Here is a 72089-nt window from a genome sequence, read left to right as displayed (position 1 = left end):
TACAGTACATTCTGTCCCCACAGATACAGGAAAGGAATTAAGGGCATCACCCAGATTGATCCCCCCAGCTCACAACATTACATAGCTTCTGTCATATGCTGATAGGCACACTTCATTATGTATGGTTTGCATAATTTGTCTTAAGTAAATGTCAATTAAATACAAACTTTGAGGCTCTTTTTTTCTTAGCAAAATCACCGATTACATCTTCATACTTCATTTTACACAGATTACATCTTCAAATTTCTTTTCTTTTTTTTTTTTTTTTTTTTTGCAAAAGCTCATTCTCAGTTGTGAATACTGAGTGAATACCTTTGTTTCCATCTCATGGTTGGCTTAAGATAGTTCTTTACATGTTTCAGTTTTGAGAAAGAGATCTCCCCTTCACAACTTGCTCCAAAAATGGTAAAATGCATTCTAAAATCAATGTTGACACTTGGAAAACTTGTCCGTTATTTGTGCGATGATAATTCTAGCCACAGATTTCCTGCTTGTGCATACATGAGAACAACAGAAATCCACCTGTGAGCTAGCCACAAGGAAACTAAACCTGCCTGAATATGCCACTGGCATATTCAAACCTGGCGTATGCCACTTGCTATCTGGTAGGATAGTCTGCAGAATTTGTCACTGGCCCTCAAAGCTGAGTCAGCATTACCGATGTCAACATCATCAACAAAAGCAGGTGATTTGCGTAGTAGAGTCCCCTTGCAGGAACATAGGGAGGTGCCTTATGCCAAGTCAAATCATCTAGCTCAGTATTTCTACTCTGACTGACAGTGGTGTTCCAAGGTTTCATACAGGGAAATTTCCAATGCAACCTGGAGATGCCGGAGATTGAACTGGAGGCCTTTCACATACAGTGGTACCTCGGGTTAAGTACTTAATTTGTTCCGGAGGTCCGTTCTTAACCTGAAACTGTTCTTAACCTGAAGCACCACTTTAGCTAATGGGGCCTCCCGCTACCGCTGCACCACCGGAGCACAATTTCTGTTCTTATCCTGAAGCAAAGTTCTTAACCTGAAGCACTATTTCTGGGTTAGCGGAGGCTGTAACCTGAAGCGTATTTAACCCGAGGTACCACTGTACAAGGAATATGCTTTGCCACAAAGCACAAACAAAAATTATTCATTCATACTTTGCCACTGAGCTATGGACCCTTCTCATAGTTGGATGGTGGGAGTTCACTTGCCGTTATTTTGTTAACTCTTTTGTTTGCATTCCTTTACTATGCAAAAATATTCACAGTGTAGTGAGATGGACTCAGTTGTCAGCTTGCCAGAACCACTGCCCACAACGCCTGCTTAGATTTCGAAAGGGACATTTGGACCAGGAAAATGGTGGGATAAGGTATTCCTATTCCTGCAGTGGGGCAGGGGCGGAACCTGGATTGAGATTTTGATTGGGGGGCAGGGGGAGAAGCCAGAGGCAGAACATGGGGAAGAGAAATACAAGTGGGGTACACTATGCTGAAGAAGTTGGGGGGAGTTTGGTGTCTTTTTAAGGGAGACACCTAGACAATGTGAGGTTGCTTCCCTCCAATGCAATCGAAATTGCCTTTTTACATTGCTGCACCCACCAGAGGAGACGCAGGTGGCGCTGTGGGTTAAACCACAGAGCCTAGGACTTGCCAATCAGAAGGTCGGTGGTTCGCATCCCTGCGATGGGGTGAGCTCCCATTGCTCGGTCCCTGCTCCTGCCCACCTAGCAGTTTGATAGCACGTCAAAGTGCAAGTAGATAAATAGGTACCTCCGGCGGGAAGGTAAACGGTGTTTCCGTGCGCTGCTCTGGTTCGCCAGAAGCAGCTTAGTCATGCTGGCCACATGACCCGGAAGCTGTACGCCGGCTTCCTCAGCCAATAAAGCGAGATGAGCGCCGCAACCCCAGAGTCTGTCACGACTGGACGCAATGGTCAGGGGTCCCTTTACCTTTACCTTACCCACCAGAGAGGAGGCAGGGATGTCTTTACCCGATGCACATTACATGATCTGCTTCCCTGTGCTGCCAACCCCTCACCTCTCAAAACTTAAATAACTCTGTCATCTCTGCATGTGCAGCTGTTTCCTGTAGTGTTGACACCTCAGCTGAACTGTAGCTTACATTTACAATCATATGCAAGCCGGTTCGAAGGAAACAACAGTATTTCTCAAGAAGCTACAGAACACATGTGGTTTGCACCTCACACTAAGTGTGCTTGGCTTCAAACACCAGTGGTGGGTGTGCATGGGAGCCCTAAATAGAAATATGGAGGGAGGGAGGGAGGCTATAGCATGTAACAGGGTCTCCTAAGATCTACTATGCTGTTGCATTAATAGATCTTTCTGTAGATATCAAATCTGCAGAGGTCTGTTGGAGAGATTTAAAAGGGGTTCCTAGGCTGGAGGTATCCCTCCCAGAACACACCCCCCCCAAAAGGATACCGGCTCCAAGTGAATACAAATGTTCATAGGGACACCCTCAAAAATAAGGAGGAGGCTGTAAAGAACCACACCCCAAGCTATGTTTTTTTATACTCTTCCAGATTACATGCATGATTTCTTTTCACCAATCAAAGGATCACAGCAATCTTAACACCATTTGATAACATATAACCACTTTTCGGTGCCTTTCCTTATTAAGACTAATTTTCCTATTCATTAAAGGTCTCCCAATATTCTCTTTCACCTGTCGACAAAACAATTCAAGATCAATCACAACCGCCATGCCTAGTCAAGTCTCTTTTCAAGCGTACAATGGTCACCATAGATTCCAACAGTTTATTCTTCCTCAGTGTCCTGGAACAGACATTTGCTACATACAGGACTAGTTCCATACTGTAAAATGTAGGAAGGCAGTTTAGCTAGGCTATAGGCTCAAAAGAAGATGGAATCATCAACATGATACAGTTTAATGAAACTGTTATGTTCTCCACCAGGTCAATAAATTGGCTTGCTTGCATGGCTGCCGTTCAGGCAGGTGCTGTAATCAACTAAAGATTTCTCACCTCGTGAAGCAAGCCCACACACCACGAAAAAACAAAAATTCTTCAATAACTCACTGTCACCCTCATCTCATATTCATATGCAGAGAGGTATGTCCGCAAAATATCTTAGTTTTCTCTAGCATCTAGCTTATTCACACAGGGTTGAATGCTGCAGTCGGCAGTGGTGTCCAGGCAAAAATCTGGTAAATGTCTGGGAAAATCTGGACATATGACAGCCGGCAAAACTAAAAAATATATATCAACAACTTTTCTATCCAGATTTTCACTGTTTGAAATATGGCAACGCTAATATAGGTATGTGATTACGGTACCTATACAATGTAAATATTTACCTACCTTGAGGGCCTCAGAGTCTAAGAGTGCCTAGGACCTATGAAGAGTTTAATCTGACCCCGACTAGGCAGTAGGCAGGCTGGTATTGGAAGAGGTGGTGCTTTAGATACCCTGAACGCAAGACATTTGGGACTTTAAGGGTAAGCAACACTTTTAATTGTATCCAGAAACACATCGGCAACCAGTACAGGCATTGCATCCCAGCAACACCTTTTGCATTCTTCCTTCAAGGAAAGACCAGAATAAATGTTAAAATGGTCCTGTCTCCTCCAGGCAGTGCATTTCAGCGTCTAAGGCAACTCACACCTTTTCACTATTTGCTTAAAACAAATATTTAAACTGTGTTTGTTTGTTTTAAAAGAAATAAACTTTAATAAAATAGAAATAGTAAGAATTTTTATTTCATTAAAGTTGATTTCAAACAAATAGCTTAAATGAGTAAGGACTTGGATATAATCAAATTATTAGATTACATGCATGTTAGAAGTCACAGTGAATATTTGTGCAGACAGTGAGGGATTATATAATTAAAGCAGATTGAAGTCTAAATTTTTCTAGCATAGCACTTTGCACATGACGAATCTCCTAAGATATCATTTTCATGGAGGAAATGAAAGGTAAAATAAAGATGAGCAAATAAGCTATAACTTCCACAACCCAAAATTATACGAGTTTGCATTTTCTGTTTCATTTATTTCGTCTGTCTCCCACTTTCATGTCCATTTGTCTCTCAATATATACCCCTTAGCCATCTGGATATTATTATTTACCTTTTAGTATCTTGTAATTTAAGATGGCACTAAACACACCAGAAATTTTCTCTGGAGAGACAGTGATTTCCTTATGAAATCTTCCTTCAAAGGCTTATTCTCCGTGGCTCTGCACCACCCTGCGCCATGCCAAGTTTAGGCATTTTTGCTACTTTATTATTACCGCTGCCAGAAATCCACTCAGAATGTTTTCAAAACCTTCTAGCAGATAAGTAAGCTTAGGTATGCGATGAATGCTAACACTAGGGACAGGACAAACGCTTCGCTAAGATGCTTGATCTGTTAAAGAGCTGCTATGCACATAAGGGAATACTGCTATTTACACTGGGGTCTTAAAGGTACATACTTGTTGAGAGGCTCTGAAAGCTCAAGAGACACTGTTGCTGACACTAGCTTCTAAGTGTCCTTAACTCTCTACCCCAGCCAAACACTCCCACAAACCAGTCCCGTCACAGGGGACAATCTGCCTCAAAGCCCCAAAGCTCATCCGGTTGTACTTCTGGCTGCTTGGACAGTTTGGCCAACTTTCAAAGACCTACTTGTGCAACCTTCTTCTGGCAAGTCCATCACACCCTGGGCTGCCTCTTAGGCTAACTCAGCCACCAGATTTTGGTCTTCACTAGGCAGGTATAAACTAAATATTGGGTTTTAATGTTCAGACCTCAGCTATTTTAGTCAACTTTTCTCTTGGGTCATTTCCCCTCAAGCCTCCCTTATCAGCTTCCTTCTTTCCAGCTCTTCAAGGGACAAATTTCATTCATCTCCCTACACAGGGCTCCTTCGGAAGGAAGGGCAGTGTAGAAATTCAATAAATAAAATAATAATGCTGACTGTTATCTCCCAGCTGACTGGGACTGCTAGACAATCAAGAGTTTGCTGTCGCCCAGACAAATCCACATGAATGTTTCTGATGCCGAATCTTTCTAATAAAGTCTCAAAGCGATCGTCTCTCTCCCCCCTCAGAACCTAGCAGTACTAGGTTCACAACACCACAACAGACTTGCAACATCATAGCAGAACAAGGCCTCAAACTTTGACATTTGCAGAGGTTACAGAGTGTGTGTGGTTTTTCCCCCATTCCAAACATAAAGTCATGCATTTTTCCACATGTAATCTGAAAAAGCAGACCTTTTGGAATGACATAGAGGAAACTACTTTTCAAGCTTGTATAAGAAAGATTAGAGTTTGTTTCCCTCTTTAGAAACCTAAAATTACACCACTATTTTGGAGGGACGGTGTCTAAGTCCACAGGTTCCACCTTCTCCTACATTCATGCCTCCTGGACCTACAGCAGTGGCAGCCCTCTGTTAGGTGAGGTGAAGCCTGTCTACTTCAGGCGGTGGATGTGACCCCTGACCCCCTCCATGACCCCGCCATTGCGCGGCTGACAGCTCTGCTGTGGCTTGACCCACACCACCAACACAGCCACACAGCTATCACCACTGCCCGTTGCCACTGTCCTCTTGCCACTGCTGCTGCATCGTGGCAGCAGCCTGAGCACAGTCCTGGGTACAGCTGTGGTGATGGGGCTGGCAGTAGCACAGGTGATATAGCAGGGGCATAGAGGGAGCATGGACCCAGGTCTGTAGGAGGTGGGCGTTGTTGTGGGGACAGGGGCGGTCCATTTTGCACACAGCAGCAAAACATCTCAGGCCAGCCCAGACCTACAGTTCTGCCTATACAAACTTTCAAAAGGTTAGTTCATCAGGACTTAGAAAAGGTTTGAGACATCAGCTGCATGCCCATGGCACAATATGAATCAACATCTTCAGCATCTTGAGACATATCCTCTTTTCGTTTTGCAATCAGTAAGAAGGCAAAATGGAAACACCTACGTAATCTTAAAAAAATCCAAGGAGAGCAAAAAGAATGTAGAATTGGGGGAGAAAAGAATGCAGCAGTTTTGAAATTTGAGGCTTCGGTGCTTATGACGGCAGGGGAAATGGGTGGGGTAATTTTAGACAAGGAACAGGAAGCTGGTTTTTGGCAACGCCTAGAAACAGTTTCTCGGAAAGTGATTTAAAAAAAAAATGTAACCAGCTACTTGACAAAGGGTACCCAAAGAGTAAGCTTGAGTAAGGCTTTGTATCAGGAGCTGATCTTTTAAGAAAACAAATCGGTTGAACTGTCGCTTAGTATTTAATCATGAGACTAACATCTTACTGAGCAGCATAAAGAAATACTAGCATTTAAAACGGCACATATCCTGTTGTAAGGATAAGCCAATGAACTAGAAACAGGAAGGGCATGCTGGTGAGAAGTGTGTTTAGAGAACATTCACAGACACATGCCAATGCCTTACCAAGTTCTACCTAAAAGACACCACCCCTGTGCTGCAGCTACACCTGTGAAGAATAGGGGAAATATGCAGGAATCCCCACAAAGCAAAGCCATTTTGTACCAGCATGCCACTTATCTGCACAAAGAAACAAAATAAACTGAGCACCCAACTGCAGAAGCATTCAGCTGTGCTGACTCAAGAGTGTTTCAGGCTGCAATTCAGGAAAATTGCTTAACAACAATAACCAAAAAGTCAATGTCATGCAATAGAGAAGCAAGGGTACAAATGGCCAGACTGTAGCAAAAACAAAAACAACACACATACACACAGAGAGAGAAAGGGCACATGCAAGAAAGCAAATCTCAGAGATTTGCAAAAGATGTGCATTGCAACATGCCAGGGGAGATTTCTGTTCAGCCCTGGGGCAAATATGCAGGAATTTAAACAAAGCAAAACATTTTGTATCTGTATGCCATGTAACTGCACAAGGAAACACGGTGCACACATCTGCAGAACGCACAAGAAGAAGAATACAGTTGTGGCAACGCAACATTGTTTCCAGCTACTATTCAGGAAAAATGGAAAGGATGAAGCCTAGTTGACCATCCTGATACAGCCAAAGAGCATACCAAAAGCATTTAAAATTGACACACAAGCAGCAGGTGAATTGCCTTCCCACTAATAAACATCTAGCCCACTGTGTTGCACAGATATCACCTGAAGCAGAGAATTTGATAGGCCGTTGAGGACATTTGTTAGCCAACCAGATTACTGATTATTTTATTTATTTTATTTTATTGCATAAATTCTTGGTTTGGAGAGCCTGGTTGTACTTAAAAGGACTTTTATACAATCACCACCACCACCCTTTCATTAAACCCAAGAGAAGGCAGACACTTTTTGCGCTCTTATATTTACTAACGCAACTCTTCTGTGCAGGGCATCACTCCCTATTCTAATAATCAAACACTCTATAGCAATAGCAAACATGTTATTCCAACACAGTATGAGCCTTACTAAACGACTTGATCAGGACAGCTAACAGGTAAGATTCTTACTATGCCCAGAGTTGTGTGATACTGCGGTCTGATGAAGCGTCGTCCCCCATTCGAGAATGTGTGTCATAGACTAACATTAGGCTTTCTGAGGATTTTCCTTGTAATTCCTTGCCGTGGGTCTCATTTTATCTGTACACAGCAGCATGTTACACGTGATGCCTTTCTGCTATCACCATGCCACACTCATTTCTTGAACATTGCATTATCACTTACCTCCAGATACATAGCTTGTTGCTGTATAAATTAACCTACACTATTTCAGCCATTGCTCCACCTCTTCCTATGTCGACTTTCCTCATTTAAGTTGTGTTTCTGTCATGCGTTACAGCTTTTTCTATTGCTGTTATTTTTTTCATCAATCCATTGAGTTATTTAGAGGCCCCTTGGTAGAGCATAATTGTGGGGTTTCTTCTTTTAAGGTTTCCCCCATTGCACAGGGCCAAACATCGACTCTGCGTAGTAGGAAAAACCTCTGATAAACACACAAAGAGAGATACCAACATTCAGAGTTTTCAGTGATGTGAAACCTGTATTAGGATGAAATGTTTTCAAATCCTTAAAATGAATTTTTAAAAAAATCCTAATGACAGTGGGATTGATAAAGTAGATTCCTCACGGGTTGCAAAAATATTTCCAGATGTTATTAGAAGGCACCAGTTATCTACCAGACTACCTTTGAATTGGGCTATCTGAAGATGCCAAGGCAGTGATTCATGCACCACACAGACTAACCCACTAACAATGAAGAACAGTTAGGGTATAATTGAATAGATGAAGGAACTGTTGTTGTTGTTTAGTCGTTTAGGCATGTCTGACTCTTCGTGACCCCATGGACCAGAGCACGCCAGGCACTCCTGTCAAATCCAATCAATGGTTGCTGTAAAACATAATATAGTGGTAGCTTGGCTCTCAGACTTAATCCGTTCCGGAAGTCTGTTCCAAAACCAAAGTGTTCCAAACCCAAGGTGTGCTTTCCCATAGAAAGTAATGCAAAATGGATTAATCTGTTCCAGACTTTTTTTAAAAAAATCCCTAAAACAGCAATCTAACATGGATTTTACTATCTAACAGGACCATTGATCTATAAAATGAAAGCAATAATCAATGTACTGTACTATAAAATAAATAAGACAGTATTGTAGATGATAAAAATTAAAATTTATTTCCCCCCCTTCACTGCACTGATGATAGTCACTGTTTGGATAGGGGGCTTTTATCCATTTCCGCAGCCACACAATCAATCAATCAATCAATCAATCAATCAGTAGCTGAACTGGGTTCCACACAGTCACAAAAACAAATTAACCAAAAAAGCCTCAAAAACAAAATTGCAAAATAAATAGCAAAAACAAAAGCGCCAAACTTAATCCGTTCTGGAAGTCTGTTTGACTTCCAAATGTTCGAAAACCAAGGCACAGCTTCTGATTGATGCAGGCACCCAGGAAACAATAGCCAATGGCTTCTGAAAAATGTTCGAAAACTGGAACACTTACTTCCAGGTTTTCAGGGTTTGAGTACCAAAGTGTTTGAGAACCAAGGTACCACTGTAATCAGGAAATACATAGACATCCCCATAGGCTTGAATAAAGCCACCATAGTTTGCCCAAATAGGATGACATAACTCACCGATTATCAGCCTCCGGGATGCTTAGTGTTCTAGATGGCCAGCCAGGAAGTTGTTATAAATATCAGTCTTTTTCCATAAACTGTTTTGAGGTTTTATTACAATCAAGCTGGGTATAAGCTTTGTTAAATGAAAATAAAATAAAAGTTTGGACAAAGGCAGCAGTAAGTTCATCACATTCAACATCACACCTTTTGGAGGAAGATAGCTGTGGTTGGGTAAGTGCAAGCATTGTGGGATGAAATGGAATATCCTTTCCAGTCTGGGTTCAGGCCTGGCCATGGGACAGAGTTAGCCTTGGTCTCAGTCTTTGCACAGAGCAGGACAGGGGAAGTGGGACCTTGCTACTGCTTCTTCATCTCTCTTCAGCTCTTCATACTATTGACCATGGTATCCTTCTGGACTTGCTCTGTAGAATGGGAACTGGGGCACTTAGGTTTTATTACAACCAGTCCACAAATGTGAAATAAACAGTGTTTTCTGTCTCCCACTTGGGTTTATTTTTAATTGAACAGTCTAATTACATGCTTCATGTAAGCTTTCTAAGCTTGTAACAGTTAGAACCTAGAGGGATATACATTTGAACAGTGTAAGTGTTGCAGTATCCCAGAAATGTATGGAAGTCATTACAGAAAAATTGAATGAAACAAATATATATATTTATGGAAAGTCCTTTGGTTTGCAAGCATGGTTTGAAGGTGTATAATGGATATCAGAAGGTGGTCTAAACAAATTTGAATGTCCAGGTGGTTTTCATGGCTATTTTACATTTGAACAAATAAATTAACAATATTAAATTGACGGTCAAGTCAGGCAGTATGAACAATTAGGAACTATGCTCAATTATCATTAGGATTGGTTTCCTAATTGCTGGGGGGCGGGAATACTGACATAAATATATGACATAGGTTTTAAGGTCATAGGTAAATGGAACGAGAAGGTGGATGTATTGATTGAAGTTAAGAAAACAGGAAGTACTTTTGTTGTGGTTTTTTTATAAGATATTTATTAAGATTTTCAAAAAAATTACAGAATAAAAAGAAAAAAGAAAAATACAAAATAAAAATAGTTAAAAAACAGTTCAATCTTTCTATCACACATTTTTCATTTGCTCATTTCCCGGACCTCCTCACGCCTTCCTTTTTCTGTATTCCAGTTCCAATTGTTAATTCAGCAAATCCCTCCCCTCTTCATTCATCTTAATCTTCAATTTTTAAATATTATAACATTAATTTTTTTACCTATTAATAACCATTTTCTCATATCCCCTTATAGCATTACAGCAAAAGACCACTTAGTTTCTATCCAACATCATTCTAACATTCATTAATTTTACAGTGTTTCTGTAAATAATCTTTGAACTTTTTCCAATCTTCTTCCACCGGAAAACAGGAAGTACTTTGGATATGCTTGGATGACTGATTCATTTGGGGTTCTACAGTTTTAAAAACAGTATGCAAAACTTCATCTGCCTTTGCAGTTAAGGCGAATTCAGTTAGGTGATGTAAAATGTCAAGGGATGGGAAACACCTTTGGAGTTTTCCATGAAATACTGTGACTCAGACACATTTGTTTTTAGTAAATGTTAGTACCTTGTTTGGCTCATAGTGTGGGAGGAAAGAATTCAGGGTCTGAGCAGGACGATGCTGCCCTTCTTTCCTCAGAAGAGGTCCTGTCACATCGTTCACAAGATAATAATGTTATGAGCAAAACTAATAATATAATATAATATAATATAATATAATATAATATAATATAATATAATATAATATAATATAATAATATAATATAATATAATATAATATAATATAATATAATATAATATAATATAATATAATATAATTGTGGTTCGAGGACCCGACCCCCGCAATGCGAAATGAATACACAAGGACACATGATATAAGGTTAATGGGCATGGAAAGGCCACAACTTTATTGATTACAGCAGTGGAAAAGGTATTGGCTTAGGCATTGGATCTCTAAAGCAAGTGGGTTTATTCACCAGTAGGTGGAGCCTGCTGATGCTAATCCAACTATAGGCTCCCCCCTGATGTCACCGAGGGTCGTGCCATGGCCTCCCGCCAAGCAGGCATCGGACAGAACACATGACCGCCAGATTCCTTTAACGGAATACCCAAAAATTGAAGGCATAGGCGATGGCCACACCTAGCCCTTCGACACACCACAACACATTATTCCAATGCCTAACCTACCCACCAATACCACAAAAGTTGTGACGATTGCTACGAGGTAGGTGAAAAAACCAAAAAGCCTAATGCCAAATGGAAAAACTCCTACCAGGCCCCCTGGACAACCAGGGCGACCAACCTAAGGTCCATAGCAAGGCCAATGACCTAAGCCCTAACTCTAAGGGAGTGGAGGGTGGGTGACTCGCGACGAGACGATGGCGAAGAATGAGGCCGGGGAGAGGCTAGCGCCGCAGCAAAAGGCTGCTGAACACGCCCCCTCCAAGGCACCTAGTTGGCTGCCTCCCGAGGGGCGTGGGCGCCAGCCAGGTGAGGTGGAGGCAGGGGGCTATGCCCCCTGCTAGGGGCGGTGCTCGGGCTCCCGCCCACAACCACTCCCCTCTCTTCCAGGGAGGAGAGTCCTAATATAATATAATATAATATAATATAATATAATATAATATAATATAATATAATATAATATAATATAATATAATATAATATAATATAATATAATATAATATAATATAATATAATATAATATAATATAATATAATATAATATAATATAATATAATATATAGTGATGACACAAGGCAAGCATCCCTGGGGAGAGAATTAGGAAGGAAAGTGTTTGTAACGTGCTCCAAACCCACCCCCACCCTCTCATTATACTAATGTGCAGTTATCTATACTTATTTTTCAGTACCTTGTTGATTAATTGCTATACTGTATTCAAACAGGTGCATAGCAACATTGCTTTCATTATCCGTGGATAATATATCAGTCATACTAGTGGCCTAAGGTTGCCTATCAGTGCACCCCCTCGCATTCCTTTCTTGGTGCTAGGTTGCTTATCAGTTATTGCATTCCATCCTAGGACTCTTTCGTTCTTAAAAACAACCTGTTTCTTCTCTGTTAGAAGAGGTTAGGAAGAGTTCATACACATCGGCCAAGCAGTGATGCGAATATCAAATATGGAGTTTCAACAAAGCAAAATAGAGTTCCAACAGAGACAGATATAAGGGAATAGGAAATCCCCTTTCACGTTTATTTAGCAAAATGTAATGAGCACTTGATTGTAAAAAATAAATAAAAAATCTCTGTTTACAAAAATATGGAAGCAAATATTAAAATGAATTGTAAAAAGATTAAAAAGCAACAACCAAGTATTTAAAAGTATTTCGATGACACTAAACAACCTGCAGACTCCTGGGAGATATTTTAATAAGAAAAACCCAGGCATTGCAACTTTTAAATGATTGAAGAATCAATCAGCCCACGTTTTTTATGGTTTTCCTGCAGCAACTCTATCACGAGACTCTCTGTTTTAATAACATTCCGTATCTGTCTCCTCTTCACAGTGTTTTATGAGCCCATTTACATCCCTTGAACAAATTTTACATATCATTGGGGGGAAAAGGTCACACCAGCACCATCTAGCTCTGAACTTAGGAAATAGCATTTAAGAATAACCCACTAGCGTTCAATAGCTAGTCAATCGTTTCTTTGAGTATCTCCACAAGTGTGATCTGTTTTCTCCTCACCCAAATTTCAGTCACTCCAAGGACTTGAAGAAATCCTGTTGCTCATAAATTACAGCAATGGACCCCATACAAGATTGCATATTTATTGCTGTCGTTTGAAGGGATTTAATGGCCTATCTATGGTGCATTCCTATTTCAAATGCCGCATCTGAAGTTTTAGCAATATGCGATGGGAGTGCCCTGTTGTCAAATTTGGCAGAGAGTTTTTCAAGAAATCTTTGCTACTGTACTCCAAATTATTACAGTGGACTCGGCTTTAGCTCCGTTACAGCCAGGAACTATACGGAATACAAGCAACAAGACGTTCATCCTTTTTTGTATTGGGAGCATTCCAATTAGAAATAGCGCATCACTAGAGATACCATACACTATTCACTTTCAAAGCCCGGTGGGTCAAAGTTTAGGGGTTGGCTGCTATGGAAAAGATAATGGAGGAAAAACCAGATGTTTGCAGGGAGTCAAAATGGAAAGTACATTTGAGAGTATACGACACGGTACACTCTCATAGTTTATGTACCAGGAGTCTTTCACCCGTCTCTCAAAAATCTATATACCGTATTTTTCGCCCCATAGGACGCACCGGCCCATAGGACGCACCAAGTTTTTTTTTTTGGGGGGGGGAATAAAGAAAAAAAATTATTTCTCCCCCAGGCGCTTGTGGGGCCGGCAGCGGGGATAAGCGCTCTTCTCCCCGCCGCCCGCCTGCAGACCAGGTCCAGGGACAGCGGGAAGATGCGCTGTGCCTCCCAGCTGTCCCCGGAGCTTGCGGGGCTGGCAGCGGGGAGAAGCACGCGTCTCCCCGCCGTCAGCCTCCAAACCACATTGGGAGACAGCGGGATGGCGGCATTTCGCCTCCCCGCTGTCCCCCGACCTTGTGGGGCTGGCGCTGCGGCTCTCCTGAAGCCTGGAGAGTGAGAGGGGTCGGTGCGCACCGACCCCTCTCGCTTTCCAGGCTTCAGCGAAAGCCTGCATTCACCCCATAGGACGCACACACATTTCCCCTTCATTTTTGGAGGGGGGAAAGTGCGTCCTATAGGGCGAAAAATACGGTACTTGATTGTATATGATCCCCATTTAATATCGGTTGCTGGCTTTAAAATATAGATGCTGAGACAAAAACAGCACATGAGGCTTATAAAGTACTGTTAATTTTTATTGTGAATATGTAAAATCATCTCCAGCACTCTTATTTTCGCCGTAGTGCCAGAGTTTGTGGGCAGACACCCAGGTTATGTTTGTTTTGGGTAGTGTTTGTTCTTGTTTGTTTCAATATCTTGTTTGTAAACATTAAAACAGTTAATAAAATATATTATCCTTTACAAAATAGTGAGGGCATTCTTATTAACAACAGTAACATCCATGCAAGTGTCATAACTTCTGTATCTCTGCTTACGTAAAACACAAACTGTTATACTCACAATAGCACAAATTATAATTGCAGAAGCACATACGATGATCACAGTTTCCATAGTGGTATTTATTGCGTTGGTATCATTAGCACAGGTGGGTTTCACATTAGAGGGAGTTGTATGTTTGTCATCCGGAGTAGGCGAAACAGAGTATTTGTCATCTGGAGTAGTGTGAGCAGTAGAAGTTGTAACTGGACTAGCAGGAGTAGGTGGCAACGCAGGAAGAAGTACAACTGCTCTTGCTATGTTAGATACTTCTCCAATGTTGCTGCTGCCATCAATGGCACGAATTGCAAAGTAGATGGAGGTGCCATTTTCTTTCGTGAAGTTGTGGGGCTTATACCGAAACATTTGTCTGACCCCAAAAATTTCCACTGCAAGTCCAGTAGTGTTCACAGAAGTGGCGTCATCAAAAGTTTCATGTCTTAATTCCAAGGGATTTTCACTCATTTTTATTTCATATCTTTCAGCTGTGAAATGAAAACACACAATAGGCATCCATTAGGACCTATGTCTTCAGGAATAACAGAGACAAAAATCTGCTTCCATGTATTTACAAATAATAATAATAATAATAATAATAATAATAATAATAATAATAATAATAATTTATTATTTATACCCCGCCCATCTGGCTGGGTTTCCCCAGCCACTCTGGGCGGCTTCCAAAAGAATATTAAAATACTGTGATACATCAAACATTAAAAGCTTCCCTAAACAGGGCTGCCTTCAGATGTCTTCTAAAAGTCTGGTAGTTGTTGTTCTCTTTGACATCTGGTGGGAGGGCGTTCCACAGGGAGGGCGCCACTACCGAGAAGGCCCTCTGCCTGGTTCCCTGTAACTTGGCTTCTCGCAGTGAGGGAACCGCCAGAAGGCCCTCGGTGCTGGACCTCAGTGTCCGGGTAGAACGATGGGGGTGGAGACGCTCCTTCAGGTATACTGGACCGAGGCCGTTTAGGGCTTTAAAGGTCAGCACCAACACTTTGAATTGTGCTCGGAAACGTACTGGGAGCCAATGTAGGTCTTTCAAGACCGGTGTTATATGGTCTCGGTGGCTGCTCCCAGTCACCAGTCTGGCTGCTGCATTCTGGATTAGTTGTAGTTTCCGGGTCACCTTCAAAGGTAGCCCCACGTAGAGCGCATTGCAGTAGTCCAAGCGGGAGATAACCAGAGCATGCACCACTCTGGCGAGGCAGTCCGCAGGCAGATACGGTCTCAGCCTATGTACCAGATGGAGCTGGTAAACAGCTGCCCTGGACACGGATTTAACCTGTGCCTCCATGGACAGCTGTGAGTCCAAAATGACTCCCAGGCTGCGCACCTGGTCCTTCAGGGGCACAGTTACCCCATTCAGGACCAGGGAATCCTCCACACCTGCCCGCCTCCTGTCCCCCAGAAACAGTACTTCTGTCTTGTCAGGATTCAATCTCAATCTGTTTGCCGCCATCCATCCTCCAACCGCCTCCAGACACTCACACAGGACCGTCACTGCCTTCACTGGTTCTGATTTGAAAGAGAGGTAGAGCTGGGTATCATCCACATACTGATGAACACCCAGCCCAAACCTCCTGATGTTCTCTCCCAGCGGCTGCATGTAGATGTTAAAAAGCATGGGGGAGAGGACAGAACCCTGAGGCACCCCACAAGTGAGAGCCCAGGGGTCTGAACACTCATCCCCCACCACCACTTTCTGAACACGGCCCAGGAGGAAGGAGCGGAACCACTGTATGACAGTACCCCCAGCTCCCAGCCCCTCAAGACGGTCCAGAAGGATGTTATGGTCGATGGTATCAAACGCCGCTCCTTAGGGAACCCTCTCAACATTGGATTGAATGCATAACAGCCATTGCATCTTTGCATGTCACAAAAAGCCCCGGAAAATGTTCTAAGGCCAAGTTCTAAAATTCACACAGGCTGCTTGTTGAGGTTAACTGTAATTTCATGCCAGTGTAAGAATACTGGCCTATGTCATGGATACCCACAGCCTTTTGGGGGGGGGACACACTTGTATGATGACCTCTGTTGGGAGAGAGACAGGGGAAATGTGTCCCTGTTTGTTCTCCTCAAGCTCTCAGCAGCTTTTGATACAATCATACATGGTCTCCTTCTGGAGGGGCTGTCCGAGTTGAGAGTGGGAAGCATGGCTTTGCGGTGGATCCAGTTCTACTTGGATGGTTGCCTCCAGAGGGTGATGCTTTGGGGGTGGTCTTCAGCCCCATGGAGCCTTCAAGGGCTCCTCAGGGTTCAATTTTATCCCCTACGTTGTTTAACACCTACATGGAACTGCTGAGTGGGGCAATCTGGAGTTTTGGAGTACGTTGTCAGCAATATGCTGGTAACACACAGCTCTACTTCTGCAGGCGTGGCAGTGAATGTTCTAGACTGCTAGATGAGAGACAACTAACTGAAGCTCAATCCTGATAAGACTGAGACGTTGGTAGTGGGCGGTTCCCTGGGCTGGATGTATGCAAGGTGACCTGCTCTAGATGGAGTTACATTCCCTTCGAATGTTGCTTGAGGCTCAGGTGTCCTCAGTGGCACAGAGTGCCCTCCATCAGCTCCAGCTTGTGGCACAGCTGTACCCCTATCCGAACAGAGATAGCCTAACATCTGTCATCTTTGCTCTGGTAACCTCTAGGTTAGATTACTGCAATGTTATACATAGGGCTGCCTCTGAAGACAGTTCAGAAACTTCCCCCAGTTTGCTAACTGGGGAAAGACAGCTTGAGCATGTCACATCGATCATGATGCCAGGTGAAAACATTTCTCTCCAACCAGGCATTTGGATGATTAACATTCTACAGCCATTTAAATTGTTTGTGGGAGGAGAGGGTGTTATAGCGGTTTTTTGTTTTTGTTTTATAATGTGTTTTGTGTTCTCACTTTGTTTTGGTTTTTTTCTAATGTGAACCACCCTGGGTTGTTCACATGAAGAGCAGTACAGTGGTACCTCGGTTTGAGAACAGTCCTGTTTACGAACAATTTGGTTTACGAACTCCACAAAACCAGAAGTAATGTCCCGGTTTGAGAACTTTACCTCGGTCTAAGAACGGAATCCGAATGGTGGAAGGGCACCGGTGACAGGAGGCCTCATTTGGGAAAGCACACCTCGGTTTAAGAACGGTTTCGGTTTAAGAACGGACTTCCAGAACGGATTAAGTTTGGAAACCAAGGTACCACTGTATACATATTTAATAAACAGTGACAATTACAAAATTTAAGAAACTGTCATGGGCACTGTGGCGTTTGCCTCCTAGGATGGGTCATAAGGAAAGGGTTAAAATAGGTGTGATGTGATTGGCCAGTGAGAATGCAAGGGGGGAATAAAAGTTAGAGTGGGAGGTTTTGAAAGTCAGTTGAGGTTTGGGAGTTGAGGGTTGAGGTTTGGGAGTTGAGGAAGGAAGAGGGAGGTTTAGGTGTGGGTTGGTAGAGTTGTATTGTGAGAGAGTGAGAGGAATTGTTAGGTGGAGTCAGATAGATAGTTGGAATAATCAGTTTAGAGTTGTTAGGGACTAAGAATAAGAAACTGACAAGAGAAAAATTAAATGAAACCGTAAGCTTGTTCCTGCATTTAAAAATAAACTTGATTATTTGTTTATGTTAACAACTGTCTGGACTCCATGTGTCCCCGTGAGAAGCGGGGTGGTGGCAGCGGAAAAAGCAATCGCAGTGGCGGCACAGGGTCAATAGACCGTCAAACGTCCGGGGGCCCTGTGTGTGATCGCCACAGGCACCATAGGGTACCCATTCCACAGAAGAAAAACAGCCACTCAACTCCCCCATTCCTGACATGGTGTGTCAGGAATCTAGACTTTTGCTACTTTATTATGCAGAAACTTTGGGAGGATGTTGCCATGCAGGTGGCAGTGTTGAGACAACCCTGGTTTTGGGCTATGCTGCTTTTGCAACCCAATGGCATTCTGGATCCTGCTGGATGGAGATTTGTGTTCCATGCTTATATCAAGGCAGTTCTGCCTCGGTGCCAGTTGCGGAGAAGCCAAAGTGGGGAAGGCAGTATGGGGTAGAATGTTACCTCCAGGATATTACAGGGAGAGGTGGCTGGTGTAAATTCTCCATCCACCCCATTATACTTTTTTAAAATAATAATAATAATAATCTTTTCTGTAAGCAAAGCAGCCTTGTGGGTTGATTAGCAGGCTTCCACACTTACCTTGTCCTTTATCATAGTCATTTCCAGGAGCTGTCCATGCGAAACAGAAATGATCATCATCCTCATCTAGTTTTACCTCAAGGTCAGTAATTTTAGAGGGTGGCAAAATATCTGTGGTGGTGCCTTCCAAAGGGACTCCTGATACTACAAAGGAACCACCTGAGGCAACTCTACTGACGCTTCCTAGATTGGCTTGGAGTTCATCATCTGTAGGTTCAGGTTTGGGGGGGTTCATTGTTATTTGACCTACAAAAGCAGGGGAAGAACAGCCATAACTACAAGCGTCTAAACTTTCTTGGTGCTTTACAGTTTTAACAGATTTTTATTTTCATTGTATTGCATTCCTCGTGTACCACTTGAGAAATCAGTGTAATTGAGAGGCATATAAATTATCTACATGCAACACAAAACCAGGCTGCATTGCATGTGATTGGCTAGAAATACTATGGCAAGACAATGGCAACTTGCTCTAGACTTTGTGCTGGCAACTAGTGGAAACAGAAGAGACTCTGAAATGCTCGAAGTAGAAGTATATGCAAACAATAAATCAATTAAGGCTGCACTCTTGTGCACTTGGGACCAAAAGAAGGATGGCAGAGTAATATTTTAAACCCTAGTAAGAATTAGGTTGTTTCATCAGTTCAAATAACACATTTCGTTTACCTACTAATTTGGGAAGTGCACAGTAGATTAGAATATTATAGGAGAGAAGGGTGTGGGTGCATCAGAGTTGTATACTCAATGGTCCAGATCTACATAAAGTCAACGACAGGGAAGGAAGGTGCTTGTGTTTCTACTGAGAGACCCAGGACTCAGCTGCATTAGTCAAAAAACAGTGTTTTGAATGTGTTATAAACATGCACACCGGATGGCACTGTAGAGCACAAACCTTTCCTTTGAGATTTTACATAGCGTTCCCCCCCTTTTGTTACAGTATAACGATTTAATTTATGACTTTTTTATAGCATTTCCCCCCTGTGTGTAGATCCACCCCCAATTTCATACTTGGAGAACCACAGAGCTAACATACCAGCAGCAAAGCGATTTCATAACACTTGCTTACCATCTTCTTCTACAAATCCTGTTAGATATAAAGCTTGACTCTGTCTACGGGACCGTCTGAGGGTCTGGTCTTTTCCTTGGACACGCACTTTGATATTGTGTCTACCGTTTCCTCTGAATGATGTGAAATACCTTGAGTAGATTCCGTCATTCTTGAGAATATCGGCGCCTGAGTACATAAATATTGAAATGTGACGTCCGAAGCAACTGTCACACTTCTGGTCATTTAAAAAAACCCAACAACCTACAAAACCTATGTTCATTTCACAGTATGTGTTGCGGTATCCATGGAAATAGATGATTCTGAAAGTGGTAGTATGGAATCCTAATGTTAATAGCTGATGTCAATAAAACACAGGCCAACAAAACTTGGGACCAACCAAACACACCAGCCTGTATTGTAGCCTGCCGAACTCCTGCCGAGCTCAGTTTTTGGCACTCCCAGGCAGCTAGCAAAATCAGCACATTTATCAAACTCCTGGTGGATTACTGTGATAAATAGATCTAAAGGACCCCCTTTCCGCATATGAACCCAGGTCCTGAGATCATCATCTGGGACGCTTCCCTGTATGCAATCTCTGAGGGAGGTCTGGAGGCTGGCAATGACCTCCCTCATATAAATTCAATGAAGAAGAAGAAGAAGAAGAAGAAGAAGAAGAAGAAGAAGAAGAAGAAGAAGAAGAAGAAGAAGAAAGGACTTAACTGTAGTGGCCCATGGTTATGTAATGTTCTCCCGGATACACCAACTGGGCACCAATGTTGCCATTGTTTCAGCACCAGGCAAATATGTTTTCTTTTTCCCAAACATTGGTAGGTCACCATGCTCCCCAACATTTCACAGACACTATTTGCATGACTTGATGGAGCTTGGGACAGAGCCCAGAATGAGGTCATTATATGCAATGATTCCAGTTCACAAAGGCAGGTATAGCGAGCCACATGGTACAAGCCAAGTCCAATACATATATTTGTATTTGCAATAATTATATATTTACTCCATTTCAAAGGAGTCAATGAAAATTGACTTTTGAAAAACTTGCTTTTGAAAAAAATTTAAATGCACACTTCCGTAAATGCTTTGAAATAAGCTTACCTGAACCATCATCATAAAGCTCCAGTTCTACTGGTGTTCCAATCTCTGGTTCGACCATCACTGTGACTTTTGCACCAATGACAGGCAAGAATCCTTGGCTGACTTCTGCATAAATAACCATGGGACTAGGAAACTTATTGGTATCGCTTTTCGTGTAGGGCTTCACAATCAAAGGAGGCACAGAGGCAGAGGCTGCTCGAGTGGTTGCCGCTATTGATATGACTTGTGCTCCCGAATGTGTGTTCTTGATTGAATAAATCCAGTCTCCTGTCTGAAAATCAAGTGTTGAAATACAGAAGACTATTGAGTATCTAAGTTGTGTTTATAAACGCATTTCCATTCCCTCTGGTTTCTCTTGTGCTTTGATAAAGGTAGGTGTCTTTTTATTAAAATGATTACAATTATGTATTGTTTGCAGGCTAACACAACCAACAATGATGAATACTGATTGTATTTGCTTGCGCGGTTTCTTTCCTTGAGCACAAACACAGTAGCAAGTTCTATTCCCTTGTCTGCTCACTGCGAAACTTTCTGCCATTCCATTCCTCATACACACACTTTTGTAAAAAAAAGAGAGAGAAGTCAGCCCTACAAACTTTTTTCTCTGTTGGCTTTGGCCTAGTTAGTGAGCAGTGATGCCATAGGGAAACTGATCTCTCTCTCTCTCTCTCTCTCTCTCTCTCTCTCTCTTGCTGCAGGAAGGAGCCAAATTAGCAAGGCTGTGGTGAACAGGCTTGAATAACTCAGAGAAGCTATGAGATATGCTGTGCAGGGCCACCCAAGATGGACAGGTCATAGCGGAGAGTTTTGACCAAACGTGATCCACCTGGAGCAGGAACCGGCAAGCCACTCCAATATCCCTGCCAAGAAAACTCCATGGACAAATACAACCCTGATGTTGGGAAAGATTGAAGGCACAAGGAGAAGGGGACAACAGAGGACGAGATGGTTGGACAGTGTTCTCGAAGCTACCAGCATGAGTTTGACCAAACTGCGGGAGGCAGTGGAAGACAGGAGTGCCTGGCGTGCTCTGGTCCATGGGGTCACGAAGAGTCGGACACAACTAAACGACTAAACAACAACAACTTGTGGAGAGACTGGTTTGCCATTTTTATCTCTCAGTTTGCCACCTCCCTCAAGGATCAGCCCCCCTTCAAAGTCCCATGCTCCTCTCCACCATCTCATCCTACCAAGACACATAAGATCTTGATATCACTCAAATAAGCAAAAGAGTACTTGACCACTACAGAATGCTACATATGGGACTTCTGGAAGCAAATGGCTCTTCCCTGCTTGCATAATCTATATGCTACTTTAGCTGTATTGGCAGAACCCTTTGCTGGCACTTGTTCCAAAAAAATGCAATGAGACAGGCATTGTCCCATTTGGTTAGACAAGCAGAGAGGTTTGAGAAGAGCTCAGTTTTTACCTCTGCGGTTCCATCAATCTTGAGGCGAGCTGTTCGGACGTTGGTATTATCAATTGCAAAGTCTTTTTCGGTGTACTCTCTTCCTTTGGGATCTGTGAGCAGAATTTCCGGTGGGGATGTGCCCCACGTCACCACAAAGAAAGTGTCATTCCCCACTGTTTTATCAATGGTTACGATACCATTCAGCTGGTCTTGGGAACCGACGCTTTGCCCTCTACTTTCAAGCTGTTGGTGGGGGAAGGGGGGAGAAATAAGTATACAGTATCTGAAAAGTTTTATAAATTGAATACATATGGTTTATTTCCTTTCATAAGGTGTAAAGAAATGAGTGGTGGTACATTGTTTAGAAGGTGCCTTCACAGTGGTTAGTTCTGCTGGACAAGTAATACGCAATACTCAGCCATTAATAAAAGTGCTGGTACAGTCATGACATGATACATCTTGCCCCATACAGATATTGGTTTGTCCAGTGGTGATAAATTAAGTTTCTATCAATATTTCAATGTTAAAGAGATGGAGGAAGGCAGATAAGCAGCTACGTTGAAACAGGAGGAAACAATCGCGCCTCTACCTCAACAGCCTTGGAAATGGCCAGCCAATATTTGGACAATGCTAGATGAGACAACTCAAATCTCCAGTTTCCACATTTTGGCAAAGGGTTGCCAAGGAGATACAATATTCTGGGCTGGAACCAAGGTGCTGGGGTGGTTTTTAAGGAAACACTTTCCCCATATGCTATTTTCCTAATGAAACCTCTTCTCCAATTTGTTATTTGTCCAGACAGAGAAAAATAAAGTTGATTTGAACTCAGAATGGTACATTGTGAAATGTTTTAGCTCCGCCAAAATCTATCTTGGCCGTTTGCCCTTCTCTTTGAACTCTACCTGGGGTCTCCCTCATTATTACAATAGCAAAATATGAACTGTAGAATTGATTTCACTCTGTGTTGTCTTTAGTTTTTTTGTATGCTGCCTAGTAATTTTAAGCTAATAATAATAATAAATAATAATAATGTTAGGGATAGCAATGATAGTGATAGTGATGATATACTTGAATCTTTGCAGTTCAAACCTGAATAGATTGTTGACTGATATCTCCACTTCCTGAAGAAAGTCCACTGAAAGCATCGATGAGGCTGTTGGAATCCAAACTGTCAGTGATAGAAAATTTCAGACCCCCTGAAATATGATTGAAGGAATAATCAGAATACTGTAGTTATTTTGTCAGGTGGAATAAAATGCAATACAGTGCTACCTCGGGTTAAGAACTTAATTCCTTCTGGAGGTCCGTTCTTAACCTGAAACTGTTCTTAACCTGAGATACCACTTTAGCTAATGGGGCCTCCTGCTGCTGCCGCTGCACTGCTACTGCACGATTTCTGTTCTCATTCTGAAGCAAAGTTCTTAACCCGAGGTACTATTTCTGGGTTAGCAGAGTCTGTAACGTGAAGCGTCTGTAACCTGAAGCATCTGTAACCCGAGGTACCACTGTACGCATTGTGCCTTGTAGTGGCATGTGCAGGTGTGGTAGTGCAGGCACAGTTCAGAATTACAGGTGCTGCTTTTTAATGTTAGGAACTGTGCACACCCAGCAGACCTTTGCTGCACCTTTCTATAGTTGGGTCAGGATCTGTGGCCTCTGTTGAAAATAGAAATAGTATTTCTTATACAGAGGTAGTAAAAAGAATCTGAATACCCCCTTTTTGTCAGTTCCTCTAAATCTAAATTACATCTGGCCAGACATTTGCAAGGAACTAACTTTGTGAGATTTGAAATCTTAAGTTTGGATTGTAAGGAGCATCATTTAAAACAACAACAACAACCCTACACATTTAAAAGGGAGGCCAGGGGTACTGCTGAGTAATTAACAGATTTTGGAAAGAAGCTGATAGATACAAATTTACATAAATTTTGCAAGCGTTTTTGCTAATTTCCCCTAGGTTTCTTTTTTTTAAAAAAATGCACACATCAATATAGTATGAAAACATTGTATCAAAAAGCTGATTGCAGGTCTCTTACATATTTTTACATGTGTCAATATAGTACCTAATTCTTATACACATGTTCCTGTCATGCCTGTGGACTATTTAGGTTATTTCAATTGACACAATTGCAGTGCCACTCTTGCTCACTAGGGGCAATGAGCAAGAAGTATGTGTGTTACTATGGTTAAAGATTTGTTCTCCAATAAAGATTTATTGGTTAAAGAATATGGAGAAGAGTCATCAAAATGCCAAGTTATAGCATAGTAAAAGCAATGAGCTAAAAGCCAGACAAAACAGAGGCCACTCAATCCTTAACTATGACTGGAGAGTTGAGGGAAAGACAGAAGATGGAGAGTTGCCTTGTGTGGAGTTTTGGGATGGGCTTCTCAGTAACAGTAACTAGTCTGCACCTCAGTTTTGCATCCTTTACCAATGGCTTGTCTCAGTCAAAGCCCACAATCTATTTCCAGCAGTGGCAACCAAATGCCGGTTGGATACTTACAAGCAGAACCTGAGGTCAAAATGGATTCCCTGAATATGGCAATCTCATTTAGCTGTCATGGCTGAAATAAACGTTTCTGTGGACGGAGCAAGTAGGAGGACTATTGTGTGGCTGGGAGTAGCTTGGCGAAGTGGCTGGGCCTTGGAGCGAACTCACTTTTGGGGGACACACCAACTGGCTACCAGGTAGCATAGAAGAGTCTTGCAAGACATTATTCTTGCTCACTTACCCGTCTTGTCTGCCAATGTTTCTAGGTCTTTTGTAGCATTTGATCCCAAAGCAATGGTGTGAATTATAGACCCGCTTCTTTGAACTTCATCCAAGCAAGAGCTTATAGCTGTATCTTCTCCATCTGTCAAGAGAACGATTTCACAGCCTTTGGTACTTCCATACTTGTGTAGAAACACCTGTATGGAAAAGAGGATTTAAAATTTTAGCAGCGATATTGAAACAAACAACACAGAAGCCACAGGGCAGCGTTTTAGGCTTAAATTCCACTTGTAACAATATGCACAGGCCTCCTGCTGTCTTTTGCATCCGGTCACTCTACTAAGTAGAAGCGTAGGAATAAAAGAATCTGAGGAAAAATTCTTCACCTGAAATCCTGACCGCACTCCAGAACATATGTTGGTTCCTCTAGTAGTTCTGGTAGGCAGGTACTCTGTGAGTGTTTTGCGCATGCTGTCGTTACTGATCTGCTTCAAATGAGTCTTAACTGCTGCTGTGCTACTGAATGCAACTATTCCAACCCAGGACCCCGCTTCAATGACCTGCAGGAGGAATATTTCTGCAGCTTGTTTCAGCCGAACAGTGCGGTTGTTCTGCATATGAATTAAAAACAAAACAACAACAGCAGTCACAGGTCTGCCAGTGCATTTTGGGAAGCAAATGAAGATGACTGAAAACACAATTGTTAACTATACTCTAAAAAACAAGGCTTGATAAACATATAAGAATATAGACAAGTCCATAACATTTATGAGTATCCAAATAATCTCATCCGTGTTGTGATTTAGGACACAATTCACCTGGACGTTTTCATGCACAGGCTCCATTGAAATAGATGGGAGGTGCACAAGAGCGCCACTTGTTTCAGTGGGGCTTGTCCCATCAATTGAATAGTCATTGAATAGTATTTATTACATAATGTTTTCATTATGTAATAATGAACCACAGAACTGTAGAGTTAGAAAGGACCAGGAGTCACAGCTGTTTTTGTGGCTGCTATACAAATGCCTATGTTATTATCTCCTGGGCAAATATCAACTCAATTCTACAATCTTGTTTTTCTTTGCTTATCAGTTAGATTATTCAAACCCTGTGATTTAACCGAATTATTTCGGTGTCTCTTAAGCCCCCTTCCCCAAGAGCTGAGTGGCTCTTCTAGGCTTGTGAATTTCTGCAGAAGGGAGCTCTGAGTACAGTGGTACCTCTGGTTAAGAACTTAATTCGTTCTGGAGGTCCATTCTTAACCTGAAACTGTTCTTAACCTGAAGCACCACTTTAGCTAATGGGGCCTCCCACTGCCGCCGCACTGCCGCCACACGATTTCTGTTCTCATCCTGAAGCAAAGTTCTTAACCCGAGGTACTATTTCTGGGTTAGTGGAATCTGTAACCTGAAGCGTCTGTAACCCGAGGTACCACTCTATCTCTTGAAGCTTCCTGAAGTATCGAGAACCCTGAAAGACTAGACAACTAAACTGAATGCTTGCAGTGGGATTCCCTGTCCTGCTTCTATTCGTCCATCTGTTTTGGCTCCCCACTCCCATGTTTTTCACCTTCCACAGTCCATCTCTCCCTCTGGGTTCCCTGCATCAATGTGACATTAGGCTGAGGGTTGCAGGCAGTGATTGCCTTGCACAACAGCCAAGTTGTCCTGCCCTAGAACCTCTGACCTCTACGAACAACTTGCTGTAGTTTGATAAATATCCAAATAAACTAATCAAGTAGGCCAGGCGTGGAGAATGTGTGGCCCTCCAGAGGTTGCTGAACTGCAACTCCCATCATTGCTTTGCCATTTTCCCTGCTTCTGGGGCTGATGGGAGTTGTAGTTTAGCAATATGTGGAAGGTCAAAGGTTCCCAACAACTGAGGTACAGCAAAATTTAGCCTCACAGTACATAAATGCCAGTGCTGTATTGACACTTGTTTTCGCTATGGACATTAATACCATAATTTCTGAACTGTCTCAAAATAGATCTTCTGAACATGGAAAGAAGACTTACCGCATCCATGCTCCCGGAAACATCAAGCACTAGACACAAAACTCTGTCCTGTTTTTGCAGCAAGGAGACAGTGGGATCAGGTGGGGGAACCGTTATTGGAGATGAACTGGCAAAGTCAGGAGAGTCCATAATTACTTCCCAGGTGCTCCTGTAGTTGCACATTTTATTCTGCAAATTTGTTGCTTTAATATTATGATTGCTTTTGTCACAGAACTGAGTAACCTAAGTAAAAGATAGGGAAGGACAGGTCAAGATCACAACCTCATTAGCAATTCCTACTTCATGAGTGCTGTTCCTTACAAAGAGGTGCTGCAAAGATTGACATTCCTTGGCACACAGACAAAAAAAGGCTACAGGGTGTTTGATGGATTTTTAGTTCTAGACGTATGTTGCCCTAAATTTCACAAAAATGTAACAGAAACAATCTTCAAAGAGTCTGTTCTAGTTTGGCTACTGATCCAGGGATCACAGAGACATTCACTTTCCCTGTCATGGGTTAATATCTATAAATAACTGCAAGGGAGAACATTAACCTTTATGTCACTGGAATGGCAACAGCCATACACAAGAGGGAGGTATAAGACAACTTGGGTAATCCTTGAGGTACGCAGAAGTAGGAAAAAAATATTGGGTGAACCCCAAATAATTTTAAAAGCCACACAAAAAAAGCACCCTACATAGAAACAGGCTACACATGCCTGCATCACTCTGCTCTGGGGTTTTTTTCTGAACTCCTGCAGGTGAAGGAAGAATAAAAGCCATTTGTCTAAAGCACTGGGGATTAAGCTGCCTCGTCAAGCAAAGCCCCGCTGCCTTCTTCCTCAGATGGAAAAGGCATCTTCTGTGTTATGGAAATAAGAATAGGAGGAGATAGGGTTTAGCTACACCCAAGAGCATTGTCCTGGCAGCTTAGCCAAGCTTCAGCAGTTGCCCAGCAAACTCTTCCCCCCTCACCTCCATCCCTCAGCAAAAGAGCACATGTTAATGAGATACCTTCACACCTGGAAGGGAAGCAGAGAAAAGCCCCTCTCTGGTGTCAAAGGTCTGGGCATCCTGCAAAGGGAAAAGATCATCTGCTACATAGAGTGCCCAGCACCCTTGCAACTCAAGAAGAGAAGAGTTGGCTTAACTATGAGACCATCAGCCAGAATGAAATAGCTAGTTCTAACCTGGACCAGCTGGCTCCACCGGAGGAGTACTTGGGCACTAGTCAGCCACCTGCTGGCTGTCCATTTACTCACTTGCCCTCTCTAGCTATCTGCCTGTTCACTGGGTCATTCACTCAGTCACTCATTCACTCACTTGGTCACCTACCTAGTCTTTCACTCTGGGCAGTATCTTGCCTAAGAAGGGGAAGCTTTGAAGGCTACCGCACCACACAAAAACAAGCAAGGTTTCATTGCAGAGCCTCACTTGTTTATATGAATAGGAAAGTCAGTTCTCTGAATGTTGGTCATTACGCTGCAGAAAGCGCCATTCTTGCATGAGGGAAAGGTATCAGGAGGGTTAGGGGCAAACCCAAAGTTTGCAGAAATACAGAGTCAGAAGGTGAAGGAAGTTGAGTAAGAGAAGAAAGAGATGAACAAGTAGCTCAACAGAAACAGTGCCAGATTAAACCCCCTGGAGGCCCCTAGGCAGTCAAAATCTTGTGGGATAACATTGAACTAAGAAAGCTGGGTTGTAATTTTATTTCAGGATTAAATTCATATTTTGATCTGTTGTTGTGGGAACCATAGGCTGGTGCCTACTCTGCCTATTTGATAATCCGGCACTGAACTGAAATAGTAAGGACAATTTCTCAGACATTTTATACATCTCCAAAGCTGCTTTTTGGGGGTAGGGTGGGTACATGATGTGAAATTCTTTTGCGGAGGAGGAGAATCTGAGTAGCCATTGTTTTGTTTTTCACACAAAAAAGGTCTCTTCTGAAGTGCATTTTGAGAATTTTGGAAAATTCTAAATCACTCCTTCCCTAGGAAATGGCTGCCTCCTTTGGCACTCACTGGAGGCCATTTTTATAGGGGACAAGACTATCTATAAGAAAACACACACTTTTACACGGTGGGTGGGTTCTTCCTTTGGGAGCTCATTTTATTCAAGGCATACCTGATTGAATAATCCTTCAAATAAAAGCCAATACTTGAAGCAGGCTTGTTAGAAACATAAAGTCACAGTGTGCCTTTTTGAAGACAGACACTGGGGGAGTGTAAGTCCCATCTGAGATTCATCATACTTACTGAAGGGAGACTTTGCAAGTACATTATAGAAGCTGCAGTATCTTGATGTCTTTTTGGAACAAACAGGCAACCATCTTCATACAGCTGAGTTCGGTGGTCAATTTTGCAATCTCTGTAACTTTTTCCACCAAGCGGGAATATGTACTGACCAGTGAAACCAGCTGAGCATCTAACGAATGTAAAAAGAAACAGATACAGTCAATTTAAAAGTCAATAAACAATCACTTGGTGGCCTGATTGCTATGCTATGCAGTTTGCAACATGTTGCAACTGGATTGGTAGGAGGAGCTGATTAAAATTGGCCTATGGGAAACAACGGCAAGCATTATCTCTGTGCTAACTGCTATGTCTGGAAGGACTCCTGAATGTTAACAATGGAAAGAAGGCTTAATGAAGTAGCCATGGGTCTCTCAAAACCTTACCTAGGCTTTCTCAGGAGAGAAGAAAATGGTTGTGGGGCGGGGTGAGGAAAGGAATGTTGTTGCCCCTCACCTGCATTGGAGGCAGGAGTAATAATAATAATATTGTGGCATCTGAATATAGACTGCATTTTTAATCAAGGCATATATTGGTTTATATCTTGATCAGGTAAATGGGCTTAGACTTTCAAAAGTTTCATGCCAGGCAGACCAGCTGTTCAGAGAGCCTTGGCAATGTTTTCCTAGACAAGGGAGGGGCCCCTTTGATCGATAGCAGAAAACAATTCTCAAAGTCGTAAAAGCTGGAATTACAGGCTGAAGACCAAGGTTACACAGACCCTACATAATTAAGAGTTTGGTAAACAGTAAAATAAAACCATGTGCCTTAAACTTGAGCCTAAGGTCAAAAGGCCAAGAGCACATGGAAAACAAACCGGCTGGAGAAGGGGGGAAGTGTGAACAGGGGAAGAGGCTTTTTTTTTCCTATTTTATTTTGAGGCTGTAAACTGTTCCTTCCTTGTTACTTTGAGGAAGTTTAAATATGCTGGCTTAAATGTAATTATGCAAAGGATTTAACAAATGTTAAATTCTTATTTCATAGAATCATAGAGTCCTAGAGTTGGAATAGACTACAGGGGCCATTGAGCCCAGCCTCTTGTCAGACAAGAGACGCCATCCTGATATATTAGCTGTCAAACATTTGTTTAGAAACCTTCAAATGAAGGAGATCTTTCAATGTTTATGTGAAACTCAAGATCCTTGACATATGTTCAAGATAAAAATTTAAAATTATTAACCATCTGTTTTGGAGGGCAAGGAAGGCAAGAGGTGAGCTGGTAATTAAGATTCCTTGTTGAGACACATGTAAGATATATTACTACTTATTTGTCATTTATAGATGTAACAATATATAGCTCTTTGTCTGCCATATAAGGACAGAAGGATATGGGTGTATCTTTTAGAATTGGATATAGCAATCAGCCAATAGGAAATTCAAGCAGGCTGATTGAACAGAGGCAGCCAAAGGAGGAGCAAAGGGGGCTGGATTAAGGAAATATAAGGGCTGGCCATAATGGCAGAAGGCAGGCCAGAGCTTGGTAACCATATACCACTGTGCCTCTCATTTATTTGTCTGACAAATAAATTATTATTTAATTTCTCTGTTGCTGCGTTGAATATTTCATTCCAGCTAAGCGTTAACCACAAGCAGGGTGCTACATTTTATGGTGCCTGCGACTCGGATAAGTGGTCTGCTGGAACGCAGCGCCTTCGCCTCACTGGACGGGGTACAAGAGAGAGGACAACTGTGCCTACCCAGCGCGCACTGGAAAAATTTTTTCCAGGGGAACGCAGCAGTCTCGTCTGTCTGATACCCTGCCCACCGACGGCGACGGACCGGGGGGGACCAGAGAAATAAACAGGGAACCAGCTAAGGGTAAGTGCACTAAGGGGTTTTGGCCCTCCAATTAATTGGGAGGAAGAGAAGTCCTGATCAAACTTCTGCGTCTCAGTAAAGGGGAACTGAGTACGCTAGGTGGCTGGGTATATCAGATGGTGATCTGGTGGGGGAAAAGGGAAGAATGGGAGGTAGTGTGTGGTGAAGTATCTGGCGCATTGCATGTGTGAGAAAGTACAATGTGTAGCTGACCTAAGTGTGGAGTGAGTACTACTTCGTTTACCAGTAAGGTGTGTGTGTGAGTGACTGAGTGGAAACTTCACAGGGCCATACAATGGGAGTTGGGGGTTCAAAGGGGGGAAATACACCTTTTGAATGTATGTTAAATAATTTTAAGAAAGCCTTCTCAGGGGCATATGGAGTCAAACTGACGCCAGAGCGCCTGAGAACGTTATGTGAATTAGAGTGGCCGAATCAAAATATTGAATGGCCATCTCAAGGAACCTTTGATATAAATTTAGTAAGCAAACTTTGGTCTAACTTCGCCAAAGAGACTGGAGGGTGCCCAGAACAATTTTCATATATAGATTCTTGGCTGAGCACATTAAATAAAAATCCTCCATGGATAAGGGAATGCAAAGTCCAACGATGCAAATTATTGGCTGTAAAAGCCAAAGCTAGGAAAGGAATCTTGCCAAATAAATCCAAACACTCCACCAGTTGTAACCCCAAGGCAAGAAAGTGGAATGAATAATGGGGGTGGAGTCACAGAACTTGATTCCTTGATAGATTATGATAAATATCTTCAGGAGGCATTGGAGTTCTATAATGAAGCCCAAGCAGAAGTGGTTATTCCACCTGTGAGTCCCAGTAGAACTCCATCTACAGTCTCCTTTAGTGGAACAACTAATTGCCCACCCCAAACCCCTGTACATCCAAGTCCTAGAGAATTATTACAGAAGTTACAGGGAGACCTTGATCGGTCAGCAAGCAATACAGCCACCTCAGGCTATGATGGACTTGGTGACTTCAATAATAAATACTCATAGTCCTACTTGGACAGATTGTCGCCAGCTCCTGAATACTCTCTTCACCACTGAGGAAAGGAGAGACATAATTGAAAAGGCACAGATATATTTGCGTGAGCAGGCCAGAGTGGGAAATATTTATAATATTGACCGTCATCTCCAGGACAACTTTCCCTTGGAAGATCCTAATTGGGATCCAAACAATGCAATTCACCTGGCCAGGCTTACCACCTACCGCCAGACGCTTGTGCAAGGTATCTGCAGGGCATGCCAGAAGCCCACTAATATGTTTAAAGTCTCAGGAGGGTAGACGTGTTACCCATAACACTGTTTTGTGTTCGGTGCACACCCACAAAAGACTTAAGTTGTCACCTTTTGAGCTCCTGTATGGGAGGCCGCCCTCCTTTGTTCAGGATATTCCAACTGACCTCAAACAAATAAGAGACCATGTGACACAGGGACAAGTGCAATCTCTCTCCCGTGTTTTTGTCTCTCTCTCGTGTTTGTTTGTTTGTTTGTTTTTATCTTAACAGGTGGGCCCTCGAGCGCACGCCGTGCAGCATTGCCGTGCCGATTCATCAGCTTCAGGCTGGCATAGCATATGGGTGAAAGAGTGGAAACGTGATCCACTTGCACCTAAGTGGCGTGGACCTTACACCGTCTTGCTCTCTACTCCAACAGCGGTGAAGGTAGCTGAGGTGACCCCCCTGGATTCATCACTCCCGTTTGAAGAAGTCCGAAGGCAGTTGGACATGCAAAGGTGACCCCTCTAATCCTCTTAAACTGACTCTCTCCAAAAACCCCTGTATCTAGCCCTACCGGGAACGGGCTAGGTCTCGGGCAACATTAGACGACCGGCCTGCTGCAGCCACAAACCTGGAAGCTGGCTGACCTGCGCACGCCTGAAGCTTGAGGAGCGTCTGAACCAGAGACTGTGAGCGGGAAGATTCTCTTATACAATTGATTGACTGCCCCCTTGTGGAACAATTATCAGGGATATTACACATTGGGGATCTTTGGGATATATGTTTTGGTCTTGGTGGTTCCCCATTCCTGTCACTGGGGGAATTATATAGGGACTAATATTTATATGCTATCACAATACGGTAATCTTTTGTGGAAGGAATGCATATGCTAGACATCAACATGATTTTATTATTAATCCTGATCCCTTGGGAAGAGGAAGGGTCCTTGAATCTGACCAAATTCGCTAAATATGGATTCCGCTATGACCACAATATGTGGGTAGGTTTAGCTGAGATGGTAGCCAATGTGCAAATAGGACCAATTGCCTTGTTTGCTCTCTTGGGCCAGATGATTCAGAGGGAGGTGTGCCCTTATTACCGATACCAATAAATGCCATTGGTATGGTAAGCGAAATGCTACACCAAACAGAAGTACAGAATTTCCCCGGATGGAACTCAACTAAACATTACGAGTTATACCTGTACAAGGGGAATTCTGTGTACATAAATCATCAGATGCAGCTGATTCTACCATGATAGGCTCTTCTCATTGTCACTATACTTGGGATTATATTAAGAATAGTCATACCTGGGCAAACGGTACTACCTATCGAACTCGGAATACCTTGCCCTGTGCAACCCCTTTTATTCATGCATGGAAAGTGGTATGGAACATAACTGTGACAGAGAAAGGCAATCTAACATACTGCACTGTGAACTCTATACCCCTTGTGATATTTCGCCTTCTGTACTCCACGTACCAAAAACCTCAGACCCGATGGTTGTGGTGGATATGTGGAGAATGGGCATACAAGAAACTCCCTTCCAAATGGAGTGGGACTTGTTTCCTGGGATGGGTATTACCACCAATTTGGATTTTGCCCACTAGTTCAGCTAAGCGAACACGAAGAAACGCTGATATTTCTCATATAGCAGGAGGAAGTACCCAAAGTTGGAGCGATACTGATGATTGGCCACCAGAGCGCATTATAGCCTATTATGATCCTGCCTCCTGGAATCCTGGTGAGCTCATACAAGGGGCACGGGATCCTATTTATAATCTAAACAGAATAATTCGATTGCAAGCAGTAGTGGAACTTGTAACCAATGTAACGGCCCAGAGTTTGAGACTTATTGCACAACAGTTGGATGAAAGTAGAGCCGTCATTTTGCAGCTGAAAATGGGAATGGATTATGTACTTGCCAAGCAGAGAGGCCTATGTGGAGTCTTGAACTTGACAGGGAATGCCTGTTGCTTTAACATTTCAGATAATGGTGAGGCAATCCGTGTGTTGGCCACAAAGATGGAGAATATAGCACATGTCCCAGTACAAACATGGGAAGGATGGGATAGGGGATGGTTACCCAATGTCACAGGACTCAAAGGGATACTATTGTCTTGCTTGTTTTTCTTGACGGTAGTAGTGATGGTTTTATGTATGATGCCATGTATCATCTCATGTTTTAGAAGTACAATTAGCAAGATGATTTCGAATGAAACTCTACCTTATATCATGGCCCTATACACAGCTTTAACTCAGGAATATGATGAAGATCAAGCTATCAAGGACGCTTGGTAGCAAGGTCCTTGAGCTTGAAAGGGGGGATTGTGGCATCTGAATATAGACTGCATTTTTAATCAAGGCATATATTGGTTTATATCTTGATCAGGTAAATGGGCTTAGACTTTCAAAAGTTTCATGCCAGGCAGACCAGCTGTTCAGAGAGCCTTGGCAATGTTTTCCTAGACAAGGGAGGGGCCCCTTTGATCGATAGCAGAAAACAATTCTCAAAGTCGTAAAAGCTGGAATTACAGGCTGAAGACCAAGGTTACACAGACCCTACATAATTAAGAGTTTGGTAAACAGTAAAATAAAACCATGTGCCTTAAACTTGAGCCTAAGGTCAAAAGGCCAAGAGCACATGGAAAACAAACCGGCTGGAGAAGGGGGGAAGTGTGAACAGGGGAAGAGGCTTTTTTTTTCCTATTTTATTTTGAGGCTGTAAACTGTTCCTTCCTTGTTACTTTGAGGAAGTTTAAATATGCTGGCTTAAATGTAATTATGCAAAGGATTTAACAAATGTTAAATTCTTATTTCATAGAATCATAGAGTCCTAGAGTTGGAATAGACTACAGGGGCCATTGAGCCCAGCCTCTTGTCAGACAAGAGACGCCATCCTGATATATTAGCTGTCAAACATTTGTTTAGAAACCTTCAAATGAAGGAGATCTTTCAATGTTTATGTGAAACTCAAGATCCTTGACATATGTTCAAGATAAAAATTTAAAATTATTAACCATCTGTTTTGGAGGGCAAGGAAGGCAAGAGGTGAGCTGGTAATTAAGATTCCTTGTTGAGACACATGTAAGATATATTACTACTTATTTGTCATTTATAGATGTAACAATATATAGCTCTTTGTCTGCCATATAAGGACAGAAGGATATGGGTGTATCTTTTAGAATTGGATATAGCAATCAGCCAATAGGAAATTCAAGCAGGCTGATTGAACAGAGGCAGCCAAAGGAGGAGCAAAGGGGGCTGGATTAAGGAAATATAAGGGCTGGCCATAATGGCAGAAGGCAGGCCAGAGCTTGGTAACCATATACCACTGTGCCTCTCATTTATTTGTCTGACAAATAAATTATTATTTAATTTCTCTGTTGCTGCGTTGAATATTTCATTCCAGCTAAGCGTTAACCACAAGCAGGGTGCTACAATATTATAATAATTTATTATTTATACCCCGCCCATCTTGCTGGGTTTCCTCAGCCACTCTGAGCAGCTCCCAACAGAATATTAAAAACACGATAAAACATCAAACATTAAAAACTTCCCTAAATAGGACTGCCTTCAGATGTTTTCTAAAAGTCAGGTAGTTGTTTATTTCATTGACATCTATGGGAGGGCGTTCCACAGGGCGGGCGCCACCACTGAGAAGGCCCTCTGCCTGGTTCCCTGTAACCTCACTTCTTGCAGTAAGGAATTTCCAGAAGGCCCCCGGAGCAGAACCTCTGTGTCTGGGCTGAATGATGGGGGTGGAAACACTCCTTCAGGTATACAGGGCCGAGGCTGTGGGAGTGGGACCTAGCAGCACACAGGGATTGCTCATTGCTTTCATGAGTAAAGCTGATAAGCCATCATAATTAGAGTCTGAAAATGGTCTTCAGAGAGACTGAATCAGTGGCGTAGCAAGGTCAGGTGGTACCTGGCACGGAAAATTTCTTGTCACCCACTGAATAAGCTGGTTGATGTTAAGGGGTTGGGCAGAGCACAAGTGGCCACTAGCTGGGGTTACCAGCAGGCAGGACATTGAGCAACCTGGGTCCCATAAGAGATTTCCTTTGTATATCTTCCAAGTACAGCTTAATCCTCTAGAGCAGCCTTTCTCAACATCCGCAGATGTTGTTGGACTACAGCTGCCATCATCCTTTGACCACTGGTCCTACAAACTAGGGGTGATGTAGTCCAACAACATCTGGGGACCCAAGGATGCTCTCTAGGCAATAATTTGCAACACTAAAAAACTAGCAAGCCCAAGGCAAACATCACTTCTTAAAGAAGAGATGCATTTGTTGGAGGTACTTGTACCTTGTTGCTTCAGGCAAGTTGTCTCCCCCAGGAGTGTAGAAAGGTGCGTCATTGTTGTATTCATCAAAGACACCCCATCGGAGATGAGCCCATTCATGGACAAAGACCCTGCCTGTAGAACACCAATAACAAAGCTAAAATTTGCGACACAGTTTTTTGTTTTTTTTAATGTACGACACACAGCTAGTAATTATAGCAAACATACATCCTGTTAAAAAAAACACTAAAATAAAATTTGAAATACTGTGAAATCACACCAGCAATTGAATAACTATAGAAGGGGTAGCCAACTTTTCAATCTGATTCAGAAGAGAAGTCCCTGTTTGTCTCCCTACATCACAGAAGCCAATGAGGTGATGACCCTTTAATCGACAGTTGCATCTGACAAGGCGGGTCTTACTACGCCCCCTGCATTCAAAGCACACAACTTCCTGGGAACTGTATGTAGGAAGTCATGTACAGTGGTACCTCGGTTTAAGTACTTAATTCGTTCTGGAGGTCCGTTCTTAACCTGAAACTGTTCTTAACCTGAAACACCACTTTAGCTAATGGGGGCCTCCTCCTGCTGCTGCTGCTGCTGCTGCTCTTGCCGGAACACAATTTCTGTTCTCATCTTGAAGCAAAGTTCTTAACCCAAGGTAACATTTCTGGGTTAGCGGAGTCTGTAACTTGAAGCGTATGTAACCCGAGGTACCACTGTACTTTAAATGTATGGTGTACAAGCAGCTGTGGTAACATGGGAAACAGGAAGAGAGGCTCAGATAGCTTCAGCAAGATAGCTTTTTGGGGTTGAAAATGTATTGATGAACCTCATGTGAAACTATTGCAGATTTCTTATGTAAATTTAGGAGCCTTTAGAGTGATTAAGCAACTGCATTGAAAGTCTTAATGGTTTCTTAGGAATTCTATCTTTATCACCTTTTCAAAACTTGACTAGCAATTCTAATAATTAAAAAACAACAACCCAGACAATTTAATCTGAATTAACAGGTGCTACCTCGTGGACCATAAGCATTATGCAACTTGTCATTTGTCAGGAAGTTAGGAGTGAAATGAATGTATCGCCCAGGTTCCCCGCATCCGCCATACTGTAGGGTGTAGGGATCATCTCCATGTTTCAAGTAATGATCCGCCACTATGACATCTGCCTAAAATAAAATAGAACAAAGAAGATATAGAGGTGGACAGCCCAGAAATTCCTGTCATACTCTGAGCTTCCATTAAAAGAAAAAGAAAAAGAAAGCTTACTAGACAATGCTACTATACAAGGAATAGCTTCAGGTATTTATTAAGAATACAATTGTCTATAAGTGAGCCCACGAAATCAGGTGTACTAAATTCATTTGTCTTTAAAGATATTTCAAGATGTAATTCTGGTACTGTTATGGCATGAATTCCTTTTGGGGAGAAGGCTGGGAGAACATACCAAGGCCCGCAACCACTTTAACCCAGCCTTAGATATCATGATGTCTATAAGAACATTAAGCCGTATACAGCCCAGATCTGCATGTTTACTCAAAAATAAATCCAGTTGCATCCCAAAGTGGGAAATATAGATATTATTGCTTAGCATCTGCATTACTTATCTTTAGGCACCAGGCAAAGACATTCCTCTTCTCTCAGGCTTTTGGCTAATTAAACATTCTATGGACTTTTAAACGGGGGGGGGGGGAGGGAGAGGGTTGTTTTTGTTTGTTATTTTGGTATATATTTTTGTGTCATTGTATTGTAAAGAGTCCTGCGATCTTCAGATTGAGGGTGGTATAGAACTTTAATCATAAATAAATAATAAGAATTTTTATTAGATCATACAATATCTTGTATCCCCACCCCCCACAATCTCTCCATTTGCCCCAATCTTTTTAAAAATACCACAAGTATATTTAAATCTTAATGTATTCTTCAGCATTTACCTTATCATAGGATTCTGTAGTTACTCTTTGATATTCATTTTTCGGTTTCCATGTGGAAGGAATTATAACTTTCACTGTCTTGAAATAAAATCTTTGCCGTGTAGCACTGAAGAGATAAGTTGATGCCTCTTTCACCATGTCCTAACAGGGAAAGGAGAAACCTTTGTGTGTCAGTGGCTAGTTATTGGCATTTGTGTTCACAAAATGTGCCCTTTGGTCTCTTCTGCCATCTTTCTTTCCTGAAGCTGGAGTGCCTTGCATGTTGAAAAGTTGAACCCCTGTCTTCAAAAATCTGGTAGATGCAATTCACATACTTTTTTTGGTGGATCCTCCTGTGCCACTGAGTGTTGCTTGACATAGTATGCAAAGCTATTCCTGGTATGAAGGAGAAAATAGTGGGGGAAGCTGTACATGACAGGAGGGCGGCCATTTTTGTTTGTTTTTAAGTGGCCGCCATATTGTTTGTGCAAGTCTACCCTGCGCAACAACCTCGAGTGCACAATCAGCCCTGTATAGTGACAAAAGTTCTTCTGTGTTGCTTATTAACAGAGCAATCTGAAGCAATTCCTACAAAGTGCGACATTTATATATTTCTCCTTCAATGGAGCTGGCCATGGGGCCCCCAAACAGATTGAACTATTGCAGTGCCCGGCAGGAAGCTGAAGCCTAGAGCAAAGAAACCGTCTTCCTCCACTGGGGGCAGCTGCCATGTGAGCTAAGGCAAAGCCACTGAGAGGAAGGGAGAGCACTTCCCAGAAACAGCACCCCATTTCTGGAACAATTTCCTGAAATCTGGTGTCAAAGCACTCCGGTTAGTTAAAGAAACCTATGAACAGGACATTTTAACCTCTAATGGTCAAAACCTGCACAACATTTACCTCAGAGTACATGCACCCAGTTTTGGCACAGACCCTTCGCTCTGTTTCCAACACTCAGGCTGTGATTGCCATTGCTCAGGCAGCCAAAATGGAAGCACCCATTTACAAGAGTAATCTAGCGGGCTTGGGCGCACCCATGGTATTGCAGAAATTAAAAACAAAAAAAGCAATGGTGAGAGACCTCAAAAAGGAAGGAGGACTAAATGTGCTCACTGGAAGGAGGTGCTAGGGGGAGATAGAACGAACTACCCCAGTTGTATGGAATAGGGAAGAGGAATATTCCAGGCTATCAATTTTTTTTCTTCTTGCAAGTGACCTAGGCTTGCACTATGGCAGGAACATTCCTGACATGACCTGGTTTTTGGGTGTAAAAATGGCGTCAGGGTGGAATTTTGCCGAACCAGCGGAAACCAGCTCTAAAAACTTAAAATCACTACTTTGGGCGGAGCTTTTGGGGTCTTGCTAAGAAGCTCAACAACTTTGTGGAATGTTACTTTTAGAAAGGGATGAAAAAGTTTTGGGGTGTAGGGGCAGCCAGAAGTACCCTGACACCCACGCTTGCAAAAATGCAGAATTCAGAAACAATTTTGGTGGTTTCCTACAAAAAAGCTTGATAGCTCTGTGAGTGTCAGGAATTCTCCTTTTTTTAATATGGCAACCCTATACAAGTCCCACCTGTACACTTGGGATAAGACTTGTGGTGTGGGGAGGTCAGAAGCACCCGGCACCCCACGCTTGCAAAATGCAACTTGCATTTTCCTAGAATATCACTGTCTGAAGTCCCTTATTCAATACATTCAGAAACATTTAACTATCTTACCTTGATGGCATCCACCATTTTGTTGTCTTCTGGGATCTGGGGATTGATTGCGATGACGACGTCTTCAAAACCGCCCATGTTGAGTTTTACCCTGGTACCTGTCACTTCGTGCAGCACTTGCAGCAGCAGCAGCAGCCAGTGGTTAAGCGCCATCTTTCCTTGTGGCACTTATTTATTTCAACCTTACAGAAATAAATAACAGCAGAGAGGCTTGTTAATGCAAGAGCTTTGGCAGGGATAGAGAGACAGAAAAAAAAACCAAACAAACCTGTTTTGAAAGGACAAAGAATTCTGGAAATAATCCCCAACCTGGTGTTTCCTTGTTCAAATCCTTGTACTGTAAATACTTTTAACTTCCTATTTAACAAAAGGCATGGATGCTCACTTTGGAGGCTCAGAACTCAAGGGTGTTTGCTGATGTACAGGCAAACACAACTGCCTAGGAAAGCGAAAGCATCCACAAGAATAAACTAAGGGGTAGAATGGTCCAACTCATAACAAAAAAAATCCTCGAATACAATGTTTAACTCTATCGTTGCCGGTTACCACTAATACATTGCAAGCATTTCTAAAGAAATTGAAACTAGAGTCAATAATAGCAGCAGTCTGGAACTTCTAGGTTGCTTTTATAGCTAGACACCCTGAAAAGAAAAACTTCACCTTAATCCAAGTGATATTTTCCTAGCTTTGTCTTATTTGGTCCCAGGGGTGCCAAAAGGGTGGGGTATACCATATATTCGGCCTTCTTCTGCACCTGCCAAAGAAGACACAAATCTGCATAAAATTTGCGAACACTTTATGTCTCATGCAAATCTGTGCCCTCTTTTGCAGATGGGGGTTGTGCACCAAAAATAAAGCAGGGGTCACAGAATTGTAGAGTTGGCTAAGGGACCATGAGAGCCATCAAATCCAACTGCCTCCAATGCAGGAATCTTTTTGTCCAACATGGGGCTTGAACCCATGACCTTGAGATTAAGAGTCTTGTGCTTTAGCGACTGAGCTATTCTTGATGGCAAGCCAAGAACTAGAAATATAGCAGGGGCCAAACCAGTGATGACCAGTGCCCAATGGGACTGGGAGGGCACAAAACAGGGAGCCCAAATGCAGATGGAGCCAGAGCCTCTGTTGCCGCCTGAGGTCTACCTCCCCCTAGCCCTGCAGCTGGTGAGGCCAAGTTCTGGACAATGCTGGACAACTATGGGAAAATACAGATGATGAACCAACCACTAACAGTGCCTTAATCTGGACTGAGCTTCAGTTTATTGGCTCTCATCCAATCCATTACCAAGCCAATACATTGACAATCAACCCTTGCCTTCCTACTATTACCATGCCACACATTTTTCCTGCCACTGTCTCTTACCTCAAGATAGATAGTTAACTGCCCAAGCCTGATATAAAGTTTTTTGCTATATCATTAGCCAACATTTTACTCCATATCACTCAGAATCCTCTTAACACAATTCACTTGATAGTCAACAGCTAATCCATTTTTTGTTCTTCTGGAGTAAGGTTCCACATGATTAGAAAGTATCCTGGCAACACGATGAGTTACAGAAATGGCTTTAGGCAGGATCAAAACAGTCGCGAAGGACTACCACACCCACAAGCTGCAAATCTGCAACTGAACTACTGCAACGCAGCCATGGAATCATGATCCTTATGAGCAAAAGGCTGAAATCCAGGTACCTGCTGTGAACTCCATCCTGAAGCCAAGAGCAAGAGATCACCGCCAAGTAAAACAAAGCTGGAACAATGGAAAATTAAAACAGAAATCCCACTAGGATGAAAGAGCCAAAATACTATGGACCCAGAAATTCAAACATAATGGCACAAAGCCAAGATGGGAAATGGCCACCCTGGAATGGTTGCAGAGACTTTAGGATGGTCCACGTTGTATGGTGTGTCAATAGAAAGTGGGTGGTCACTAAAGCAAACTCTTGCTGAAACAAGAGACGAGATAAAGGAAGACGCTAAGATGAATGAAACCATGGCCAATTTGGACACCCCAGGAAGGCCACCCAATAGCTAGAGAAAGAAAGAAAATGGCACAAGAGCCACAGGCAGAAGGACTTTCATCACATGTCTCTCCAGAGCCACCTGCAAGTATGAGTAATGCCCACTCAAGGTACGGAAGAAAGTTCAAACCCCAAGAGTAGGTGGACAGGGTTATACAGTAGAAGCAATTATTGAACCCTGTACCTGCCTTGCTGCTGACATAATCTGGGACAGCGTGGTCCAATAAGCTGCCCTCAATGCCTTTTGGGGTGGTACTTGTCATTTGATGTCCCCCCCCCCCACGGCCCTCACGCTGCCTTTCCAAACCCAGGTAAATGAGGTGCTGGGTTTTGAGAAGGAGGCAAGGGGGCTCTGGCAAGGTCCCAGAGTCTTCTCCCACCTCCTTCCCAAAGCCTAGTTAGCGCCTTATGGCTTCCCACATAAACTTGATGCTGAGCAGCAACTTGCGAATGCACAGTATAGGGTCTTGCTTGGGAGGTATTTATTGGTGGGTGTCTATTAATGAATTTTCCTGTGGTACATTGGTCATGTTACATTGGTCACAAGCCATTTGCCGGAAAAACCTTTCCCCCAGTTTCCAATAAACATTGCCGTAAATTTGACACTTGTCCATGAAACACTAGTTATTTATGTATATTGCCATACATTTGGGGAAGGGTGGGAACAGGTCGCAGATTTTAAAGCAGACTAACAAGAAAGCATTTTAACTACAGGTGACATACTTCTTGACTATTTCTGTAAGGAAGATCAAGGCAGTTAACATAGTTTAATGTTAATTAGAGTTCAATAATATTCGCTAAAACACAAAATATTATGTGAGGAAGCTTACAAATGGCACATTGGTCACTATGGAATTATGCATAAAATATCATTGGTTGGGGGAGAGGCACATAAGTCACAACGTCTGTGTGTCTTTCTGTCTTCCTCATTTGTCTTTCTGTCCTCTCTCACACACGTGGCAGCAATCAGATAGGTTGGTATCCAACTCTCTTGTCCTATCAGCACAAGGATTTCCGCTTGCACAATTGCCACACACACACACGAGAGGCTTACTTAACCCTAAATTGGACACAAGCCACAATCCAAGCACCCCATCTAACCTTCAAAAGGCTTGTTTTGAATAAGACATTGTCTTTTCAGAGCGTGTTTATATGTGTATTACAAACAATAGTGGGAAAACATTTGGAAGACCTCATGGGTGTGTGTGAAAACTATTTCCTGTAAATCAGTTGATTTGTTTTATTAATTAAGAGGTCATGAGTTGTACTCAAGTTTAGTGCTACTCCGAGTTGACCCAAATCTCAATGGGTCTACTCTAAAGAAGACTTTGTTGAACCAGTGAAAGTAGATAAATAGGTACCACTGTGGTGGGAAGCTAAATGGCGTTTCCGTGGCTTCCATCACAGTATCCCGTTGTGACAGGAGCGGATTAGTCATGCTGGCCACATGACCCGGAAAGCTGTCTGCGGACAAACGCCGGCTCCCTCAGCCTGAAGCGAGATGAGTGCTGCACCCCATAGTCTCCTTTGACTGGACTTAACCATCCAGGAGTCCTTTACCTTATGAGGAAAAGGGAGTAGAGCAAACATGCTTGAAGAAAAGCCTGGCAAAAGCAGCCCATTCCCTTTGGGTCTCTCCCAGTTGCTGAGCAACTTCAACGCACCAGCCTAGCATTTAAGAGGAGGTCCTCAGTGAAGAGGCCTCTGGTTCTGTCAAAACGTTTTTGAGGAAGAAAATTCTCTACATTTGTGCAGCCTACTCAACGTTTTTGGGTATCTCTCATCCCTATGGGACTGTGCTTCAGTATGGACTTTGGACTGTATTCTGATTGCTGGACTTCAGACTTGGCTACTTGGATTGGCCTTGGATTGTGTTTCCTGATCTTTGGACTTCGCTTGTGTGGCTTGAGCCCCGGACTTTGGACTTTGCACTTGCCATACTGATTTGCTGAGAGGTAGTCCAGGGGTTCAGGACACGGAGCAACTGTCAATCAGCAGAAAACCTGGTTGATGTTTGCTCCGATTCAGCAATAAAGACCCGGTTTCCCTGGAGAAATGGAAGTGTTGAATATGAGCCCTCTCTTACACACGCAGGGTTAAAACACAACTCCCATTCAATTCCTGGTAGAAATGGGCTAAAACTCCTGTGCAGAACCACATCCCTTTTATGTGCTGATGCTGGCCATTTGGGGGAAAGCTACTGTTAATTGTGTAGAGTGGTACCTTGGTTCTCAAATGGCTTGGTACTCAAACAACTTGGAACGCAAACACTGCAAACCCGGAAGTAAGTGTTCCAGTTTGCGAACTTTTTTCGGAAGCCGAATGTGCTCCATTTGGAGTGTTAAGCTTCCGATTTGAGTGCCACACTGCCGTTTTGAGTGTTACGCTGAGGTCTGTCTATTTATTTTGCGCTTTTGTTTTTGCAGCTTTTTTGTTTTGTTTTTGTGACTGTATGGAACCCAGTTCAGCTACTGACTGACTGATTGTGTGACTGCAGTACATTGCTTATCGCTTTCATGTTATGGAACAGTGGTCCCGTTAGATAGTAAAATTCATGTTAAATTGCTGTTTTAGGGGTTGTTTTTAAAAGTCTGGAACGGATTAATCCATTTTGCATTACTTTCTATGCGAAAGCGTGCCTTGGTTTTGGAACGCTTTGGTTTTGGAATGGATTAAGTTTAAGAAGCAAGGTACCGCTGTACTTTTTCGACTTCTTTGATGGGTGCTGAGGTGGTGTACAGAAATAAAAGAACCAATATAACAAATGCATTGTGCAAGCCAGAGTATGCTTTCAGGAAGCCATAACGATGCTCTAGGCCTGGGCTAAAGGCCATAGAAGGTAAAAAGATGCTGACCAAGCATTCTTCTTTACAGAGGGTCATTCTTCCTGCCATAGGACTTTGAGATAAGCACTGAGACAAGCCCTATATCCTTCCTGGTGATGAGGGCATCTAGATGGGGGAGAATGCTAACAATGGCACCAAATGGACCATTAGAAAAATTCTGGTTTCCTTCCTGTCCCACTCCCCACCGCCTTCCATTTTTGCAAATAAACAAGATAAATAGATAACTTTTCTCTTTGATCCATTTGAGCCTGCGCTGGGGAAACACAGGATCTTTGTTTAAATAGTAATGAAATATTATCCATTGTGATAGTTGAATTGACACGTTCCTTTTCATAGTTCTGTGGGATGTTCCTCCCATAGAATGTCCTGTTAGGTTAAGAAACAAAGAAGATTTTTTTGTTTTTGTTTTTTGTCAATGCAGAATTTAAAAGTAACCAAGTATGGAACCAGACGAAATATTGGGTGTTTTAAGTTAAGATATAAAACATACATCTCAGTATATCTTGCTGTGGAAATTGAAAACTTTTTGTTTCAAAAGAAATGAAATTTATCCCATCCACAGCCCCATTAAAAGAGAGGGAAGTGGATGCCCAAAGTTTGGTAGAGTCCACAATCTATTTATTATATTAGGGGATTCCCCCCCCCCCCCATTTTAAGTAACTTCAATCAATCTCTGACTTTTGTCTTCTGGGTTTCTGGGGGTTTTCCTGTTGTTATTCTGTCTCTCACAGCTACAATAAACCTACCATTAAAATTATGGACTGGACATTTCTCAGAGGGCAAACGGGCAAATTTAGCAGGAGATCAAATACTTTGCCCCCTCACTGCATAAGCATTTTGTTTTTTATGATTGAAAGGTAAAACAAGTAAAAAGAAATTACAACAATAAAATAGGGAAATCTATTCTGTGGTCTTGGATGATAACATTTAGAATGCTGCGTATGGTGAAGAATTTTCCAGCACTGACTCGTCTTTTCTAAGCTCCAGCCTTCCTTTTGCAAATACTGCTATGCACTGGTGCTAGAGGATGAGAAGTACTCCTCTGATGCTTAAGATTCTGCACTATGGGGCCACACTCAGCCCCAATGCTGCCCACCCCTCTGTGCCCTGAAATATCACTTGCATGGTGCTGTGGTGCCACACTGAATTGCTAACTGCTGCTCCAACATCACATCTCAGTTCCAGAGCAACGAGACCAAGTATAAGTTATATTATTCATGTGTATAACCAAATTGAATAAGGGGGGGGGGGGAATCAACATCCACTTGGACGGAGACAAATCAGTTCAGTTCATATTTAAATGTAATGTTACCTAATTTGCACTTTATGAAACAGTAAGTGAACCATAACTTGGCTATCCTGTGAAATTCACACTTTTCGGAATTTTGCAAGACAGTTCTCCAGCTAATAAATATGCACAAAATGCATACATTCCCCACATTTACAAGTATGGAGTTACCCTTTGTTACCTCAAAAAAATAGGGATTTTCACAGGCTAATTGTTGTAATTCTAGGCTCCATTAATTGAGAAACTACACAATGACACACTCACACAATTGTATTATGAACTCAGTAATGCTTTTAAAGAATCTTTAATTAATCTCACTTTTTATTAATCACAACAAATGTTATTAGTTGTTATTACCTGCCGTTCAACAGCAATTTAAACAACAACTTAACAAATTTTGAAGGGGAAGGCATGTGGGGCCTTGTTCCACCTTATTGCCCCAAATCCTGCCTTCAGCACCTGACAGCACCTTCAGACACCCAACCAAAGGGTGGGATATTTGGTGAAAAACTCGTGGAAGGCCACAATCTGTATCACAGTTGTGACCTGGGCAGGATCTACACACGGGGGGGAAACACTATAAAGAAGTCATACATTAGATTGTTATAACAAAAGGAAAAAACAACCCTATGTAAAATTGCACAAACAAATTTTGTGCTCTACAGCCCCATCTGGAGTTGCATCTTTACAACGGAGTTACAACGATACAACTGACTGAGTGTAGCTGAGTCCCTGGATCAGAACTTCACACAGCTGCTTCCTTAAAAATAAAAACAGTCCAATGAAGCTCACTTTTGTAAAAGCATCTTTATCATGACATGTAGGTTGGCCCTAAAATGTGAACATCACCAAAACAACAACAACAACAACAACAACACACAAAAAACCCCCAGCTTTTGAGGCTCATTTGATGATAGACAGAAACTCGAACTGCTTTGCCTAAGTGCTTTTTGGATCTCATTATTCACCAGCTAGCAAGAGTAGAAGAGCTAAGAAATGAACTTGCTTACCCACCTGCTCAGAGGGTTAGAGAGATACAGCTGTGCAGTGGGGCAGCGAAGCAGGAAAATCTCTAAGAAACAAATCCTGGCAGGCCTGTTATTCTCCAGAAAAAAGTGTCAGAGCAGTGAAGGGGACAAAGCAACAGATCTGTGCTCACATTCTCCCCCTTTGTAGGAAGGCAGGTATCTGTCTGCTCTGGACAATCCTTCATGCATCTGCTGAAAGTCCAGGAATCTGTCTCCCACATAAAGGCTACGATCCTCAAGACCCTACCCTTGTTCCATTTATCTTGATGTGACAGCCACATGATTTATGGACATTTTTTCCTAGAGGAAGCAAACTAACATGCTAGTCTCTGCTTCAGGCACACACACATTCTGACCTTCCCTAAGATGAGCTGAGCTCCGATTTGAAATTCAAGGGCACTTTGCCAGCCTTGACGGAGCAGAAATCTTGAGGAGAAATGAGCACTGCAGATCTTGTGTCCCTCAAGACAGCACGATTGGAGGGGGAATCACTCGCTGCCAGAGCTGTCTTTCCTATTGGGCTTACTGGCGCATTGTGCCAGGGTGGTCTGGGAAACGGGGGGCGCCGGAGGGATCTTTGCACCACGGTGTCGGATATGCTTAAGACGGCCCTGCGCGCTGCAGCCGTAGGAGTCCGTGGCTACCGAGGGATGCAGTGTTGTTTTTCTTGGGACAACATCTTCTGGAGGAGAGTGGCCTGCGAGCTATTGGCTAGTCTTAGAAAGGGGGCCTCGTATTACTTGTTCTGTGACTCTAGCAATGTCTGCAGTGATAAACGTAGGCCAGGCGGGTTTGGGAGATCAACTTCTTGTGGCTTCTGAAGTACCCTGCATTTGGCCTCTCCACACCCTGGGGAATGAGAGAGCAGCCCCTTCTCTAGTTGCTTTGGGGGCAAGCTTGCCAGAGGATGGTGCTGCTTTGTGGGCTGCAGTGAGGTTTCGAATTCACAAGAAACCCACACCCTTTCCTTTTAACTTTCTAACCAAGAAAATTACAGGGGGGGGCAGGGGGAGAAAGAGATGAACTGGCTTAATATATCATTAGGAAGGGGAAAGAAACTTCATAAAAATTAGAGCCAAATTTGAAATTACAAACCTTCTTCAGCTTTGCTGAGTTAATTTTTTTTTTTGGGGGGGGGTTTCCACGTTCTGGTTCTACAAGACAGTAAAAGGGTACATATACCGTATTTTTTGCACCATAACACTCACTTTTTTCTCCTAGAAAGTAAGGGGAAATGTCTGTGCGTGTTATGGAGGGAATGCCTATGGGTGGCATGCCTACGGATTTTCCTCCTCTAAAAACTACGTGCGTGTTATGGTCGGGTGCGTGTTATAGAGCGAAAAATACGGTATTTCCCTTCTTCCTCCATAGTTAAGAAATGGATGTAAAAGAACGCAAAAATAGATTGGCTGGATCAGACCAAAGGCCTATATAATTCTGCATTCTTTTCTCACAATGGCCAAGCAGATGCCAATGGGAAGATGACAAGCAGAAAATGAGCACAGCAGCACTGTCCTGCTCATGTCCCCCAGTTATTCAGCAGCAAGCTGCCCTGTCTCCTGAGTGAAGATGCAAAATATTGAAACCTTTCCTCATAGGAGAGTTGATCCAGCTTCATTTGGCTTGCCTTTTTCCAAACCTTTCCCAACTCTAACATTTACTTTTGGGCATCCGGAATGGTGTACCGTATTCCAAGTGTGTTCACATCATAAATTTCTATAAATAGCATATCAACGATTTTATTTGCGTGCCCAGGCAAAGACCACCCCCAGCCCCAAGAGACCACCAGAAGGAATAATGACTTGTGACAACGTTTTTATGGAATTAAAAATTAGCCACAACTTTATTAAACCTTTCAGATGTAGGAAGACATTGGCTTAGGCATTGGGCGTGTATCCCTCCCAGCCCCCCAGCCAGAGGAACTGGGACTCCTCCTGGGGTGAATGGGACATGGGAGGGTGTACAGTAAGATGCTTGTGTACGCAGGCAGACCACCCCATATCCCTGCAACTCAGGGGAGTTCACTGACAACCTTTCAGTGTATGGCCAGTCACTCCCATTTTACAAACCCCTTTAAGAGGGGACCCTGAAGCTCTGGAGCCAACCGCATGGTTGCTGCTGGCTCCGCCTCCTATTTAAGCAACTGGCTCCACCTCCCTGTGGAACTGATTGGCTGAGGTTTGGCAGGAACCTCCAATGACTAACACAGGGAGGCAGGCCAGCCCAACCAGCTGGTGCGTCCCACATGGCCCGAGGTGCTGCATGCGGTCCCGCAAAGGGCGCCCACAAAGGCAGGCGTGAGCACTCATTTCGGTCCCTAATTATCACTAAACATAGATTTCTCCTTCCCCCCCCACTGCTGCCACACACTGGGTCAACATTTTCATCGAGCTACCCACCATAATCCCAAGATCTCTTTCCTGGTTATGTTATATTTGTATAGTTAAAGCTATGGTTTTCCCAGGAGTGATATATGGAAGTGAGAGCTGGACCATAAAGAAGGCTGACTGCTGAAGAATTGAAGCTTTTGAATTATGGTGCTGGAGGAGACTCTTGAGAGTCCCATGGACTGCAAGAAGATCAAACCTATCCATTCTTAAGGAAATCAGCCCTGAGTGCTCACTGGAAGGACAGATCCTGAAGCTGAGGCTCCAATACTTTGGCCACCTCATGAGAAGAGAAAACTCCTTGGAAAAGACCCTGATGTTGGGAAAGATGGAGGGCACAAGGAGAAGGGGACGACAGAGGACGAGATGGCTGGACAGTGTTCTCGAAGCTACGAACATGAGTTTGACCAAACTGCGGGAGGCAGTGGAAGACAGGAGTGCCCGGCGTGCTCTGGTCCATGGGGTCACGAAGAGTCGGACATGATTAAACAACGACTAAACTTCAAAAGAAGAAAACGCCTAAACTGCCAATGCTGAATCTGAATGTGATAGTATGGCTTCATCAATTGCTACTTTTTTCTTTTTCTTCGAAGTCCATAGAATGGTGCTTACAATAAGGCAAGAAGCAACCAATAACAGCAGCCCACATGTTGTCAGAACGACTGCTAAGGCACTGTACTTGGCAGGAGCGATGTGAGTAGCCTTCCCAGGAATAATAAGTGCTTGAGCTATGTTGGAGAGGTCAGAGTACAAAAAAGACTTATCCACTGTGCGGATGCCCATGTAAATTAGGGTGACGTTTGCCGAGGCTTCTGGTTGAAACACAAACATTTCCTTGGAACCTGCAGGCTGAGGTGCCAAGCTGGAGGTATTTATGGGTACAGCGTTTTCAAATTCTTCCCTCAGTTCCAGAGAACTTTGGCTTATTCTCACTTCGTATCTTGCAGCTGGGGAAAAAAAACCAAGATAACAAAAGGCTATAAAGTGTTTGTTTTTTCCTGCAGTTGCCTGGAAGTAACAGGATTCAACACTTTTCACCCCAAGCTATTGCCTATTTATAAGAAAGTGCCCACAGAATTGCAGCCTCAGCCAACCAAAATAAGCAGACAATACTACCAAACAGGATATAATTAGCAAAAAACAATGGTTTCAGTCTAAGGACACAATAGGACACCAAGGGCATTTTGACCATTGTCAGCACTCAGAGGCAGATACAAATTTGCGTCTGAATTAACATGCGGGCAAGTGGGCCCTGCAACAAAACATTATACTGTGCAATGTGCTGCTACCCTCTTTCACTCTGGAGCCTCCACAAATTGTCGGCATACGCAGTCCTTAAAAGTTTGTTTTGGGGTTTCCCCAAATTTTTTTTTAAAAAAATAATAATAATAATCTGCAAATGTTGGGGTTTTCTCAAGCCTGTTGATATCTCCCTTCTTGTACATAGATAGAGCCATTCTGGCTACATCAGCAAGGCATTCCTATCTGGATAGCTCAGTTGGTTGGAGCATGGTGCTGATAATGTCAAGGTTGCAGGTTTGATCACCGCATGGAACAGTTGCATATTCCTGCATTGCAGGGGGCCGGACTATATGTATAAAAGCATGCAGAGCAACTGATCCACAAACTGAGACTACTGGGGCAAAACTACTGCAGTAAAGAGTAGGTTTAACTAAGAGAGGATCACCACCAATACTTGCTATGATGATATTTAAGAAGGAACAAACAAGGAAGGAATTGTTTGGTTTCCGGTTTCCCTCTACAAATAGGATTTCCAGAGTCCAAGTTACAGCAGAGATGTGCAGAGGGTCGTTTTGAATTGGAATTCTGTTTTACTTATATTTATGGGTCTCAAAAGTATATATATCCAAAGCTCAGTGCACATCCAATATGGATTTGCTTGCAGATTTTATCAATGTAGTTTAAAACAGGGTTTCCCAAACTTGGGTCTCCAGCTGTGTTCGGACTACAGTTCCCATCATCCCTGACCACTGGTCTTGCTAGCTATGGGTGATGGGAGTTGTAGTCCAAAAACAGCTGGAGACCCAAGTTTGGGAAACACTGGTTGTTGGTTTTTTTAAAACACCCTACTTTTAAACAGTTTTCATTAGCAAAGAAAATAAGAAACACTGAACCTACCTTGTCCCTGGTCAAAGTCATCCCCTGGAGCTGTCCAGGTTAAAACAATTTTGTCCTCTTCTGTTCTGGCATCCAAATCAGTAATTTTGCATGGTGGGAACACATCCTTATAGGGGCCAGTGGGAACTCCAGATATGGTGAAAGCACTCCCAGCAGCTATTCTGCTGAAGCCCCCAGAGCTGATGTGTGTATCTTCACTATTCATCAATGGCCTCGGTGCATTCATCTGGATTGTACCTATGCCACACCAACATAAACAAATACACAAAAGAGAGCTAAAGACCAGCTGAGCATGCTTCCAACGAACTAGCGACTAATGGACTTTGGGGCAAGTAGGCCAAAAAGGAAATAAACAACCTAACAGTAATAGGTCCCTATCTCATTGGTAGTACCCGTGTTTTCCATAAAGAAACACCCAGGTTCCGTCTAAAGTAACAGTTTTGGGGATGCCCAGTAACATGGTACAGGGTGGGTTAGAGCACTGGTTTTGCTGCTGCAGGGCTGGAGTGAGGCTGAGACCTTGCGGCTGCAATAGAGGGGAGTGCTGGATTGGTTCAGAGGGCCACTGATGGTCCCTCTGATGTAACCACACAATCCTGACCTTGCTGCTACCCTGCCCCAGCCAGGTTAGCCATTGTGATGCCCGTGGCTCTATCCCTGGAAAGCCCTTGCTAGCTAATAGCAGCAATAATCATCTCCATTCCTTCTAATACTGAGTTTGGTTCTTCCGATGCCTATCCACTTGGAAGCAAAATGGGGCTACCCCAATACAGAAGGTATGGGCTTCTTCATATTATGGAGACTCACCAAGTATGTAACAATATAAAAGGTAAAGGGACCCCTGACCATTAGGTCCAGTCGTGACCGACTCTGGGGTTGCAGCGCTCATCTCACTTTACTAGCTGAGGGAGCCGGCGTACAGCTTCCGGGTCATGTGGCCAGCATGACTAAGCCGCTTCTGGTGAACCAGAGCAGAGCACGGAAATGCCGTTTACCTTCCCGCTGGAGCAGTACCTATTTATCTACTTGCACTTTGACATGCTTTCAAATTGCTAGGTTGGCAGGAGCAGGGAACGAGCAACGGGAGCTCACCCCGTCGCTGGGATTCAAACCGCCAACCTTCTGATCAGCAAGTCCTAGGCTCTGTGGTTTAACCCACAGCGCCACCCGCGTCCCTTCATGTAGCAATATATGTGCTTGCAATTTCAATTTTTATTTTAAAAGCTGCTAGAAACCTAAGTCTTGAAAGAAGGACCTATGCCTAATGACCTCTACAGAATGATGAGGGCAATTTGGCCACAGAATGCTGAGGGTGCCACAGAATGTGGTGGGAATGCCGACCTATTAAACAATTCTGGAATGAAATCTATGAAGGACTCAAAAAGATGTTTAAAATATCTTTCAGTAAAAAACCGGAGGCATTCCTTTTAGGTTTAATAACAAATGATATCCCCGAAAATCAAAGGAAAGTATTCCTTTATGCAACAACAGCTGCCAGGATGCTTATAGCTAAAAACTGGAAAGGCAGAAAAATTCCATCAGTGAAAGACTGGCAAATTAAATTATGTGAATACATAAATCTGGCAAGACTCACAGCTTACGTAAGGGGACAATCGGACCAGAAATTATTAAAAGAATGGGGTTGTGCTAAAGAGTATATGAAAAAAACATTGTTCTGGAGTTAGTATATTGGTATGTAATGAATGATGCTTTACAGGGTTAAAGAAAAAGAAAAATGGTGTAAAAAAATAAAAAGTACCAAGGTGGAAGTAATCTAATTAGACACAACAATACAGTAAGAGTAAATTTTCTGAGGTCTTAGAACAAAGGAAGGAAGTCAATTTGTGTTTATGTACGTAATGATATGGTTTTTTTCTGTAGATGTGTGCTTTTTCGTTTTTGTTTAGTTTTGTTTTGTTTCCTTTGTTTGTTTGTTTTTCCCTTTTCCTTTCTGTTTTTTTTGTGGTTTTTTTCTATATGTTCCGGGGATTTTTGTTTGTATAGTATTATTTTGGATTCAATGTTTGTAATCTTTGTTATGACTCTGCATTGAAAATTTAAAAAAAAGAATGCTGAGGGTGCCAAATGGGGGGGAAAGAAGTGGAAGGAAAGAAAAATGTCCTATCTGAGACCTTAACAGGCTTCAGCATCCTTCAGAGAGGATAACTGGGTTGGGCAGAAATGAGAGCTCAACACAATGAAGCTACAAAACACACTATGGAGGCTGAATGTTTCTAGGATGTATGCATCTAGGAATATTTCATCCCAATGAACCATTCATGTAAACTGCTTGGATCTGCGTGTCGACAAGTTTTTTCAAAACTAGATTCAGCTTCCCATGAGGTACAGCCAATACAGCCTGGTGAGAGTTTTCCACATGATTATGAGGAGAATTCAAAGAGCTAGCCTGTGGCCATGACATAGTTGTCTCCCTAAATATTTCCATAGCGGTGCTTGTGCAAAGTAGTGCTTCTTCTTGCTGTAATACACTAAGAACACCTTCTGTTCAAGTCCATGGAGGTAAACAAGTGCACGAGAGCACGGCTTGACGACTGACATCCCAAAGCCTTACCATTTGTTATGTAACCAGGAATATACATTGCAGGGCTCCAGAGTGTTGCAGGGTATGGGCTAATTGTCTGGCTGTCCCTCTGGACGCGGACTTTCAAGCTATATCTTCCGTTTCTCACGAAAGAAAAGAGATATTTGGAATACACACCATCGTTTTTTATCGTATCTGCACCTGCAGCAGCGAGGAAATACAAACACAAAAAGTGTTTAATCTGCTTTGGAAAAATCCTCTTAGTCTGTGCTTGAATCAGCCAGTTTCTGCCACCCCATTAAAAATTCCCTAAAATATAATATTGTTTAAGTAATGGTGAAATGTACCACTAAGCCTGCAATTCTATACATATTTACTTGACGGCAAGCCTTATGGGACACACTTCTCACTTCATACCCCATTGTATTCCATTGCCATTCAACTCATATACAATTGATTTTCCCTTTATAACTTCTGGACAAATTGGATTATAACTGTCATTCATATTTTGCCCTTCTCCAAATTTTTCTATGTAATTCTCAGTCAAAAACCTTACCCCAATGTGTTTAAAATATGTGTTTTAGGATAAAGTACATTTCTTTGGCAATGAAATACACATTTTCCAACTTAAACGCACATTTTTTCTCTGGGTTTTTTTTTTTAAATTGATGTGCAAACAGGACAGGAATCTGACTTGAAGCAGAGTGATCCATTCATCAGCTAAAAAAATAAACTTATAAAAACATATGTTACCTGCACCATTGTCAAAAAGGTCCAAGATAATTGGATCTCCACTCTCTGGCTCAATAATGGCAGTCACATTTGCACCAAGAATGGGAGAGAAGCCTTGATTAACCAGTGCATACACAATCATTGGACTTGGGTAGGTGTTTGTATCTTTATTTGTGTGGGTTCTCACGGTGATGGTAGACACGTCAGACTTTACGGCTCGCGAGGTCATGGTCATTGTGAGGACTTCAGGGAGCCCATGAGAGTTAGTGAGTAAGTATGTCCAATCCCCAGCCTGAAAAACAAATTTATATGCTCAAAAGCGTTCAGCCTAAATAGATTTTTTTTTTATTGGGTTTTATAAACAAGAATAACGCTGTAGAAATAAGTACACCAAGTTTTCTCATGCCACTTGTATATCACAAAAATAGCATAATAAATGTGGGGAAATATCTAGAACAGATGTTTCATTATTAGTGGTCAAGATGTACTTTCTTGGTTCACGAATTGGTTTAAACAATTAGAAAGAAGAAGGTGGGAAAGGAAAAGGGGAAAAGGGAGTTGAAGGGGGTGTGGCAAGTGGGGTGGGGTGGTTATGCTTCTATTATTCTACTTAGTGTGTGTGAGGGATTGTGTCAGTGTTACTTGTGTGGTTTCTCTTCCTATTCACCTGACGTATTTCCTTGGTGGTGAGAGAAGTTGGGTGTGGCTTAAGGTGTGGTTGGTTGTCTTTGGTTGGCTGTAGTGAGAATTGTTTTCATGTGTGAGCAGGGTGTGAGTGTTTATTTATGAATCAGGTTAGCCAGATTGATTTGTATTATTTTTCCATCCAAAGGCAAGTCCCCGATAGAAACAACTGAAAGACAATTCACTGTTACCTCAGCAATCCCCGGAATCTGCAGGCGAGCTGTGCGGAAAAGTGGATTGACATCAAATTCCCCATTTGTAAAGTATTTTCCTCTAGGGCCACGAAGAACGATATTGGGTTCCTTTGCCAGCCACGTCACTACAAAAAATGTGTCGTTTCCTACTGTGCTGTCAATAATCATCGACCTTTCAATCTGACCATTGCCCTTCACTCTTTCAGCCGCACTTTCAATCTGTACAAAACCAGAATAATGATAACTTCCCGTTTGCTTTGACACAGGCATGGCCAGACTTGGCCCTCCAGATGTTTTGGGACTACAATTCCCACCATCCCTGACCACTGGTCCTGTTAGCTAGGGATGATGGGAGCTGTAGTTCCAAAACATCTGGAGGGCCAAGACTGGCCAGGCTTGCTTAACATATCCTCTTTGTAGCAATGTAAAATGAGCCCCAGTTGAAATATTCCGTTCAGCACACATCAACATTGCAATGATTCTTTATAGCATTTAAAAACACTACGGGTGACAAGCAATTAAAACAAATTAACAAAGCCAGATAGGGGCACAGAAATCCCCCGAAACAAAATCCACACCTTTTCAGCCACAGCCATGTTCCAAAAATACTTTCTTTGCTCACTCTGGCAGATGAGCACTATGGCAATTGCAGAGTGAGTAAGCAGTTAAGTTCCTTCTGGATTCTGCCTCCCCAGCCCCCCAGCCCACCCCCCAAAGAAGACAGCACACGTCACAAAATAGCACTTCAACCCTTAGGCTGCAATTCATGGATTTCAATGGAATGGAAGATTCATACATGTGTTGAGGATTACAGCCTTGATTGTTATTCACCCCTGTGCTTAAAGGTAAAGGGACCCCTGACCATTAGGTCCAGTCGCGGACGACACTGGGGTTGAGGCGCTCATCTCGCTTTATTGGCCGAGGGAGCCAGTGTACAGCTCCCTCATGTGGCCAGCATGACTAAGCCACTTCTGGAGAACCAGAGCAGTGCACAGAAACACCGTTTACCTTCCTGCCAGAGCGGTACCTATTTCTCTACTTGCACTTTGATGTACTTTCAAACTGCTAGGTTGGCAGGAGCTGGGACCGAGCAACGGGGCTCACCCCATCTCGGGGATTCGAACTGCCGACCTTCTGATTGGCAAGCCCTAGGCTCTGTGGTTCCTTTTATAGGGATGTGGGTGGTGCTGTGGTCTAAACCACTGAGCCTCTTGGGCTTGCTGATCAGAAGGTTGGCGGTTCGAATCCACACAATGGGGTGAGCTCTTGTTGCTCTGCCCCAGCTCCTGCCAACCTAGCAGTTCAAAAGCACGCCAGCGTGAGTAGATAGGTAAATGGCTTTCTGTGCGCTCTGGTTTCCGTCACGGTGTTCTGTTGCACCAGAAGCGGTTTAGCCATGCTGGCCCCATGACCCAGAAAAGTTGTCTGTCATCTCGGCCTGGAGCAAGATGAGCGCCGCAACCCCATAGTCAAGTTTGACTGGGCTTCACTGCCCAGGGGTCCTTACCTTTTACCTTCTTTAGCTACCTATAGGCCCTTTTATAACTTGCCATGGGCTGCATCAACAAGCAGAGCAAGTATGTGCATAATTAAGTTGATAACTAAGTAAATTGAGCTATTAAGGTAAGTTGTAAGATTTGCACATTCCGGACAGGAATGACAAAGGGCCAAATTAAACATGTCACCACAGTTTGTTTGGTTTTTAAAAAAACACAAATATCTGGTTCTGGGAAAGGAGCTGGTCAGGACAGTGGGATGGGAAATTAGTGAACTGAGAGGAAATGGAGGTGTAACCCTTTTAGAGCAGTGGGTGTGACTCTGGAATGCTTTCATTGTGTTTTCTACGCTTAAAGTAGTTTTTTATGCTTCAAGTAGAAGGTACCTTTGGATTGGTGGGCCTGGGAAAGATGATTATCGCAAAGAAACTTCCTCCCCCCCTCAATTTTCAAAAAAAATGTTTTTTCTTCTTCTGGGTGTTGTTACTTTATTTTTTTAATGCGGTGATGAATAGATAAATGGATAAATTGTATGTATACTGCTTTAATTCATCCACACACATACCCCAAAAGATACACATCCCACCTGAAACATAGACAGAGGCAGAACTGAGAGCTGATCAATTGCTTGTAATGCCACGATGCCATTCAAACTTTACAGCCTGAGGAAATTAAGCTCACAGTGCAACATACTGCATGCATACCTGAGGGATAGCTCCATCAGTAGAGCATGAGACTCTTAATCTCAGGGCCTTGCGTTCAAGTCCCACGTTGGATGAAAGATTCGGACAGAATGATCTTTTTGGCGTCTTCCAAATCTATGGTTCTAAGACTCTCTCTTTTTTTATTACATCTGCCTTCTTCCCAATATGCCCTCAATTGACTAATTGTTGTCCAAGGAGTCATATCAAATTCAAATAATACAAAATTTGAGATAAAATCTAGAGCTGCAGTATGAGATATAAGGGGCACCCGTTCTATTTTATCAAACTAAAATAATGTTCTAAAATAATAGCTTATGAACGTGTGGGCTCCAGAACTGCTTTCTCCATGCCTCCTATTAAAATGTATTTGCCTTATTATGTAAAACAGCAAGATATACAGTATCTACATGAACAGACCTGGACTGGCTGGTGGCTGGTATCTCCATCACTTGCTACAATGACGCTGAAGACGTCTATTAGGCCAGTTGAATCTTGTCTATCAGTGACAAAAAAACTCAGCCCCCCTGAAAAAGAGAGTACAAGGAAATATCTTAAAAATTGAATAAAAAATTAACTTCATTTGACTAGGTTACTATTTCAGAGATTAATGGAGCTGTCCAGACTTTGGCTCACACTGAATTTTCCTTTGAAATATTCTTGTTTGTTTAATGAGCAACAACCACAAAGGGTGTTTGCTATTGCTAAAACAGACAGTCTTACCTGTCATTTTGCCCAGTTGTTCCAGTTCTTGGGATGCAGACTGCCCCAGAGCGATGGTATGAACGATTAAGCCAGCGTCAATGACATCAGAGAAACACTTGCTAAGTGAACTGTCGTCTCCACTGGTCAATAAGATGATTTCAGAACCAGAAACACTTTTGTCATGCTTTTTAATTACCTGGAAGCAAATAATTAACCACTAATATTAAGGACACTCGGTAAATTATCCTGGCAAAGAAAATGTCACAAGTTAAGAGACTCCTTAATACTTCACTATATTGCTGTGATTCCTATCCACAGGACTAAAGTCATGTATTTCCAAAGATTTGTATACTGACAACTTTTGAGAAAAATAAGGCAATGAAAAGCACCCATTTCTTTGATGGTTTTAATTGTTAAATAGTAAGGGTTTTGTGGAATTGTTATGTTTTATAAATGCTGAGGACATCAGCAATGGGAGCAAGGGAGGAAGCAAATCTAAAAAATAACTATGAAATAAATAAATAATAACAATATCTGCCATGTCTAGCCTTATGCTCATCACTTATTTATCTCAGTCTTAGTATTCCTAATCTGCAAAATAAGACTTACCGTATTTTTTGCTCCATAAGACTCACTTTTTCCCTCCTAAAAAGTAAGGGGAAATGTGTGTGCGTCTTATGGAGTGAATGCAGGCTGCGCAGCTATCCCAGAAGCCAGAACAGCAAGAGGGATCGCTGCTTTCACTGGGCAGCAATCCCTCTTGTTGTTCTGGCTTCTGAGATTCAGAATATTTTTTTTCTTGTTTTCCTCCTCCAAAAACTAGGTGCGTCTTATGGAGCGAAAAATACGGTATTTAACAACAGGACACAATTGACTCAAGCCACTGTTTTGCCCTGGCTCTGGGTGCCAGACCTCAAGTTTTTAGGGGAGGAAATCTTCGAGCCTAAAGTCAGCCTACTTCTGACACAGCAGATGCTTATTATCGTAGGTACAGAACTTTACCCTCATCAACATATGTTGTTGTGTGGTTTTTTTGTGGGTGGTTTTATTGTGCTGTTATTGCTCAAGTCCTGCGTGTAAGCTTCCCACAGGCATCTGTGAGAACAGAATGCAGGATTAAATGAGTCACTGGCCTGACCCAGCAAGATCTTCTATGTTCTTGTTTATTTTGTTGCAATTTTGCATGCTGTCTACTCCCTTGCTGAGCTTTTATGGAAGTGCATGTCAACCCAGAAATTAAGTCCTATGAAGACCAGGTGCATCTTATTAAGTTCCGTGCATAAAAGACTGCAACCTAAACAAGGATTATGAGTCTGAACACTTGACGTGGGGCTCATTTCGGTTTATTTTTATTCCGTTTTAAGTTTTCTATTTTTCCTTCTGTATACCGATTTGCTGTCTCTTGTTAGCTAGATAGAAGACCTTTCCAAATTCTTTTCTTTTCAATTGCATTTGGAAGTTCTGTTCAAAAACACTGGGTGACTACACAATTGCCCCGCAAGAATAGTTCCAGTTCCTGCACCAAAAACCAAAATGTTCCTATGAGCCGAAATGTGGCAAGAGAGGCAATAATAAATAGAACTCGCCTGCAGCGCCAGCTGTAAACCCGTGCAAACATTTGCTCTGTCGCCGTATGAAGCAACTGGCAAGTCGGAAGCAAGCTGCTTCCGTATATCAGCACTCGTTATTTGCCAGATCTGAGATTTTACTTCTCCTCCTTCACTGAATGTGACAACCCCAACATAGGAGTTCTCTTCCACAATTTGCAGTAGATACACTTCTACTGCCTGACGCATCCGAATGATTCGATTGTTCTGTAGGAGGTAAAATATCACCTGTTATTCACTCACCCACAAATAATAATGCAACATGTTTTCATGGAAACAATATCAGGCAGGGTATACTGCCTGTTCAAGAATTCTCCTACAACCAGAAAATTTGCATGTGGTTCTCCAAACAGAAGACTGTCTTGGGGGGGGGGGTGGAGAAAGAGGTATCATTAAAAGTTTATTCTTCTTCTTGATAAATCGAGAGATTAGGATAAAATGGAAGAACAATAGCCCCATATCTCTCCACAACCACAAGATATCTGTGACAAAAATGTATTTCACAAAACGTAAATGAACTATGAAAAAGACCATGAATTGAAAGTAGAGATGATAGATGTGCCTTTCCCTGTTTATGTTTGTTTTGTAATACAGAAAAAACCTGATATAAAACTAATAAAAACTGATATTTTATTCTCTGGCACTTACCTGACGTTGGTGATCTTTAATAAACTCTATAATCGATAGCATTTTTGAAAACAAAAGCAAAGGAATGTCAATTTCAGAGCAGGTGTTCATTTTTGCCTCAAAGAGTAAGGCTTTACCTCATCCATGCTGCTGGAAAAATCCAAGACTAAACAGATCACTCTGTCTATTGCTTGTAAAAGTGAGAAGGTTGGGGGCAAAGGACTGTTGTTGCTGGTCAGAGGAATATCAGATTTAAAGTCATCAGAGCTCATGATGACATCCCATGTGCTCTTGTAACTGCACATCCTGTTCTGGGCATTGAGAGCTTCAGCATTATGGTTGCTTGAGTCACAGAATTCAAACACCTGAAAACAGAAAACAGCAAGACAGTTCTGGGCACCACAATTTAAGATGGATATTGACAAGCTGGAACGTGTACAGAGGAGGGCACCCAAGATGATCAAGGATCGCAAGGCATTGGACTAGATGACCCTTGGGTCCCTTCCATCTCTACAATTCCATGATTGTGTGAAACACTTGCAGAACACATCTCCATTAGTAACCACAGAAATCCCCCACACACAAGGGCTTAGAGAGAAAGGCTCCCAGCTTTCCAAGAGTGCTGTTTCCATCCCAATCTTCTTCTTCTGGAAATGAACAATTGCGAATGACGAAAACAGATTACCCAGAATACCCAGGAAATTGTGACGATTTGCTATGAGGTAGGCAAAAACCAAGCGGCTGGTGCCAATTTGCCAAGTGGAAAAATTCCTACCAGGCCCCTCAACGGCGACCAACCAAGGTCCATAGCAAGGTCAGAAAGAAAAACGTATAGGGCGGGACGGTGGGGAAAAAGCAGGAAAAGCTGGCGGGCAGCAAAGAGGGAGATCCCCGGCCCCGTCCTGCCTTTATAGGGCAGGCCCCACTCCCAAGCCAGCCGATTGGCTGGCCAGGGGGTGATGCAGCTGAGAATTCCCCCCAATCACGTGGGGCTGCCGCATGCGTGGAGGGACCGTGAAGCCTGCAACCCACCTCCTTCTTAGTGCAGAAGTGGCTTTATGAGCAATACGTTCAAGAACATCACCTAAACACCTGGGAAGATATAAGCCCCCTTTTCCATATGCAACCTTCAGCCACTGATCCTTCAGAGGCTGCTGGACTCCAGCCAGCCCCAACCAGCATGCCCAATGGTCAGAGATGTGGGAGATGCAGTTCAGCCACAGTTTCCCCATCCCTGTAGTACAGGAAACGTCATGTACGATCTCTCTTGAACTGTACTTACAGAAGATAAGCTTTGCATGTACATTATGGAAGATAATGCATTTTGCTCCTTGTCGTGTATAAAAGTGCACCCTTCTTTTAAGAGTCCTGTTGCCTGATCAATGACACAGGTGCCTTCAGTGCAGGATTCTTTCTCGCAGACATAAATTCCCGTTAGGTCAGAAGAACACCTAGGAATAGGCACAAGGCAATCAGGACATGAACATGAAGAAGAAGAAGAAGAAGAAGAAGAAGAAGAAGAAGAAGAGGAGGAGGAGGAGGAGGAGGAGGAGGAGGAGGAGGAGGAGGAGGAGGAGTAGTAGTTTGGATTTGATATCCCGCCTTTCACTCCCTTTAAGGAGTCTCAAAGCGGCTAACATTCTCCTTTCCCTTCCTCCCCCACAACAAACACTCTGTGAGGTGAGTGGGGCTGAGAGACTTCAGAGAAGTGTGACTGGCCCAAGGTCACCCAGCAGGTGCATGTGGAGGAGCGGAGACGTGAACCCGGTTCCCCAGATTACGAGACTACCACTCTTAACCACTACACCACACTGGCTTTCAACAACATATTGTGCTCCCCAAGGGAGTGAGAGTGCAAAAGAAAACAAACATTTAAAACCTTTAAAGAAACACGAAGCAGGTAATTTTTATTCTGAAAAAAGCACACCTGTGGCTGCGGCTGCGGCTGCATCAGCCTTTACAAAAAAGAGCACTGTTAGAGGCGATTTATTTGGTGGAGCATTGGATTGCCATTATATATAAGCGAGTTGTCTTACGGCCACAATTCCTGTCCTTGCTTATGGTTTGTATTGAATGAAGTTATTACAAGCTCATTATGTACAATTCAGAGTTCCTTTTTGGGCTGACCAGAAGAAGATTCACGAAACAGAGATTGAAATCCAGGCATCTCGTTGTCAGGATCGCACCATCACAAGTATATACAGAGAGAATCGCTTTCATGGACTTAATTCAGGAATATTCGAACTGTTTGGCTGCGATACTGAATGGCACATGTCATTATTATTTTGGCATTGTAGATATTATTTAAGATTCCATGTAATAGAAGGTGTTGAAATGCCACACATTATTGATAAGGTGTTTTTTGCAAACTATATACAGAGTTGTTTAGTTTGAACACACCTGCACATACACAAATTTTACCTGGTGGCTTTCACCTGGTTTTGACTCGATATGTAGAAAGGCTTTGCACTGTCATATTCATCAAATACCCCCCACCGAAGGTGGGCCCACTCATGGACGAAAAGCCTGCCTGTATAAATAAAAGCACGGAAATTGCATTGTGACATTTGGTAGTAATCTAACATAGTCCCATAGCAGCAAACGCTACAGAGCAGGTAGTGTTGCAGGAAAGGGGATTGTGTGCTTGACCTGTAAGACAGGAAGAGTTCAAGTTCCTGTACTGTCACCCTAACTCAGTGGTTCTCAACCTGTGGGTCCCCAGATGATGTTGGACTACAACTCCCATCATCCCTGAGCTCTGGCCTTGCGAGCTGATGGAAGTTGTAGTCCAAGGCTGCCCTAACTGGTTGAGCCTCCCCCAAAAGCTGGATCTGCAAGCTTCCCAAACACAAATCTGGTCTTGAGACCCTTAAACAGTCACTCTTTAAATTGTAGGTCATTGCAGGGAACCCCAATGACATTTTTCCTGGCTATCGATTGCAGTGAAACCCCCAGCCCAGTTAGGATACCTATTGCAGCTTACGAAATGCAGCTGTCCAAGTGTCTTAAGGCTGCCAATGGCACCAGTTTGTGCCAATTTTCAGCAGCTGACACCTTCCCAACTTTGTCAGTGCCTTTATCGCAAGAGAATATTTTGGAGAATTTCAAATATTTTCCTAGCACCACAGCAATCGAGAGATTGCATTATCTCTCGATTGCTGTGGTGCTAGGAAAATATTTGAAATTTCCTCTAGCAAACACAGCATGCCATTTAATGAATTTCCTTTAAAAAACAACAACACTAGATGCTTTTAATCAATTATTTTCCCCCATTATCTGAAAAGTAATATGCAGGGCCACAAACATGATACTCTATGTCCCAATTCAAATGGTTTCAAGATTCAACAACCTGTACTTTATTTCTGTTTTTAAAACGTTATAAGTTTTTTTTGAAGGACCAGCTCCCTTGTGTTGATACTGAATATTATCTATAGGTGGATTTATCATACTGGCATATGGTATGCAATATATATATGTAACTTTACAGTGTGATAAAGGTTTATTAAAAACTAAAAAGAATCACATATGAAGACACCGTTACTGTTAATTATTAAAGATATTCTTTGTTGGTTACCATGCAGATGTGAGATTTTAAAATTGTACTTTTTTGAATCACAAAAGGTAACGGAAGAAGAAAGATAATAATTATTTGTTTAGGATTTACCGTGTGGTCCATAGATTCCAATCGAATCATTATTTACCAGGAAGTCAGAGGTGAAATGTATGTATTTTCCCTTTTCTCCACACCCTCCATATTGCAATGTGTATGGATCGTGTCCATGTTTCCAATAAGGAGGAGCAACAATGACATCTGCCTGAAATGAAAGTTTTGTTTAATGAGCGGGTTTTGAATAGGTACGCTTATTATTAATCACTGACAAAAGCAGGAGTAAAGTCCAACAATTACTTACATGTCATAGCCAGATTTCATAATACTCTCCCCACCCCCCACCCCCAGAACAGACACGCTGGAATACAGTAAACATGTTTTTGAACTGCAAAAGTACTAAACTGCACCCTTTTTAGTCATACTATGAAGATTGCACTTGACAGTGAAATCTTATGCATGCCTACTCAAAAGTAGACCCAGTCAGTTCAATGGAGTTTACTCCCAGAGAAACGTGAAGAGGAATGAAGTCTCAACATATGGTAAGTCCTATTGCTTGTTAATTAATGACAGGGGCGCCAACTATAGGGGGCTTTGGGTACCTGGGCACCCACAAAAATGTTGTTGTGGGTGCTCAGCACCCACATGACAGGGGCCCCCACAACTTCTGAGGTTTTGCAAGGCCTCAGACAGCATCTCTGAGGCCTCAGAGGTGCCACCGGAAGTCAGGTTCTGAGGCCAGGGGGTGTGCGTGACGTCATGACGCCACACACACTGGGCACCCATAACCTGGGACCCAAGCTGGCTCCTCTGATTAATGATAGCATCAACACAGCGCATTTAAAAGCTGGAATGTATGAAGAGGCACACAAATGCACTGTGGGTGTGGGCAGTAAGTAACTACTGTATTAGCTGTACTTACCACCTGATCAGAAATAACCTGCTCTTTGTGCTATTAGCAATGGAGTGTACAAGATTTGTTCCGAGCAGATCTTGAAATGACTTTACACATTATGTTCCCCCCCTTAAATAAGGTGGCTTTGAGATTCACTCGCTATGCAAGCAAATAAACTCATAGGATGGGATGTGCTATTCATTCGATTAGTAAAATTTCTACACCACTTGATTGTAGAAAGCCTCAAAGCGGTTTACGGAGAAGAATAAACGCCCTCCCTTCATATGTGAAGGAAATAAGCAGCTATCCTATCTTTAAAAGACATCTGAAGGCAGCCCGGTTTAGGGAAGTCTTTAATATTTAATGCTGTATTGTTTTTAACACTCGATTGAGAGCCGCCCAGAGTGGCTGGGGAAACTCAGCCAGATGGGTGGGGTAATAAATTGTTGTTGTTGTTGTTGTTGTTGTTGTTGTTGTTGTTGTTGTTGTTGTTGTTGTTGTTATATAATGAGATAATCAGCAAAAACAGTAAAAATGCAACTGTTTAGAACAAAGATCATTAAATTCAATGATAAGCTCCATACACATTGCAATATGGAGGGTGTGGAGAAAAGGGAAAATCAGATTAAAGCACAGGTCAAGATTATACATATCTGGATATGCTGGGCCAAACAAAAAAGTACATGTATTATATGCATGCCTGTAGCAAACCAGCATCTATTAGGATCAGAACAATCTTGGGAATTTTGGATCCAACTAACGTTTACATTAAAGAAAAAGCCCAAGTACTGAAACGAGATGAGCGCTGCACCCCATAGTCGCCTTTGACTGAACCTAACTGTCCAGGGGTCCTTTACCTTTACCTTTTACCTTTACTGTGTTCAGCAACTGTTTTAATTGGAGGCAGATGGATGGAAGAAATGAGGAATAGCAGGCCCAGGTCGCTGCCCTTAATACGTACCTTTGTGTACGCCTCTTGCGTTGGCTTTGCGTAATTGTTTCTTTCCCATGTTGCAGGTATTAAAATTTTGACACTCCCAAAATGAACCCTTCCTTGTGTAGCATTGAACAAGTAGAAGGAAGCTTCAGTAATCATTTCCTAATAAGAGAATGAAATGATAGGAAAGTAGTTCATGCAAGGAGGAAAGTGTAAACTCATAGATTATGCAATCATCCAGTCAGACTGGAATGAAACTTCAGAGGGGGACAGGGAAAGGAACATTGATTTGAGAAATAGTGAATATTATGTTAACCCGGAAATTTTTAATTAATAATTTGTCCGATTCAGGGCTATTTTTCTAGAAAAAGAGGTCCCGAAGTTAGGAATTGTTTAAAGACCCCACATGGTTTGCGAAACAACACATTAAATGGCGGTATTTTATAACAAAGTACGGGATACATAATGCACGTTGGGTGATAAAAAAATCCCAGCACTGGAAGTTCAAGGAGTGTACAGTGAACACAGACTAAAACAACCCATAATAAGCAGCTGCAGGGCTGAGGAAGGCAGGAGAAATGCCAGAAAATGGCTTGGTAGTGATATCTGCATTCCTGAAATGCTTTGCTGCTTATGAAAACATTTTATGATAACTGAAAAGTGGCAAACCTTTCCCTCGATCCTCATAGCTAAAGGTTTTGTGCTTCAAACTACATAGAAATTCTACCACAGAGAGCCAGGGCACAAGGACTATTTTATCAATTTCACAACGCTTTCAAAGCAGTAGCTTTCGTGAAGCGTGCGTGAAGTCAGATTTGAAACACACACTACACACAGCTTGTCTGGGCAATTATAATTGCCTTCATAATTTCACAACTGTAAACATGGGCTGAAGCAGCAAAAACAACCGGCTTCTGTTGCAGCAGGTTCACTCGCATTAAAACTAGACCTATCCAGGCCACTCCTTAAATCTGCCATTTTAATAGAAGGGTTCAAGCACCACAGTGTCGATATGGCATGCCCATTCTACTAGGAAATCCAAAAGGATTTCCAAACCAAGTTTGCCATTATCATGAAACATTTGGATTCGCCTCACACGCATTCTTGAGCCGAGGAAACACAAATCTGTTCTCCTTACAATAAATATTGCTAATTCTAGAAGCATTCTGTAGAATGTGGTCCTATGCATATGTTTACTCCCAAGGAGGACTTGATCCGATGGGGTTGACTTCTTAGTAAGTGTGTTCAGGACTGCATTCTTAACTACTCCTTCACAGCCCTTCCTTGACTCATTGTCTGGAGGTGGTTGGAGGATGGATGGAGGTTAATGGATTGGGGATGAATTCTGACAATACAAAAGTACTGTTTTGGGGGGGGCAGGGAGGCAAGCAGTTGTGGTGGATTCCCTGGTCCTGAATGGGGTAACTGTGCCCCTGAAGAACCAGATGCGCAGCCTGGGAGTCATTTTGGACTCGCAGCTGTCCATGGAGGTGCAGGTCAATTCTGTGTCTAGAGCAGCTGTCTACCAGCTCCATCTGGTACGCAGGCTGAGACTCTACCTGCCTGCAGACTGTCTTGCCAGAGTGGTGCATGCTCTGGTTATCTCCCGCTTGGACTACTGCAGTGCACTATATGTGGGGCTACCCTTGAAGGTGACTCAGAAACTACAACTAATCCAGAATGTGGCAGCTAGACTGGTGACTGGGAGCGGCTGCCGAGACCACATAAAATCAGTCTTGAAAGACCTTCATTGGCTCCCAGTACATTTCTGAGCACAATTCAAAGTGTTGATGCTGACCTTTAAAGCCCTAAACAGCCTTGGTCCTGTATACCTGAAGCAGTGTCTCCACCCCCATCGTTCTGCCCGGACACTGAGATCCAGCTCTGAGAGCTTTCTGGTGGTTTCCTCACTGCAAGAATTGAAGCTACAGAGAACCAATTAGAGGCCTTTCTCAGCAGTGGAGCCCTCCCTGTGGAACACTTTCCCTTCAGATGTCAAGGAGATAAAGAACTACACAACTTTTAGAAGACATCTGAAGGCAGCCCTGTCTCGATAAGTTTTTAATGTTTGATGTTTGATTGTGTGTGTTTTTTCTGGTAGCCGCCCAGAGTGGCTGGGGCAACCCAGCCATATGGGTGGAGTATAATTAATTAATTTATGTATTTATGTATGTATGTATTTATTTATTTATTTATTTATTTATTTATTTATTTATTTATGTGGCTTGCTATAGTTGCTAAACAGCAATGTTAGAAGAGATTGGCATAAAAGCACCATTTCTCCAATTAGGAGGAGGCTATTCCCATGGGCACAGGGGATATGTGGGGGAACAACTTTGCATTTCTCATCTCACTGACAATAGATTTATCAGCATCCAAGGATCACAGTCTATGACTTCCTGAAATTGTAAGTAGGGTTACAAGTCCCTGCCTGTCTGGAACCAGTTACATCGGGGAAGGAGCCAGCAGGGAGGAGTGGAGCAGGAAGTTGTAGGAGCTGAGCGAACAAGCCATGAGAAGTAACCCGTAGTTTGCAGAGCCCTGGGCAGGTATATCCAATGACCTTTCTTACCCAGATCCAGAAGATCTGGTGAATTCTGAAAGAGGTGCAGCTTCATAATTTTCAGGGTGTGCTGCAGTGAAGTCTGGCACAGAAAGTCCCTTAATTCCTGACCGCTGGAAGCAGAGACCAGATCCAGTCCAGATGTACAGCAAAAAAGAGGGGGAACACTTTCAGATTTTAAATCCATAACTATAGGGGATCAGGATCCCAAACATTATTCTTTACTATTAAATATATATATATATCTGGATTTAAGATTACCTTTCAGTTTTTGGCAGCTATTTGACAGGCAGAAATGGTTCGTCGCCCTAGGGGTAACTAGGGTTAGGACGGCAGCCAGATCTGCCTAGAGATAGAGCATGCGGGGGGAGGTCAGTAGTGCCCCCAGGGCCAGATTTAGGTTTGATGAGGCCCTAAGCTACTGAAGGTAAAGGTAAAGGTACCTCTGACCATTAGGTCCAGTCGTGACCGACTCTGGGGTTGCGGCGCTCATCTCGCTTTATTGGCCGAGGGAACCGGCGTACAGCTTCCGGGTCATGTGACCAGCATGACTAAGCTGCTTCTGGCGAACCAGAGCAGCACACGGAAATGCCGTTTACCTTCCTGCCAGAATGGTACCTATTTATCTACTTGCACTTTGATGTGCTTTTGAACTGCTAGGTTGGCAGGAGCAGGGACCGAGCAACGGGGGCTCACCCCGTCATGGGGATTCGAACCGCTGACCTTCTGATCGGCAAGTCCTAGGCTCTGTGGTTTAACCCACAGCGCCACCCGCATCCCTTACTGAAGGTAATGGGGCCCTTTATATGTTCAGCTGTCCTTTGTCAACAACAAATTGTCACAGTTTTTTGTGTTGAATTTATGCTATATGGTAATTTACAGACCTAACTGGGGGAGCCCCTAAGCTATAGCTTGTTTAGCTTATATGTAAATCCGGCACTGAGCCCCCCTTGAATGCTTGGTCCGGAGCAGCAGCCGTCCTTCGGAGAGGCAGGCTGCCTTCTGTCTTATGTTCCAACTGCATTTATTGAGACTAAAGTACCCGTTTACGAACTATGCGCCCAAAGTCAGCATCAGCAGAAGCCAACAGGGCCGTTCTGTAGTGCCTGGTGTATATACTCGCTACAGGAGCATTAGGCAGAATAAGAGCTGTTGACAGTGACACCACCTTACATAGATGAAGGAAGATACTTCTCCCCCCAATACCAGCTGAATGAAAGGATTCAAACAAGCAAGCAGTGGATCTAACGACCTTTGTTCTTTCAAAGTGCACCTTCAGATCACAGCGAGCATCCTTGGGATTCCACACTTTCCTCCGTGAATGCTTTGGATCTGATCAATACGAGGGTAGCTGTGGCTCTTGCTGAGCATGGAAATGAGAAAAATACTTTGCAAAAGGCGCAGAGGAACAAATGTGTTCAGGAACACCACATGTTTGTGGAAGATGCCTCGACGTGCAGCCACGGAACAGAATTTTAAAGAACAGATGCATCAGTACATTTTGCGTAAAGGCGCAAAGGGAGGTCTATGCAACACCACAAGCACCGTGACCAACTCCTTGGGGGGGGGGTTGTGCAACTGGTGGGTTTCACATAGAAAAATCGCCCTGAACGCATTAAACCATTGAGAGTCGCGAAATTGGCACAGACAACCTGCCACCTTTTTATAGCATTAGAGCTGTGTTTTGCAAACAAAAAATATTTGCACACTTGCAACTAAGGACTCGTGCGGGGTTCAGAAGATCAGGGACACGATAGGAGCATCTTCAATGTGCTCACATTGAAGATGCTTCTATCATGTCCCTGCTGTTCTGAACTCCGCACGAGTCTTCAGTTGCAAGTGTGCAAATATTTTTTGTCGTGCCCGCTGGTGAACTAAGAGAGGCAGGGGCAGGCAAAATTTGAAGCACCGAGGCGCAAAGACAATCCAGGTGGCGATACATAACCGCAACGCGGAAGGCGTGCGCAATGCCAAAGTGGTAAAATGACAGTCGTAGGCAGGCAGAGCCATCAGGACTTAGCTGCGATGCCTGCATTGCGGGGTTGGACTGGATGACCTTGCGGGGTCCCTTCCCCCTGGGGTCCGCTTCCCATCACCAGATGCGCGAAGGGTCCATTGGCAACAGCACTGGTTGCCTCCTCCCTTCATCTTTTACCTTAAGGCTGGAGACGATTTTCGCCTCTTGGGGGACGGAGGGGTGAATGGCGACCAGCAGCCCCTGGTAAGCGCTGCCCTTCAGCGTCGCGGCGGTGACCCCCCCTCCGAGGAGCTGCAGGAGGGCGAGACCCACGCTCAGCCCCAGCAGCCCCACGGGGCCGGCCCCCGCATCGCTTTTTCTGGCCATCCTTTTCTGGAGGAGCACGTCGGAAGTCCGCAGCGCTTCCCTCGCAAGACAACGACGCGCTGCAGGTTTTGTTGCAGCTGCGCGCAACGATCTGGAGATTGCCAAAACGAGGCGCGTCGTATGGAGACGGGATTTGTGTTTTGTGATTTTGTTTTTTTGTCTTCCCTCCCCCGCGGGCGCTTCGTATTTCTTCAGCTTCTCTCACTTCAGCTGCTTCTCGAGATCGGGAAAATGGAGAGTTTCTCTTGCGCATGGGTTGTTCTCCCTTTCAGACGGGACGCAACTTCTTCTGAAATCGCAGCCCTCATCCCAAGTTGCGCTCGCCTCTCCCGGAGAAAAGTCGTGCATGGGCGCAAGGGAAGCTGATAGATCGGGTATGTGCCCCCTGACTGGACGGCCTTAAAGCAGATAGTCCCCTAGCGAGGGTGGAAGACAGAACGCGCATCTTCCTGGCACCTTGGCAGCTGTAATACCACGTCGAGCAGAATTACTTATACTGTATTTAAACAAGTTTAATCGTCCTTTTGGGCTGCTTGGTCCCAGGTGGCTTTTACCATCAGAATGCATAAACGTAGCATGAGTGACAGTATAATACATATATATGTCTAGGTTGTGGACTTTCCTTCCTTGGAGGTTTTAAAGCAGAGGTTGGATGGCCATCTGTCGTGGATTTCTGCATTGCAGGGGGCTGGACTAGATGACTCTTGGGGTCCCTTCCAACTCTACCGTTCTATGATTCTATGTTAAAAATCTGAGCATAACAGAAGTAGCCAAATGCCCTTAAAGACCCTGAGACGCCACTTCAAAAGTATTGGAGAAACATGCTATTCCTGAGAGTGGTATT

At 43.0% G+C, this 72089-nt stretch overlaps 2 protein-coding genes across 4 annotated transcripts; both read right to left on the bottom strand.

Moving 5' to 3' along the window:
• Window positions 1-13913: 13913 nt before the first annotated feature.
• LOC308586868 (calcium-activated chloride channel regulator 1-like) lies at window positions 13914-47374 on the bottom strand. Of its 3 annotated transcripts, XM_081193985.1 has the most exons (16): window positions 47072-47374; window positions 40566-40659; window positions 39906-40087; window positions 38208-38348; window positions 37292-37442; window positions 36295-36406; window positions 28894-29062; window positions 26657-26878; window positions 25028-25252; window positions 24661-24838; window positions 23017-23123; window positions 21946-22170; window positions 20517-20787; window positions 19425-19592; window positions 18362-18607; window positions 13914-14660 (listed from the first exon to the last, which is right to left on the bottom strand). In XM_081193985.1, the coding sequence occupies exons 3-16, from the start codon at window positions 40056-40058 to the stop codon at window positions 14098-14100; spliced, it is 2931 nt and encodes a 976-aa protein (XP_081050111.1). In that variant the 5' UTR covers window positions 40059-40087; window positions 40566-40659; window positions 47072-47374; the 3' UTR covers window positions 13914-14097. The 3 variants fall into 3 exon arrangements, with proteins under 3 accessions (XP_081050111.1, XP_081050112.1, XP_081050110.1); XM_081193986.1 differs by lacking the exon at window positions 40566-40659; XM_081193984.1 differs by lacking the exons at window positions 40566-40659; window positions 47072-47374 and adding an exon at window positions 40291-40361.
• Window positions 47375-48898: 1524 nt separating this feature from the next.
• CLCA2 (chloride channel accessory 2) lies at window positions 48899-71446 on the bottom strand (the record flags this gene model as incomplete). The annotated part of the gene is made up of 14 exons (XM_081194142.1): window positions 48899-50419; window positions 51612-51848; window positions 54184-54354; window positions 54907-55177; window positions 55761-55982; window positions 58381-58487; window positions 58684-58861; window positions 60252-60479; window positions 61037-61264; window positions 62182-62350; window positions 63321-63429; window positions 64564-64714; window positions 66363-66500; window positions 71057-71446. Coding segments are annotated over 14 exons (3027 nt in total), but the record flags the coding sequence as incomplete, so codon positions are not given.
• Window positions 71447-72089: the final 643 nt, after the last annotated feature.

Source organism: Podarcis bocagei (genome assembly GCF_964188305.1).
Source record: "Podarcis bocagei genome assembly, chromosome: 5".
NCBI lineage: Eukaryota > Metazoa > Chordata > Lepidosauria > Squamata > Lacertidae > Podarcis > Podarcis bocagei.
This window is presented reverse-complemented; position numbering and strand designations above follow the sequence as displayed.

Excerpts from the sequence above, each read along its gene's own strand:
- LOC308586868 (XM_081193985.1), bottom strand. The coding sequence starts at position 40,058 with ATGGCGCTTAACCACTGGCTGCTGCTGCTGCTGCAAGTGCTGCACGAA. Across the intron at positions 37,443-38,207 it reads CTACAGAATCCTATGATAAG|GCAGATGTCATAGTGGCGGA; the intron begins GTAAATGCTGAA and ends ATTTTATTTTAG. Across the intron at positions 36,407-37,291 it reads TAATGCTTATGGTCCACGAG|GCAGGGTCTTTGTCCATGAA; the intron begins GTAGCACCTGTT and ends GGTGTTCTACAG.